This window comes from Eretmochelys imbricata, chromosome 2 (assembly GCF_965152235.1).
Source record: "Eretmochelys imbricata isolate rEreImb1 chromosome 2, rEreImb1.hap1, whole genome shotgun sequence".
Lineage (NCBI taxonomy): Eukaryota > Metazoa > Chordata > Testudines > Cheloniidae > Eretmochelys > Eretmochelys imbricata.
Genome location: NC_135573.1, coordinates 116765007 through 116837095, shown reverse-complemented (window position 1 = coordinate 116837095; position 72089 = coordinate 116765007). Strand labels below are relative to the sequence as shown.

At 43.2% G+C, this 72089-nt stretch overlaps 1 protein-coding gene across 1 annotated transcript; it reads left to right on the top strand.

Annotated features, from left to right (window-relative positions):
- The first annotated feature begins 38592 nt into the window (after positions 1–38592).
- Positions 38593–71332, top strand: LY86 (lymphocyte antigen 86). The gene is made up of 5 exons (XM_077810679.1): positions 38593–38911; positions 59322–59408; positions 60229–60357; positions 66769–66821; positions 69808–71332. The coding sequence occupies exons 1-5, from the start codon at positions 38743–38745 to the stop codon at positions 69889–69891; spliced, it is 522 nt and encodes a 173-aa protein (XP_077666805.1). The 5' UTR covers positions 38593–38742; the 3' UTR covers positions 69892–71332.
- Positions 71333–72089: the final 757 nt, after the last annotated feature.

The window sequence follows — 72089 nt, the reverse complement described above, 5'->3', positions numbered from 1 at the left end:
AGGGACTTGTTGAGGTGACGGAGGTCTAGGATGGGTCTGAGGCCTCCTTTTGGCTTTGGAATTAGGAAGTAGCGGGAGTAGAATCCTCTGCCTTTCATGTTCCGAGGAACCTTATCCACTGCCCCCGGTGAAGGTGGTTTTCGACCTCCTGAATGAGTAGTTACTCATGAGACGGGTCCCTGAAGAGGGATGGGGAAGTGGGATGGGAGGGATGATTGGCTGTAAACTGCAGGGTGTAGCCCGAAGAAACTGTATCTAGCACCCAGCGGTCCAAAGTGACCTGGGACCAGGTTGACCGGAAAGGGCGGAGGTGATTGTGAAAAGGAAGAATTGGATCCACTACATCAGCTGGGGCGCCATCCTCGAGTGCACCCTCAAAATGACTTCTTCTGGCCTCCCTAACTCCTGGGAGGGTCAGGCTGGGCAGCCGGGCAGGAAGAGGATGGGTAGCATCTCTTAGGCCCTTTGTCCTTGTCCTTTCTCCTGTAGGAGCCAGACCTGGGAGCCCTCCCCAGAACCTAGACTGCATCAGAGGAGGAGGAGGAGGTGGAGGACGGAATGGCTTTCTGAACTGCTGAGGGGTGTGCAAGCTCAAGGAGCGGAGGGTGACTCGAGAGTCCTTGAGCCCATGGAGCTAAAGTCAGTTAACTCAGAAAAGAGCCCTGAACCCTCAAACAGCAGGTCTTGTATTGTGGTCTGCATCTCCTGGGACAGCCCAGAAGCCTGAAACCAGGAGCTGCGTCACATGGCCCCTGCCAATGCAACCCCCTGGCAGCTGAGTCCATTGCATCCCAGGCCATCTGGAGGACTCCCTGGGCCACCACCGTGCCTTCACTCATCAACGTGATGAATTCTTGGGCACGGTCCTGTGGGAGGGCTTTCGTGAACTTATTAAGGGAGTCCCACAGGTTAAAGTTATAACGACCCAGCAGGGACTGGTGGTTACAGACCCTAAACCGTAATCTGGCCATTGAATAAACTTTTCTTCCGAATAAGTCAAGTCTCTTGGCCTCCTTATTTTTGGGCGTTCCGCTGCGGTGGCCCTGCCTGTCCCTTTCATTCTCCGCGGACACGACCAGTGATGCCACGGGGGGATGAGTATACAGGTACTCAGAGACCTTTGCAGAGACATAGTATTTCTTTTCTGCTTTTTTTGACGTCAGCAGAACAGAGGAGGGCAGGGCTGTCCTTAGGATTTATGGGGCCCTCCGCAGTATTATTAAACTGGTGTCCCTATGCCTGACAGCAGCCCGGGATGGGGGGAGGGGAGGGACGAGGCAGCAAAGGATACCTAGCCGCCTGGCCCACCTCACGGCAGCGGAGAGTCACAGTTCCCTGCAGAGAGCCCCGTACCCTCTCCCTCACGCAGAATGTGCGGTGCTGACACTTTTGGCTCTGTGAATACAGCCCCTGCTTAAGGACACTGCAGTGCGTGCTGGGTGTATGGGAGCCGACCCGCTCTTACCTGCTGTTATGAGCGGTGGGTGAAGCTGCCGCTTGGGGAGGCTACCTCCCCAGCCCACTTGTGGCCCCGCCCATACTCCATCCCTGCTCTGCCTCAGGCCCAGCCCCCACTCTGCCCAGGCCCCGCCCTCTCCCCACTGTCTCCCTCCTCTCTTCCCTCCTCCTCCCTGATCACCCCCTTCCAGCCAAATTCCTGAACCCAAATGAAGCAAATGACATTTGAAGAAAAAAACACTCTTCTGCAGTTTCTTTCTAAAGAAAATGGAGCATGGTTTCCACTGTGTGCCAGAAGGTGAAGACTGGACCTGTAGAAGGTACCTAATTAAAAGCACTACATCTGGGAATAAAAAATGTCAGTCATGGGTTTTTTGATATACCCTGAAGTTTGTCAGAGATTTATTTGCAAAAACTTTGCAGTAAGGGCAAGTCAGCTGTCCTGCTGAATACAACATTAGATATTATGGAATACATGATGAAGCTCTTCTCTGTTTTACGTTTTCTTAATCAGTATTTCTAAGCTGATTTTATATTTTAAATGTACTCTAAAACCTTCATAAAGTAATCATTCCAGATTACTACATATTTAACTCACTGAAACAAAGACATTATTTTAAATTAATCAGTCACAGAGGTTTAGTGTTTTCATAACAATGTTCATTGCTTTTAGAAAAGGGGAACACTAATTTACTTCGTGTGATCTCCATAACAATACACATTTATGAAATTTCACCAACGTTAAAAATTATGTTTCCAAAGATTTTAGGCATAACAAAGGATTTTATATCTTACTAAGGTACTGATTTTGCTAGAGGGTTCTCTTAAAATTAGTTCATCTAATAGTCAGAACTAAAGAAAGGGAAAGTCATTTGTCCAGCTATCTGGTAGAAAAGGGGTGTTGTCCCTTTAAGGGCTCTCTTCAAAGATTTTTTTTTATAGAGAGGTGATATCATCTTCAGCAACACACTAATGAAATATTTTAAAAGCAAATTTTAAACTAAGGTCCTGTAGACTGACATGTTCTGAGTAAATATTACAGTAATGCACTCCTGTTTTTGTCACTAAATTCAGAAACTCACAGTATATACCTGGGGGGTGGCAAATGCCTGTTAAATGGCTTCATTCATTACCACTTAAATGGCTCTTTAACAGTTTCAGTGTTGTGCTAATAGGTCTGGCAGGCTGGCAGGCTTTTTCACTTTTAAGTTACTAGATCCTCTCTGGAGTAAGAGTCACCAAGCTACATCAGCCAGCTGTGGGAGCCTGCAGAAAGTGTCAGAAAGGGATAGGAAGCAGGAGGGTGGACACTAAGACCCAGGACACTAAGCCCCAAACTTTTGTATGCTGTGTATGCTTAGGACAGCCCTGGATGAGGGGGTTTGCCACACCCATATAGCTATTTTGAGGACCCCTGGGTGGATGGGCAATGCAATTTTTGCTGATGTGGTGGCCGAGATGACACTGAAGAGGTTGTCAGCCTCTTCAGCGACCTCCTCAATTTGCAGGCCCAGATCCTCAGCCACCCTTTAAGAAGGGCCTGGTGCTCCTTAAAATCGTCGGAGGGACTGCTGGTGTGGGAGGGTCCGGCCACCGCCTCATCCGGGAATGACGATGACAACTAAGTGGCCTGAGGGAGGGTGGTCACCCTCTTCTTTGTCAGGGGAGGGCTCCCTCGGCACCAGAGTATGGGGCGCGGGTTCGGCCTCCGCCACAGTGCCGTGCTCCGATTGCGGCACCAGCGGCACTTCAGCCGGCCTGTCTGATGCGGCCAGGGAGGGCTGGGAGTACTGGACTGGCATCACTGGCACCCCCAACAGATTCCAGTACAGCCACTGGGGGCAACGGCCCCTGCTGCGTTGGCAGCACCGCTGGTGCTACCTCAGTCTCCTCCGTCAGAGGGGAGTTGGGGTGCAGTCTCCTGCGCCTTGGCGACGGGCTGAAGTCGAGGTCCGATCCCGAGCACTGCCCCTCCGGTGATCACAACGGGGCAGTCAAGGCCTGAATCTGCCTTCTGACTCTGGTAGGCGAACGACGGAGTGACATGGAGTAGCACCCACCTGCCAGAGGAGCGGTACCAGGGCAAGCGTGACCGACATCGAGATCCTGAGCGAGTCCTCCAGGATGGGAATCGACGACAAGGAGACCCTCTGGGAGAGGGTTTTTGGCATCTATGGCCAGACGGTCGCCGGTACTGGCAGTACAGGGAGCAGTGCCACGAGTCTGGAGTCCCCTGCCTAATAGGAGAGAATATTGACGGAGATCTAAGCTGTCTGGCCGGAGAGCGAGGGTGTGGCACCAGGTCCCTAGGTTGCAGTGAGGGGGACTTGTGTCTGAGATCCAGCGACCTGGGGTGTTCTGCCAGTCTATGCTGGAGCACCCCGGTAGCCTTCTCCTTCAGTGCACGAGTGGAGCCGTATCAGTAACCTGGCGTGGCACCTGCAGAGTTGGTCAGCCTTGCTCCTTGGCCACCAAGACTGCTTCGGGCCCCATCACAGGCTGGGAATCCCTACCGCTGCTCAGGGTGGAGGTGGGTCCTTGGCGGAGCTGGTGGGTCTGACCTCTACGGTACCCCTGTGACTCCCTGTAGTGGGCACATAGCCTGACAGAGGTCCTATGCCTGATGCTCCTCTCTCCATCGGTGCCAAGGGGCTTCTTTTCTTCGGCACTGGCATGACGGAGTGGTGCCAGGCTGAGTCCAGTGCTGGCGGTGCACTACATGCAGAGATCAAAGTGCTGGGCGTAGGTGCCATGGTGGAGGGTTCCAATGCTGGACAAAGAGCAGCCTCCATCAGTAACGCCCACAAGCAGATATCCTGCTCTTTCTGGGTTCACAGCCGAAACACTGTTCTCCTGAGCACTGTACTAGCTTTGCTAAAACTCCAGTGCAAAATGTCAGGGCCAGATTAAGGCAGACCAGGGCCTTAGGTACAACTTGGTTTAGGGCCCCACACCTGCAGTAGCAGTGGTGGGGGAGAGGAGAAGGCTCCTCTCTCCCAGAGAGGCAGGGACAGCTGTGTGGAATCCCAAAATCATTGGTTCTCAGAGTTAGCACACCACTGAGATATACAGGCAAGTGATATCTCTCAGAGCTAGTGCATCAGGTTGTCAGAAGACATCTCTGCAGTAGCTACGCTTGGTATGTGTTTTTAAACTTTTATTGCAGCCGTGATGGTCAGACGCTTACCTCTTTTTTCAAATGAAAGGCAAGATTCTGACTGTATCACTTGACTCCAGGAGCTGGGGATCTTACACCGGTTTAAAGTGCTTATGCTTTAATCTAGCCCTGCAATATGTGCTGTGCATACAGTTGGCAAAGGGTCAGATCTCTCTCAAATAAAAACTAAATTTCTCTGGAACTCCTGAAGACAGTTCCCTGCCAAGATTTTTTTCATGCCAAAATTTCCACTCTCTCCTCTTGGCCATTTCAGCTTTTTTTTTAAAAAAAAAAAAAAAACACAAAATTTGTTTTTTTTATAATGAGAAAAGTAATTTTTTTGCCCTCAATGTACATTTAAAAATGCCAGACCCATTCTTGCTCAAACTAAACCAGATACATTTCACCAAGAAATCAAGGCTGGAAAATTTCAGTCTGGAATGTGAAAAATTTAGAAAACTGTATAAGTGCGGCCAAAAAACAATCATGAGGTTAGAATGAAAACCATGATGCAACCTTAACCCCTGCAGTCCCTACGACTTCTGCTGCAGTTTCATCATCAAATCTCTCTAAGTGTATCATAGCAAATATTGTCGAGCTGGCAGCTGTCTAATGGGAGAAGGAGGTCATGGCACATACAAGTCTTAGTACATCTACTTTTGATCTGACAAGAGAGGCTACGCTGAGACTCTAGAGAGACTGGGGAATGGATTGCATTGCTCCTGCCGACCTTGCTGGTCTGCAGAATGGGACAGAAAAAACACAGAAGAGGCAGAATGTAATTCAAGTTTAGCATACGCAATGCTGCAATTAAGAGTATGATTGGGACGGTGGGAGAAAAATCTAAGAGTGGCAGCAAATAAGTGTGAAAACTCTACTGGATCCTTGGACAGGTCAGATGTTTTGTCTGTCTGAGCAAGATGAAAGTCCCATGGGTACAGAATGATGGGTGTCTACATGACCCTCAAAAATAAATCCATATGTGAAAAAAATCCATTCTTCCAATTAGGCTCTACCAGGCTATTTTTGCCTATTTGCATAATCTTATCTGCATGCTGCAGGTTGATTCTATCTCCCAAAGACACCAAAATTGAGACAGACACACATGATGAGTGCATGGTGGTAGCAGATCAAGTGGGTATGATCCCCGAGGAATTTCAAATACTCTTAAAATGTTCAGATGAATTCAGAGTTTGTGACAATTGCTAGGTGGACAGCCCTAAAAAGCTGCTCTCTAATCGCAGAACAGACAGGGCACACTCTGCAGTAGTGCCACCGTCCACTTACCATCATCATCATGTTCCCATTACGCCTCTGGCATTTAGGGCAATGACGAAGCTCCTCCATTCCTGTCTGTTTCTGGAAAGTCTTTCAATGGTTCCCCAGCTGTGACCCAGGTTTTTCAGCTCGGCTTCCACAGCCTTTTGCCTTGTTGGTTTTGGGCGGCCTCATTTCATTTGCTTTCAGGTGTCCATCTTATTGCTACTCTAGTGATGGAATCAGTTTCCATCTGAAGCACATGAGCGATCCATCTCCAACGCCTCCTGGCAATGACGGTGGCTGCACTGTGTCAATAGATCTTGGTTTGAGATTGTTCTGGGCCAAAAGATATGGGGGATTTTTCTGAAGCAGGTTTATGGAATGAAGACAGTGTGGACATGTCATACTTTCTCATTCCCCAGCATTCTGCACTATAAAGTAGTGTTGAAAGTACACAGCTCTGATAAATCTTGAGTTTGGTTTTGGTGTTGTATTTTGATCATTTCCAGACTGTATTTAGGCTCCTGAAGGTGTTCCTGGCTTCACTGATTTTGCTCCAGATGTCCTGACTTGTTCCAACGTCCTGGCTGATGGTGCTCCCATGGTGAATGTTTCTACATTGGTGAGAACATAATCCTCTATCCGTACTGGTGATGGTGAGGCAATATTAAAGGTCTTATTGCCGTTGATTTTCAGTCCAATTTGCTGGCTGAATGTGTTGAGTCAAGTTGTTTTTTCTTGTATATGATGTTGAGTATGTGATAGGAGAGCGACATCATCTGCAAAGTCCAGGTCTTCAAGGGATGAGAAGAGTGTTCATTTAATGCCTCTTGGCATGTCTTCTGTTGTACACTCCATTACCCAGTCGATGGCAATGTTGAAGAGGATTGAAGACATGAGACACCCGTGACATACTACTGTTTTGACTTCAAAACTGAGCTCATTGTGGTGAACACTGCATGTAAAGTTGAAATAGAAGCTTTTGATGATGTTGATTATACAGAAAGGAATTCCATATGCCAGCAGAATGCACCATAGGCTGGTCCTATGAATGCTATCAAAAGCCTTCTCAAAGTCTATGAAATTTATGTAAAGTTGCCGTTGCCATTCCAAGCACTGTTCTATTATGTTTGATAGAGTGAAGGTCTGGTCTGTGCATCCACACGCTTTCCGAAAACCAGCTTGCTCTTTTCTGAGAACGCTATCAACTGCCTCTGATATATGCTGGACTATGATCTTACACAATACTTTGCTTGGCACAGATAAAAGAGTGATACCACGCCAGTTATTACAATCATTGAGAGTTCCTTTCTTTGGTTTCTTCACTATAACCCCATTGATCCACTCATCTGGCACTTTTTCCCTTCCCCAGACTGATATAAATAAAGGGGCCAGGATAGATGCTGTTAATTTAGGATTTACCTTGAACAATTCTGCATTCAAGTTATCCTTGCTAGGAGCCTTCCCATTTTTTAAGGATTTGATGGCTTGAATGATCTCCTCCTTAATTGGGGTGTCTGTGTTGATATCAAGATCTTCTTCTGCCTCCTGGATGTTTGCTTCCTCTTTAGGTGGCTCCCTGTTCAGCAATTCTTTGAAATGCTCTGTCCAGCACATTTCTTGTTCTTTTTTGGTTGTTAGTAGATATCCTTGTTTGTTCCTGATGAGAGTGTTTGTTGGTGTCTGCCGTTTACCACTGATAAGCCATGTCATTTTGTAGACGGTGCCTTGTTCACCATGAGCAGCTGCATCCTCTGCTTGTGTTGCCAGATTATCAAGATAATGCCGTTTGTCCACTCTCACAAGGCATTTGACCTCCCAGTGTGCCTTGCTATACTGCTCACGGTATTTGTCCTTTAGCTTCTGGGATTTTGTGTCTAAAACCTTTTTCTTCAGGGTTTGTCTGGTTTCTATGGCATTCCACATGCTGGATGTAATCCACTCCTTCTTTCTCTTCTGCCTGTAGCCTAGACAGGCTTCACTGTTCTGTTTATACATTGCTGTTACTTTGTCCCACTTCTTGTTGGTCTCCTCATCTGCATTCTCCTCCTCTTCATCAAGGTCTGCAAGTGCTTGAAACCTGTTCTTTAACTGCAGAACAAAGGCTTTCAGTATTTCAAGGGACTTTAGCTTGTCAATATCATAATGTCTATGTCCCTTGTTTGGTGGACCCACACTTCTCAGCTTTACCTTGATGGAGGTTGTCACAAGGTGGTGGTAGCTGCCAACATCTGCTCCCCTTCTCACTTTCACATTTGTCAGTGAGTGTCAGCGTTTGCTATTGATCACGATATGGTCAATCTGGTTCTTATTTCTGCCATTTGGTGAACACCATGTCAGCATATCAACACCAATGACTAGGTCATTCACATTACAGAAATCAACAAGCCTTTCTCAGTTTTCGTTCATAGTGCCACACCGATGTCTTCCCATTGCTCTGTTGTTGTTTGTGTTGTCCTTACTGACCTTGGCATTCAGGTCTCCCATGATGATAGTGAGGTTGTGGCGTGGTACTCTCTCTAACTCTGCCTGTAGTGTAAGGTAGAATTTGTCCTTTACTTCATCATTGTCATTTGTCAGAGCATAACACTGAATCAGGGTGATATTATTATGTTTCCCTTTCAGTCTGGCTCTCATAAGTCTGCTGCTGCTGGATTTCCATTCAAGCAGGGAATGCTCCACTCCCTTCTTCAAAAGGATGGCAACACTCCCATGGTGTTGTCCATCATCCCGTCCAGAAAACAGCAAAGTTTCTCCCGAGGCTGTTCTTAATCTTCCTGATCCTGTCCATCTGCTCTCGCTGACACCCAGGATGTATAAGCTGTAGCATCTCATCTCTGCTGTGACCTCCGCTAGCTTCCCTGCTTCATACATTGTCCATATGTTCCATAAACGAAGTTTGGTATTTGTCTTGGTATTGAGCACTTCAGTCTTCATGCCAGTGGCTTCCTTTCAGCTTTCCCCAGTGGCAGTCATATGGGTCATTGACTCCTGAAGGCCATCACACACAGTAATGGTCGATTTCCCTGTCACTGTTTCCGTAACATATTTTGTTTTTTACGGGACAGGGTTGTTAGCCCTGTGCCTAACCCCCAATCTAGAGGACCAGGGTGTCTGTTTTGTCTGACCCCTCCCCCACAGACCAATCCAGCATGGTTGAACCTACCAGGAGCAAAAAGTCCCTGCCGACACAGATTCTGGGGATCATTAGACCAGGCACGTATACCGGAGGACAGATCGTCCACCTACTGCCTGGCTAACGTGTATCATTAACCCTGATGTAAGGGCCAAGAGGCCTGTTTAGTCTCTGTACTCATGCTGTATTTGGCTTCTGTGATGACACTGCTAGCAGAGGTTCCAAGTGGCATCTGTTGTGGTGGTCGGCCAATTTTATGATGTGGACCCTGCCCACTGGGAAGGGGTTGGAACCCACCAACTCATTGCAAATAGGTCACAGGCCAGCACTCAGATGCCAAATTATCATCACAACAGGCTTGACTGAATATGAACTAGCATTCTGGAAGTGAAAGGCCAAATTCTGATCTCCATTGCACTAGTGTATATAAGGGCTGGTCTACACTATGAGGTTAGGTTGAATTTAGCTGCATTAGGTCGAATTTATAAGCAATGCAGCTACACAACCAACCCCATTCCGTCGATCTAAAGGGCCCTTAAAATGGACGGCTGCACTCCTCCCCAACGAGGGGAGTAGCGCTAAAATCGACCTTCTTGGGTCAAATTTGGGGTAGTGCAGATGCAGCGTTGTGTAATTCTACAGTATTGGCCTCTGGGAGCTACCCCAGAGTGCTCCATTGTGACCACTCTGGACAGCACTTTCAACTCCGACGCAGTAGCCAGGTTCATAGGAAAAGCCCTGGGAACTTCTGAATTTCATTTCCTGTTTGGTCAGCGTGGCGAGCTCAGCAGCACAGGTGACCATACAGTCCCCCCAGAATCGCAAACAAGCTCCAGCATGGAGCGAACGGGAGACACTGGATCTGATTGCTGTATGGGGAGAAGAATCTGTGCAGGCAGAACTCTGATCAAAAAAAGAAATGCTAATATATATGCCAAAATCGCACAGGGCATGGTGGAGAGAGGCTACATGCCTCATGAAAGTTAAGGAGCTCAGGCAAGCCTACTACAAGACAAAGGAGGCAAACGGTCACTCTGGGTCAGAGTCCAATACATGCTGCTTCTATGATCAGCTGCATGGCATTCTAGGGGGAGACCCTACCACTACCCTACCACTGTCCATGGCCCCCTCAAGGGGGGAGTCTCACGCAACATGGAAGAGGATTTTGTGGATGAGGAAAAGGAGGAGGAGGAGGAGAATGTGCAGCAGGCAAGTGAAGAATCCATTCTCCCTGGCAGTCAGAACCTTTTCATCACCCTGGAGCCAATAACCTCCCAAGGCGGGTTCCCAGACTCTGAAGGTGGAGAAGGCACCTCAAGTGAGTGCACATTTGTAACTACACTACTGGGGTTAAAAGCAATTGTGTTTAATGTTTGATTTGCCCTGAAGAATTGGGATGCATTTGGGCCAGTACAGCTACTGGAAAAGTCTGTTAATGTGTCTGGAGATGGAGTGGGAATCCTTCAGGGACATCTCCATGAAGTTCCCCTGGAGGTACTCTGAAAGCCTTTGCAGAAGGTTTCCGGGGAGGGCTGCCTTATTTCATCCTCCATGGTAGGACACTTTACCATGCCAAGCCAGTTGCAAGTAGTCTGGAATCATTGCAGCACAAAGCATGGCAGCAAATGGTCCTGGGTTTTGGTCGCATTCATTCAACATTCAGTCTTAATCTTTCTGCGTCAGCCTGAGGAGAGTGATATCATTCATAGTCACCTGGTTTAAATACGGGAATTTTTGTAAGGGAACAGTAAAAGGACCCCGTTCATGCTGGGCTGTTTGCGCCAGGCTAAAAGGGATCATCCCAGAGAATAGCCACGCGGTGGGGGGAAGGATGTGCTGCCAAAACCGCAGCCCCTCCCTTTAAACAGCAAACCCAAATGGCATTGCTTGCTATGGGAAAGGAGGGAGCTGCAGTTTGAAACCATTCCCACATGTTATGAAGGCAGAAGAAGTCAAGCGCGTGTACCCTTTGGCTTACCATAGGTGCCTGGAAAACGAATTCTGTTGCCCAGCCGTGCATGATGTGTCACCATACTGGCAGGCGCTCAATAAAAAAGGCAAAATGCGACCTTGTACCTAAAACACATGCGCTGTCTGCTGTGAATTGCTTGATTCACTGTGAAAGAGTCTCCCTTTTGTTCTCAGAAATGTATCTTCTTAAATTTTACTCTCCCTTTTTATCCTCCCACAGATGCAAATGTTTGTATACTCTCTCCATCATCTCTGTCCCTGAGGTTAACGCAGATTAGAAGGCGAAAAAAAACACACTCATGATGACATGTTTTCCGAGCTCATGCAGTCCTCCCGCACTGATAGGGCACAGCTGAATGCATGGAGGCATTCAGTGGCAGAGTCTAGGAAAGCATTAAGTGAGCACGATGAGAAGAGGCAGGAGGCGATGCTGAGGCTAATGGGGGAGCAAACGGACATGATCAGGCAACTGGTGGAGCTGCAGGAAAGGCAACAAGAGCACAGACCACCACTGCATCCATTGTATAACCGCCTGCCCTCCTAACCAAGTTCCATATCCTCCTCACCCAGATGCCCAAGAATGTGGGAGGGGAGGGTATGGGCACCCAGCCACTCCACTCCAGAGGATGGCCCAAGCAACAGAAGGCTGTCATTCAAACAGCTTTGATTTGTAGTGTGGCTACAATAAGCAATGTGGCCTTGTCCTTCCCTCCTCCCCCACCCCACCCGGGCTACCTTGTCAGTGATCTCACTTTTTTTAAAAAAAAAAAGAAAGAAAGAATGCATGGATTGAAAACAATAGGGACTTTATTTCCTTTGCCAGCTGTGGTCGAAGGGGGGAGGGGTTGGCTTACAGGGAATTAAATTCAAGAAAGGGTGTGGTTCTGCATCAAGGAGAAACACACAACTGTCACACCATCGCCTGGCCATGTCATGAAACTGTTTTTCAAAGCCTCTCTGATGCGCAGTGCACCTAGCTGTGCTCTTCTAATCGCCCTGGTGTCTGGCTGTTCAAAATTGGCCACCAGGCAATTTGCCTCAACCTCCCACCCCGCCATAAACATCTCCCCCTTACTCTCACAGATATTATGGAACACACAGCAAGCAGCAATAACAATGGGAATATTGGTTGTGTTGAGGTCTAACCTAGGCAGCAAACAGCACCAGCGGGCTTTCAAACATCCAAAGGCACATTCTGCCACCATTCTGCACTTGCTCAGCCTATAGTTGAAATGCTCCTTACTACTGTTCAGGCTGCCTGTGTACCGCTTCATGAGCCATGGGAGCAAGGGGTAGGCTGGGTCCCCAAGGATAACTATTGGTATTTCAACATCCCCAATGGTAATTTTCTGGTCTGGGAAGAAAGTCCCTTCTTGCAGCTTTTCGAACTGCCCGGAGCTCCTAAAGATGTGAGCATCATGCACCTTTCCCGACCATCCCACGTTGATGTCAGTGAAACATCCCTTGTGATCCATCAGTGCTTGCAGCACCATTGAGAAGTACCCCTTGCCATTTACGTACTGGTCAGCAAGATGATTCGGTGCCAAGATAGGGATATGCATTCCGTCTATCACCCCACCACAGTTAGGGAACCCCATTGCAGCAAAGCCATCCACTATGACCTGCACATTTTCCACTATGACCTGCACACTACCCTTGCTAGCAGAAGGTCACCGATTGCCTTGGCTACTTGGATCACAACAGCTCCCACAGGAGATTTGCCCACTCCGAATTGATTCCCGAATGACCAGTAGCAGTCAGGCATTGCAAGCTGCTACAGGGCTATCGCCACTCGCTTCTCAACTGCCAGGACAGGTCTCATCTTGGTATTCCTGCACTTCAGGGAGGGGGAAAGCAACTCACAAAGTTCCATGAAAGTGGCCTTATGCATGCAAAAGTTTTGCAGCCACTGGGAATCATCCCATACCCGCAACACTATGTGGTCCCACCAGTCAGTGCTTATTTGCCAGGCCCAGAATTGGTGTTCCACTGTATCAACCTGCCCCACTGCCGCCATGATGTCTCAATTGCCACATCCCATGCTTTCAGGAACGTCTGTGTCCATGTCTGTGTCCTTCTCACAATCGTCCTCGTGCTGGTGGCTCCTAGTCAGGTTCTGCACATACTGCAGGATAATGCACGAGGTATTTACAATGCTCACAACAGCAGCGCTGAGCTGAGCGGGCTTCATGCTTGCCTTTTTCCCAATCTAGGAAAAAAGGCGCCAAACAACTATTTGCCATTGCTTTCAAGGAGGGAGGGGAGACTACCCACAGTGCACCACTCCGTGAGTCAATGCTAGCCACAGTACTGAGGACGCACTCCGCCGACCTACTGCGCTTAGTGGGGACATACACAATCAACTGTATAAAATCGCTTTCTAAAGATTGAGTTCTATAAAATCAACCTAATTTGTAGACGTTAGTGTAGACTTACCCTAAGATCAGAATTTGACCTGAATGCTCTCCAGAACTCACCCTTCACCTTCAACTTCAAGCTGTATTCATGGCTGTTTAGAGTTTCTTTTCTTGTGAAGAACATTACTTTATTTACACTCCCTCCAGGCCCCATTAATGCAGGAACATTCAACCAAAGGCAACCAAGTAGCAACTAGGTCACAAGGAGGACTGCCCATTGGTTATGGCTGATGTTGCATCCTTTGCTCTTTACACAACAAAAATATTCTGAAACCGCATTAACATTGTGACATAAACAACTGTCTCCCCTAAATGTATACAAACATGCAATGCCTAATTACATATACACTGCTTCTCTGGCAGACTTCTGGCAACTTCTTCAACATAAAACATAGTGAATGCCACTAAAGATTTCACAAACTATTTAAAGGGATATGATTCTATTCCTATACACTACAACTAGAATGAAACACATCTATAGGCAAAAGGTATGATCAGTTTTTAAAAATCCAACATATTGTAGGAGAGGTCATGATGATTGTCATAAATATAAAGGGAAGGGTAAACCCCTTTGAAATCCCTCCTGGCCAGGGGAAAGCTCCTCTCACCTGTAAAGGGTTAAGAAGCTAAAGGTAACCTCGCTGGCACCTGACCAAAATGACCAATGAAGAGACAAGATACTTTCAAAAGCTGGGAGGAGAGAGAGAAACAAAGGCTCTGTGTGTCTGTCTATAGTCTGTCTTTGTCGGGGATAGACCAGGAATGGAGTCTTAGAACTTTTAGTAAGTAATCTAGCTAGGTATGTGTTAGATTATGATTTCTTTAAATGGCTGAGAAAAGAATTGTGCTGAATAGAATAACTATTTCTGTCTGTGTATCTTTTTTGTAACTTAAGGTTTTGCCTAGAGGGGTTCTCTATGTTTTTTAATCTAATTACCCTGTAAGATATCTACCATCCTGATTTTACAGGGGGGATTTCTTTATTTCTATTTACTTCTATTTTTATTAAAAGTCTTCTTGTAAGAAACTAAATGCTTTTTCATTGTTCTCAGATCCAAGGGTTTGGGTCTGTGGTCACCTATGCAAATTGGTGAGGCTTTTTATCCAACATTTCCCAGGAAAGGGGGGGTGCAAGTGTTGGGAGGATTGTTCATTGCTCTTAAGATCCAAGGGTCTGGGTCTGTAGTCACCTAGGCAAATTGGTGAGGCTTTTTACCAAACCTTGTCCAGGAAGTGGGGTGCAGGGTTTTGGGAAGTATTTTGGGGGGAAAGACGCGTCCAAACAGCTCTTCTCCAGTAACCAGTATTAGTTTGGTGGTGGTAGCGGGCCAGTCCAAGGACAACGGGTGGAATATTTTGTACCTTGGGGAAGTTTTGACCTAAGCTGGTAGAGATAAGCTTAGGAGGTTTTTCATGCAGGTCCCCACATCTGTACCCTAGAGTTCAGAGTGGGGGAGGAACCTTGACAATGATATACTGCCATTATACCACTGTTCACCCTGAACAGGGATCTAAGATAAACATAACTATAATTAGAAAAACGCATCATTAGAGAGAATGATACAGTGTACTTGTTAGTTGGTATTGAAAATAAGCAAGCTGCTCACTTCCTTTTTATTAATTATTGTTATTGTTGTTGTTGTTATTATTATTTTAATGCACAAGTTTGAGCCAAGCCATCCGTTAGCATATCTCTTACTGAAAGATCATCCACTGGCTTTGAGGGCCTATTTAGAAACTGTGACAGAGTGCAAATTAAACTCAATCATTCTCCTATAACATCTTTAAGCAATTAGTAGAAATGTTATTAGAGCATATGACTTATCTTGGGCCCAGAAATTTGTGCATTAAAAAAAAGCAAGTTGCTCCCAAAACACCATTTGAATGCAAATTTGAAAATATGCATCAGGAGATCAGCATAGGAAAAGAGCTTTTTAAAAAAATAGTCTTGGAATTTTATTGTGAAGGATTGGAGAGATACATTTAGAAGTACCATCGTGGCTTAATAAATCTTCATAAATACCATTTATTCTGAGGGCAGGCACCCTGTCTCTTTAAATAGATTACCACTTGGTATAATCTCATAGGAACATTTATGTGGAGATTTTATTTAATGCAGTCTGTGATCTGTATAAACTTCACCATGGCATGAGTTTAACCAAGCACTGAGCAGAACCAGGAGTCATGTGGGAGCTATATTTGCTATATTAGAACAGCACAGTTCAATATACAATTTTATCTGCAGGAGCCTGCTGGGAATTAGAGATTAGTCATATGGGGATCTTTACAGCTGTGAAGTTTATGAGGGGCTGACTCAATGATTTTGGTCTCGTAAATTGTCACACAACTGCCCTGTTACTTAAAATTGTAAGATTTAGAAAACAGGGACTTAAAGCACTAGAATAGGGCTTGAAGTTAGTGTGCAGGGTGTAAAGAAGGGCACAGAAAAAGTAAGTGAGAAACATAGAAACATGTAAAGGGTGGTTTTACAGTATTTTGGAAAGTGACTAGAAAAATGGAATTGGGGGTTCTATATTAATTTTTTTCTTAAAGACTCAATGTCAAATTTGCTGTTCACAAGTCAAAAACAATTTTTTTTTAAATTGCCAGTCCTGGAAACTCCACTTGGGACCCACAAGTCAAACTGTGGCTCTTTCTGCCTCTTAATCTCCGGTAATGGAGAGTCCACCACTGGAATTTAGTTATCGGTTTTGTTGCGATCCAGAATAGAATCCGGCTCATTCACCAATAGCAGTGTTGATCTGCTGCACTAGCAGGAGCAAGAACTCTTTAACAATAATGTAAATAAATTTGATACAAAGATACACTGGGCCAGATCCTCTAACCTGCACCAAGCCCAAATGAATAGACTTGGCATATAGAATCCCCTTCCCTGCCCCAAACCATGGAGAAGCACAAGAGCCATTCTATGGCTGTTACCCTGCACTCCTTGGGGTGTTTCAGCCAAAAGATCCACAGCGTCTCAAATCCACCTTCAGACCCAGTCCCAAAAACTCCTCTGTTTGGTGGAGCACAGGTAGCCCTTAGAACACAGGTCTCTGCAACTCCTAAGGAGACAGCCCCAAACCTGCTCTTGCCCCTAATGAGATGTACATGCCAGTGTGGAAACAGGACAGGGGCAGGAATTGCCCTGCAGTAAGCAGACTGGTTGAGTAAGAATGTATTATTGCATAGTCACTTTTCTGACCATATCTGCACAGAAGGCCATTCATGATAGGCACCAACTGCAACAGCCAGTAATGCTCATATATTAAATTGCAGTTTCCTTTACAGCTTGATTTCCATTAAGCTTCATTTCACAGCTCACAATTCTATTAAAGTACCTTAGAACTATCTAGATGCTTATATGGCCCCCTCATAACTGTAATGTCTGAGGGCCTCCCAAACGCAAAGTATTGATCTTCACAGCATGCCCGAAAAGAAGGAAAGCACTGTTATGTTTTCCTTTACAGATGGGAAACTGGGGCACAGAGAGATTAAGTCACTGAGTCCCACAGGAAGTCTGTGACAGAGCCAGAAATTGAACCCATATCCATGGAGTCTCAATGCAATGCATCCTTCCTCCTTCCTCACACTGAATACTAATTCCTAAGCAGATTTATTCAACATATTTTTGCCTTTTTCTGATCATGAACAGCTTGCAAAATTCTTTGTCAGTTTCTTCAAGGAACAATTCTTGTCCTGCTGATTGTCCACAAACTGCAAATATTTACAGGTCAAAGTTGCATTCTGTTATTGCCTCACCAGCCCCACCATACCTGAGATTAATCAGGTTGAGCACCATACTAATCGATCAAGATACTATAATCAGTATAAATATCTCCTGCAACTGCACTTAAGAGAAGTTTATTTGCCAAGTGATGTTTCCTCTCTTCTTTGCTATGCTTGTGAAGGAGCACTTTTGTTTAAATGAGAAGACAAATGATTAAGTCTCCAGGGTCCCCCTCTTCTCTGCAAGCAAAAGTATTCATTGTACACACATTAACCAGTGAGGGGGAAGGAGAGAATTGCAGAAGCCCCTTCTTCAGATATTGTCAGGACATCTCTGAATGAAGTATCTGTGCAGTAGCAGCTGTTTCTGTGCCCCCAGACTGTTTGGTGCACATCGCAGTGGGGAGAGGTTCCAAACAGCAGGAGAGGTTCTATAATCAGAACAGCTTGGCAACCACAGTAGGGCATTGAGGGGTGCTTTCAATATGCCCTTAATTAATGAGGCTTTAGCTAGTGAGCATGTGATGCTACAGTGAGTTGCAGTGACCTACCTAAATTTTTGGCCTATTGCCACCACTGCAGACAGCTACTATTTGGTAATCAACTAAAAAGTAAAGAGCAGACTTATAGTAGCTCATACTTCTGTATGTTCTGAGCCTGATTTTTATCCCACCCACATCAGGTTTCACTGGTGTCACTCCATTGTGGACTGTGACTTTAGGAAACCTGAAGTAGTTCACACCAGGAAGTGAAACCAGCTGGATCCAGGAGTAGGGCATGCAGAATGATCTGAGTGAAAAGCAAAGAAGATATTTTTTTGAAACTTCCTGATCTATGCTGAGTTACTGCCTCTAGCAGATATAAAACCAGAAACATTACAAAAACTCTATAATCTTAAATATTATTATTCCTAATTTACACCAGCATAAGCAAAATCAGGGTCAGGTCTTTTATTTGTAAATCACACTAGACTTTGAGCTATCGCCAAACTCCTGGCCCGGAGACTTTTCTCATTTACATTACCCACAGACCAGCTATTGGGAGTCATAGTGCAGTATGATTAATATTCTGTTGGACACAATTGAACTAACCTTGAAACATTTACATTTAATCAACCAAAATAGGCTGCTGACTCCAAACCCAGTATTCCAACAAGAACTATACATTTCGGCAGCATAAAACTTTGGGTGACAACACAGGAGTATGAAGTGGTGCATGGATTTCAGTCCATTGGTAACCAGTCATCAAATGGCTAGCAGGGATGGGGCATGAAGAGAAAAATCATTGCACAATAATTAAAATAAAAAAATGTATGTCAGATAGAACTTAAACAATATGTGTTTTAATACAGTCAAATGTAAAGTCATACAACTAGGAACAAAGAATGTAGGCCATACTTACAGGATGGGGGACTCTATCCTGGGAAGCAGTGACTCTGAAAAAGACTTGGGGGTCATGGTGGGTTATCAGCTGAACATGAGCTCTCAGTGCAACATTGTGGCCAAAAGGACAAATGTGATCCTTGGCTGTATAAATAGGGGAATCTCAAGAATGAGCAGGTAGGTTATATTACCTCTGGAATACTGTACCCCATTCTGGTGTCCACAATTCAAAAAGGATGTTGATAAATTGGAGAAGATTTAGAGAAGAGCCACAGGAATGATTAAAGGATTAGAAAATATACCTTATAGTGATAGACTTAAGGAGCTCAATTTATTTAGCTTAACACAGAGAAGGCTGAGTGACTTGATCGCAGTCTATGAGTACCTACACAGGGAACAAATATTTGATAATGGGCTCTTCAATCTAGCAGAATATAATAAGCAGGTATAATAAGATCCAATGGCTGGAAATTGAAGCTAGACAAATTCAGACTGGAAATAATATGTAAATTTTTAACAGTGAGAGTTAATTAATTAATCAATCACTCATTGGAACAACTTAGCAGGGGTTGTGGTAGATTCGCCATCACTGGCAATATTTAAATCAGGATTGGATATTTTTCTAAAAGATCTACTCTAGGAATTATTTGGGGGGAAATTCTGTGGCCTGTGCGATACAGAAGGTCACACTAGAAGATCACAATTGTCCCTTCTTGGCCTCAGAATCAATGAATCTAAGAACATTTTAGAGGCAATTGCCTACACAACATTTGAATGTATTATAGGCACTGGATCTAACCTATCATCTGCAAACATAAGGCTTTTCCCAATAGACGGTTATCCCAGTATATTTCAGAGAGATATTCCCATAGAAGCTTCCATTTCCCAGGCTGAATCCCATTTTATTTCCAACCTAGGTAAGTGACTTTGTACAGGACCTTGTGATCTTGAAAAGTAGCTCCCATTCTACCAAGTGCCATTTTTAAAACACAGGGATGAAGAGTCAGGAAGGAAAGGTCATGGTCACTCAGAACGTAAGTATCCTCCACTGGCTGAGGCGTGCTTGCTCACTATTTCAAGAGGTCATATAGGGACCAGTATATTAGGTGAGACATTCCAACTTGCCTTAGCACTGCATGTGCTCATTATATAAGGGCATTTTTAATATGCCGCTGGTACTCTTTTTGGCTGATGATGAGCTATTCATCTGAGGACTGGTTTGGCGCCCCCTACAGGAATGTGCAATTATGCTCATTAATTGAAGGGTACTTTTTGGTGATGGACACAAAAGCTGCTTAGGAGTCCCCTACTGTAACGTGCACACATTAACCACAAATTCTGGGGCACTGGTGTCGCTGGATCCACAGATCAGCTTACAACAGCTATTTCATTACATTAACAGCTGGCAATGGCATGTTAACTTGGGATGGTGGTAGATGTATTTTATTTTATTATTTTGCTGAGATATTGGTAATGGCAGAGAATCCACTGACAATAGGATGATTCTAATGAGCAAAAACTCTATTTTATTGAAGAAACAAGAACAGATATAATGAAGAAACTTCAGAAATGAAACATGACTCTTGAGCTTTAACTTTTGCTTGTTTTCATTTTAAAGTGATTAGAAAGAGAGATTGGACAGTGAATTTTGTAATGACTAAGAAGGAACTGAAAACAACCCAGATCAACCTCCAGTGGCTTGGCAAATAAGGGAAAGTTATGTGTAGTCTTTAAATTTAAAACAAAGAAACAGAGTTTTTCCTGGAATAAATATCTCATTGTTCAAGAGAGATTAACAGAGTATGTATGCCCACTCTCCACACCACAGAAAGGAATGTAGAAAGAACAGGGAGTACTTGTGGCACCTTAGAGACTAAGAAATTTATTTGAGCATAAGCTTCCATGGGCTAAAGCCCACTTCATCAGATGCATGCAATATAGCGGGCAGTAGGTTTCTGGTATAGGGTGGTGTTTATGTGACCATCGCTTATTAGCACTGTAGTGTCCAGGAAGTGGATCTCTTGTGTGGAATGGTCCAGGCTGAGGTTGATGGTGAGATGGAAATTGTTGAAATCATGGTGGAATTCCTCAAGGGCTTCTTTTCCATGAGTCCAGATGATGAAGATGTCATCAATGTAGCGCAAGTAGAGTAGGGGCATTAGGGGACAAGAGCTGAGAAAGCGTTGTTCTAAGTCAGCCATAAAAATGTTGGCATACTGTGGGGCCATGCGGGTACCCATAGCAGTTCCGCTGACTTGAAGGTATACATTGTCCCCAAATATGAAATAGTTGTGGGGGAGGACAAAGTCACAAAGTTCAGCCACCAGGTTTGCCATGACATTATCGGGAGTAATGTTCCTGATGGCTTGTAGTCCATCTTAGTGCGGAATGTTGGTGTAGAGGGCTTGTATATCAATAGTGGCCAGGATGGTGTTTTCTGGAAGATCACCAATGGACTGTAGTTTCCTCAGGAAGTCAGTGGTGTCTCGAAGATAGCTAGGAGTGCTGGTAGCGTAGGGCCTGAGGAGAGACACTACAGTGCTAATAAGCGATGGTCACATAAATACCACCCTATACCGGAAACCTACTGACCGCTATAATTACCTACATGCCTCCAGCTTTCATCCAGACCACACCACACAATCCATTGTCTACAGTCAAGCTCTAAGATACAACCGCATTTGCTCCAACCCCTCAGACAGAGACAAACACCTACAAGCTCTCTATCAAGTGTTCTTTAAACTACAATACCCACCTGCTGAAATGAAGAAACAGATTGACAGAGCCAGAAGAATACCTAGAAGTCACCTAGTCCAGGACAGGCCCAACCAAGAAAGTAACAGAATGCCACTAGCCGTCACCTTCAGCCCCAAACTAAAACCTCTCCAGCGCATCATCAAGGATCTACAACCTATCCTGAAGGATGATCCCTCACTCTCACAGATCTTGGGAGACAGGCCAGTCCTTGCTTACAGACAGCCCCCAGACCTGAAGCAAATATTCACCAGCAACCATACACCACACAACAAAAACACTAGCCCAGGAACCTGTCCTTGCAACAAAGCCCGTTGCCAACTATCTGTTCAAGGGACACCATCATAGGACCTAATCACATCAGCCACGCTATCAGAGGCTCATTCAGCTGCACATCTACCAATATGATATATGACAGCAATGCTCCTCTGCCATGTACATTGGCCAAACAGGACAGTCTCTACGCAAAAGAATAAATGGACACAAATCAGACGTTAAGAATTATAACATTCAAAAACCAGTTGGAGAACACTTCAACCTCCCTGGATACTCAATTACAGACCTAAAAGTGGCAATTCTTCAACAAAAAACTTCAAAACCAGACTCCAACGAGAAACAGCAGAACTGGAATTAATCTGCAAACTGGACACCATTAAATTAGGCTTGAATAAAGACTGGGAATGGATGAGTCATTACACTAACTAAAAACTATTTCCCCATGCTAATTTCCCCCCCTACTGTTACTCACACCTTCTTGTCAACTGTTTGAAATGGGCCATCCTGATTATCACTACAAAAGCTTTTTTTTTTCCTTCTGCTAATAATAGCCCACCTTAATCGATTGGTCTCGTTAAGAGTTGGTGTGGCAACCCCCATTTTTTCATGTTCGCTGTGTGTATATCTTCCTATTGTATTTTCCACTGCATGCATCTGATGAAGCGGGCTTTAGCCCACAAAAGCTTATGCTCAAATAAATGTGTTAGTCTCTAAGATGCCACAAGTACTCCTCGTTCTTTTTGCTGATACAGACTAACACGGCTACCACTCAGAAAGGAATATGTAAATGAGAAAAACTGAAGGCAATAACTGATCACCCATGCTTTGTAATATTGTTTTTATCTTGTTCCCCAGCATATTTAAGGCATGAGGTCTCAGACAGGTCCAGAGGAGATGCAATCACCATCTTAATGGCTAGAGGGCAAAGGTATAGGCTCCAAAACTTTTTTGGGTTTTAACAAAGGATGAGGGTATGGAAAAGGTTGAGAACCATCAACTTTTTTGTGTGGTGCATGCATACACAACCTACACCACATGTAAAAGCATAAATATGGACTTTTGGCTGTGCAAGGGTATGAATGGGTTTGTTTTGTTTATTGTCAAGTGTCCATCTTCCAACAGATTAACGGGAATGCCTGACAAAAAATAAAACAAAACAAAATTATGCCACAATTTGGGCCAGCCCAGGTACAAATATGGCTCCTGCTCAGCACATCCCTGTTGGTAGGGCTCGGACTATGTCTACACTTAAAACACTAAAGTGGCACCACAGCAGCTGTGATGCTGTATGGCTTCAGAGTAGACACTTACTACAGTGACAGGAGGTGTTCTCCCATCACTGTAGCTATTCTACCTCCCCGAGAGGCAGTAGCTAGGTCGATGGAAGAATTCTTCTGTTGACCTAGAGCTGTCCACACTGGGGGTTAGCTCAACTTAACTATGTCTCCCAGATTCAAACCCACGAGAGACATAGCTATGCCAACATAACTTTTCAGTGTAGACCAGCCCTAGACTATCCTACTGGATTCCTTTGGCTTGGCTCCTTTTTGACTGGAGAAATACAAGTCCTGGGCTACACTAAAAAGGGGTGTGAAAAATCCCCACCACTGGGCAAGACAAGTAACCCCAGGTGTAGACAGCTCGAAGTCAACCGAAAAATTCTTCCATTGACCTAGGTACTGCCTCTCAAGGAGGTGGATTACCTGTGCCAATGGGAGAACCCCTTCTGTCCGCAGAGGTGGCGTCTACGCCGAAGCGCTCCAGCAATGCAGCTGCAGCACTGTGGACTGTGCTGCTGTCGCATTGGAAGTGTAGACAAGCCAACCCACCGGTAATGTCAAAATGAGACGTCCCTCAGAGTAGATAGCGTAGCCCTGGATAATATCACCCACCCTCTCCTTTCTTCCATTTGATCAACAGTATTGGCATTTAAATCATCATCACTGGGCATCCAAGTTTACACCCTTTGAGATGAACAGGGCAGTTTACACTCCCCAGAACTATTGTAGGCTCTGTTCAAACTCAAGCAGACTCACTCCACCACCCCACTGACCTCGCCTAGCTACATCAGGATAAAAACTGCCTGCACCGTATCTCCACTAGGATTTTACAGCAAGATAAGTAACTTCCATTAGCTATCTTGATAAGAAAAACACACCTTTTCGGCAGTGGAGAGAGACATAGGGCAGGTCTACCCTAGAAATTTACATTGGCACAGCTGCACCAATGCAACTGCACTGCTGTAGCGCATCTGGTGAAGACGCTCTGAGCCAATGGGAGGGAGCTCACCCCTCGGTTTAATAACTCCACCTCCACAAGAGGCGCTAGCTACATCGGCAGGAGAAGCTCTCCTGCCAACATAGCACTGTCAACACCGGGGCTTAGGCTGGTATAACTGTGTCACTCAGGGGTGTGAATTATTCACACCCTTGGGCAGTGTAGTCATACTGAAGTCATTTTGTAGTGTAGACCAGGGCTTAGTTTTAGAGTCCAGCATTATCTCTCGCCAATGTGCACAGAGATGTAGGAACAAAATCAGAACTGAGACTAGACCTTAGAAAGCAGAATGTCTGTTCGTTTTATCCAGCCAATTTAAAGAGACTCTTCCCTTGAGTGGTGCATACTCAAGGGATATATAGCTAGACTCAAACCTGGGAGAAAGTGAAAATAAAAGAACAGGAGGACTTGTGGCACCTTAGAGACTAACCAATTTATTTGAGCATAAGCTTTCGTGAGCTACAGCTCACTTCATGGGATGCATGCAGTGGATGAGTGCTGGATGCATCCGATGAAGTGAGCTGTAGCTCAGGAAAACTTATGCTCAAATAAATTGGTTAGTCTCTAAGGTGACACAAGTCCTCCCTTTCTTTTTGCGAATACAGACTAACACGGCTGCTACTCTGAAACCTGAAAATAAAAGGTTTTCCTACATTAAAAAAAGATTTCTCCCAGAGTCCGTAATTAGTACATCTGATGAGAGAAGCAGGAAGGAAACAGCTTCAGGTTGAACGCATCACTTACTGACTCATTGCCATGAAGCTACGCTTCAACAGAATTCCTGGTGAACGGCGATGAAATATTCATCAGCTCATATTTGTAAATGGCTCAGCAACATACTGACTAAATGACCTCCGATGAAGTGCCCGCATTAAAATGGAATAGCAGCCAGCTGAAACAAGGGAGCTACAAACTACACGTGTTTTGTCAGCATGGACAAGCAGCAAACACAAACAGAAGGAAATCTAGTTGGAATCATCATATTGACAGTGAGAAACAAATGAGGAGAGAGCCTGTTTATTTCAAAGAGACCCACTGGCAGCGCTGTCTACAGCAGCCATGAATGTGGCTACCTGGACTCATGTGTTCAGTCGTGTCCAGGTTTTATTTCCAGCCTTCCCTCAACATCAGAAAATTAACACAGCAGTGAGGGAGCATTCTTTAGTCTGTTCTCCTCTCTACACATTCATTGGTCGATCTTATTAACACCAGTGCGTGACACATCTCATGCACGCAGAGACCACAGATCAGTGACTTACAAATACAGGGTGTGATCTTGTGAGTTGACAAATGCAGTCGGCTCCCACCGAAGTTAATAGGAATCAGGGTGGTTCAGCATCTTGCAGTAGTGCTCAGCTCCTTTCAGGATCAGAGCCATAGTTTGCATTCCTTCCCTTTGCATTTTGGAAGCTCACTCTTCTTCTACATGCTCCTTGGACGTATCAGACCCATAACTATCATGGACATCTGCCTACGTACCTCTGTCCATGCATTGGGTGCTTCTGAAAGAACACTGATACAGGGGGGTGCTTAGGGATGTGCGTTGTGAGAAAGTGGGTTTTACACTGGTATTGCTCTTCATCAACTGTCTTCATGCACACTGATCGTTTGGGGAGTTGCGGGAGGCGGGGGGTGGATCCACTATCGCCATTTAAGTTCCCATTAGTAATCAGGATGTGAGATTTCCAAGGAGGTTTCCAGCTTTGCACTGCATCGCCAGTGACAGTTAGTGCTTGTACTCGAAAGCTCCACCTTGGAAATTGTGAGGCAAATGCAAGGTAAATTAGGAAAACCTGCCAAGTGGTCTCAACACTCCACAATACGCAGAGGCATCAGGGCTTGGCTTCCCCCTTGTCTTTTTTTATGTAGATTCTCAAAATCAAACTTTAAATAACCTTTGCTTGCTTGCCCTAGGCTTTGCAGAAAGGTGAGACACTATACCCTGAGCCAGACTGGAGACACAGACCTTCTTTTTTTTTAATTAAATGTGTTGTGCTAGGTAAGATTTACATTCAGGTCAATAACTCTGTATTATAGCAAGATACGCTGTACACTACCATTCAGAATTTAAACTCATAGTACCACCTGGCGGTTGATCTAGAAATAGCTTTTCTTCAGGGTTGTTTTTTTTTTTTAAAACACTAGTAACAACCTTAAATATTTATATCTAACGCTATTGTATATTCTAGAAACAACCTTAATTTATATTTAATGTTACTGTACATTGCAGCCCATCCAGCTACACACCATCCACTTTAACAGTAGAAATGCCAAAGGGGAAGAAAAAGCAGTCTGAACAGACTGCCAATATTGATCCCAATCCAAACTGCTTGTCACTGGGGTTTGTAATCTAGGTTTTAAGAATGAGGGGCTTGGGAGACTTCCCAGTGTCTAAAGATCGAGGAGGCATTGCTGGAGTTTATCTTCCACTGTTTATTTAAGGAGGTGAGAAAAGGAGAGGGACACCACAATTAGGTGCTGTTTGACTAAAGACAGGCTCTGAAATGACTTGACTCCTTTTAGACTCGCGGTTACCTTCTCTTGATGTACACAGCTTTGATCTGCGGAACACAAGATTGTTCCCACAGTGCAGTCGTGATCCATTGGTAGACATAGCACCAAACATTTCCAATGTGCTCAATTACATGTACAGTAGATACTGAGGCAGCAGTGTCCAATAGTTAGAGCAAGGAATTGGGAACGTGGGTGTTCTATTCCTGGCTTTGTGACCACCTTGGCCGTGTATCATGGGGTGTATATACTCCATCCTGTCCCAGCAACTAAGGGGCTAATGCAGGTACTACCAGCCAAGGCTGATTGGCAGAGTCACAGCAGCTGGGAAGATTAAAAGAGCTGGGAAGCAGAGGGACAGGGCGGATGCCAGAGGAGCAAGCAGGCTGAAGAAGGGAACTCCTGCCAGCAAGCTGCTGAGAAGCTGCTCAGAGACAGAATGCTGAGAAGGGACATCTGGACCATCAGGCTGAAAAGCCTACAGAAACCAGAGGAGATAGGAAGGAGCTCAGGGCACAGTGGAAGCTGTTGAGCCCCAATTCTGCCTGGCTGGGTTAAGGGCCCTGAAATGGAACCCAATGGAGCGGGTGGGCCTGGGTTCCCCTACCAACCCCAGAGGGACTTAAGAACTGAGGGGGTTTCCAGGCCCCCCGGACACCAGGACCAGCTGACTCTGCCAAGAATAAGGAGAAAACTCATATACCCCAGCGGGACTCAGGCAAGGCAAACTGACTGATTGCCTGGCCAGAGCAAACGCTGGTGTAACACTTCACTTGGCCAAAGGGGGCGCTTTTGCAACAGCATACCAGCCTCACACCATCACCACCTCACTGCCTCAGTTTTCTCAACTGTAAAATGATTGGTAATAACTTACCTACCTTTGTAAAGCACTGAGATCCTTGGATGGAAGGCAATGAAGAAACACAAAGTATTGTGTTATAGTTCTAAAGTTACTCCTGCAGTACTGTACTATTTGATATAGCTGGTGGGCTGTTCCATGACAATTATACTTGATCCCAAGGAACAATCCTGGCCAGTTAATATTAGGCCTGCTTTACTTTTAAAATTTAGCTACAATGCTCAGGGGTGTGAAAAATGCAGATCCCTCAGCACCGTAGCTATGCCAACCTAATCCCCAGTCTAGATGAAACTAGACTGACAGAGGACTGTTTCCATTGATCTCACGACTGTCACTTGCGGAGGTGGAGTTCCAACAGCAATGGAACATCCTTCCCTCACTGTAAACTACATCTACACTACAGGATTATGCCAGCATAGCTATGGCACATAGCAGCACTGTGCCACTATAATCCCCACAGTGTAGACATGGCAGTTGATTTCCTTATAAAGGATTTTAGAAAGACATTGAAAAAGGACCTTTAAAGAGCATCTTCCACACAAGGGAATCGTATGTTAGATGTTTTTAAAAAGCTTGTCTCATGCCACAAGTTGTAAAATCTAGTAAGAAAAAATATTTTATTGTGTTCAGAAGTAGAGCTAGCCAAACATTTTTTATGGAAACTCGTTTTCTGTGAAAAATGCAGATTCGAGTTGACTGAAACAATTTGTGTTGATGTCGTCAAACTATTTTGGCAAAAAACCAACCCCAAAACAAAAAATGAAATGTTTCATTCTGAAGTTTTCAAAACAAAATATTTCAGTTTTTTTTTATTAAAAATGACTTTTTGAAATTCACCTCAATTTTATAGAAAATTTTTAAACATATAAAAAAACCCCAACTTTTTTTTTTAACTTTTTGTTTCGCTGAACATTTTTTAAAATTGTTCCAGGTTGACCAAAACTAACCTTTAAAAAAAATAATAAAAAAATTCAATACTGTAAACAAACTGAAAAATCAGTTATTAACATAGCTTTAATAAATTTAAGGGAAAACTCCTCCACAAGCATTTATTTTGGTTTTGGTTTTTTTTACTCAGACGTATTACAAGACACCTAGGCTAAAAGTTTCAGCTTTGGATGTCCAAAGTTAGGGCATGTCTACACTTACCTCCAGAGCGATCGATCCAGCGGGGCTCGATTTATCACGTCTAGTGAAGACACGATAAATTGACTGCTGAACGCTCTCCTGTCAACTCCGGTACTCCACTGGAGTGAGAAGTGTAGGCGGAGTCGATGGGGAGCATCAGCAGTCCATCTACCGCAATGAAGAGACCGCAGTAAGCAGCTCTAAGTACATTGACTTCAGCTGCGCTATTTTCGTAGCTGAAGTTGCGTAACTTAGACCGACTTAGCTCGCCACCCCCCACTCCAGTGTAGACCAGGCCTTAGATACCTAAGTAGCCTGTTCTTCCATAGTTCTGAGCACCTGTAATTCCACCCCTGAGAATCAGGCTTTATATATAAAGTATTGATTTAGGTGTCTACCTTTAGATCCTCAATTTTTAAAATTGGTGGTTTAGGTTGAAAGCCCAGATTGGCCATAATTAACACAGGGTCACCTCATGACCTCCTTGAGCAGCTGCATGACCACTTGAAGAATGGAACTATCAGCATCAAGAACGTAACTCATTTACACAGACAAAACAGCCATTTTAGACAGTTTTCCTTCCTTGTGGATGCTCATACAAACCAAACCCAAACCTTGCAAGGGTCCCCTCCAGTAACTGTGTGACTGACTGGATAGAATTTCATGTGATTATACTTAGGGTATGTCTACTCTGCAATCATGGTGCTTGAGCGCAGCTCGTGCAGACATCCCTGAGCTAGCTTTAATGTAGCTAGCTCTCAGGTACCAGTAGTAGTGAAGCTGTGGCAACACAGAATTCAGTGTGGACTGTACAAACCCGTCCAAAATGCTAGGTAATTACTTGAGCAGCTTCACGCTACTTTACCCGAGCTAGTTACATTATTTGGACACAACCCTGATTTTTCCCACCACCTGCCCCTCTTTCTCCAAGTCAGCTATAAAGAAAATTTGATCCAGAACAGAATTGACATTCCTCACAACAGAAAACTACTAGGGTACTATTGACTCTGCTCCATTTCTGTCAGAATGTCTCAGTAAGTATTATTAAAGAGATACCTGTATGCTTGTATATGTATTTATTAGGCAGTGAGTGGTGCTGAATTTACTCCATGGAGGCAGCCATTTCCCCCTGAACATACAGAAAGTTCAACTAACTAAAATGGAGCCAGACTCCCATTGATTTCACCTGGAGAAGCAGCAGACTACAAAGAAACACAAAACAATATGCCTTAGTTCATCTGTCACTGCTGTGGGAAGCAGTCATTTCTTACAGTCTAAGCACTGCTGATTCACATTGATCCAAAGTTGCACATCATTGCTGCAGTGTTGGCAAAAAAATATAGTCCACCTGGTAGGGTGAATGGGTTTTAACACAGGCATTGATCCACGGTGGTTTTGATTCCAATATCAGTTTAAACACAGTGGATTGCAAACAGTTGCTCTAGCTCATGAGCACATGGTGATGAAGTCGTTGCAGAAGAAACCGACTCCTGACATAATGAAGCCCACAGAGTGCATTGTAAGCCAGAGGCTGTTTTCTTAGCTAATTAAAAATTGCTTACCAGAATAATTTCACACCACATCACTACCACCAACATACACAGCAAGTCAAACCACTGAGTGTTGCAAGGGGCAATGCAGCCACAGAGGAAGATCTGACAAATATTGTAATGACTCCTTCCAGTTGGTAAGAGTGCTCCAGAGAGGCCAGCAAAATCTCTCCACTGGGATACAAAATTCAGATCAGGAGAATGTTTTTTTCTATTTGCACCATTAGCTGTAAGCTGTTACTTTCAGCTCTAGGAGATCTTGAAAGCCTGCATAACTCAAAGGTCAAAATTTCATTCTGGCCTTGAGCTTGTGAATCTTTGCACTGTGAGCAAGCAGAGCTGACAACCGGTGAGCACAACTTAAATTTATGCATTTGGTATAGTCTCTGCACTGAGCAACAGTAAGTCTCAGTTTCCCTGCCAGCCTCTTCCTTTATTCACAAGGGCACAAGGTTGAAGGGGCAAGATACCAGCAAAAAAAGGACGTGTCTGAAGACACTAATTCAAAATGGCACCTTCTTAACGTCTCAGTTCCTTGAATATATAGTTATCTCTGCTCATTTTAGTCACATCACAAACGTGCTCCAAGTACAAGATGCACTTTTTTGTTGTTGTCATCTCTAATCTAACCACATAGCTGCATGCCCATGTAAAAATACAAAACAAAACAAAACACTGCCCTGCACACACAATTCTCATGCTGGGGAGAGGATGAGAGAGAGAGAGAGAGCAAACCAAAATGAGAAATGCTAGTCATGTCACTTAATAAGCTGCTGGCAGATGCTCCATACTACAGTAATGAGTGACTGGTACAAGAATCTACATAGAACAGAGTAACAACAAGTGTAAGTTTACTACTCTTTACTCCTGTTAGCAGTGTTGGCTCTGCAGGGCTCTCAGATGGAAACCAAGGGTACATCCACATTGCAGCTGGGGGTGCGAATGACAGCTTGCGTAGCCAGGCTAGCTATACTCACTAAAAATAGAAGTGAAGACGCTGTGGAGCTGGTTTCAGCAGCATCTGCACAAGCCCACAGAAACTCCTGGGTACATACTTGCTTGTTTGATCAAACACAGCTTCTCATCCAACAAGTCATAGAAGTCTGGGAGGGCTGTTCATGTTTGAAGGAGTAGTCCACAGAGGAGATAGGATTGGTAATAAAACCCTTTCTAGGAGGGTCAGTGTGTCCCTTCCAGGATGTTTGTCTATAAAATACTTGTTATTTGGTACAACCTGGTACATTCCAAAGGCACCTACAAATGATTTTCAGATGTAACTGTTAGAGCCAGTGACAGGACAGTGTCAGAAAAGGGTGATTTTGCTTCATCTAGAGAGAGAGGGACCGTTTTGCCACATGGTCCCCTGTGCATGGTCTGAGTTTCCTGAGCTCATCCGCAAGGCCCCTGTCCTATTCCAGCCACATTTAAGTCTCTGGAAGAACCACTTGTCATCCTGCCTTCAGTGAAGCAGGATGACTTGTACCAGCAAAATCTCTGCTTGTTGCTCTGCTTCCCCCAAGTCTGTTGATCTGTGGACTGTGAGCTCCTCAGTGGGGGGACCATCCATCCTTGCATGTCTGAAAAGCACCTATTGCATTACAGCACTGCCATGAACAAGAATAATTATTGCATATCCCACTATGGCAATGAATCCTATAATCACAACCCTGCCCCCCCCAAGACTAAAGAATAAGCCCTCTGACTAGAGCCGGTTGGGAATTGTTTGATGAAATAGTTTTTGATCGGAAAATGCTGATTCATCAAAAACAAAAAATGTTGTCGAAACATATCAGTTTTGATAAAATTTCACTAGAAAGGTTTCTTAGCCTGGGACAGAAAATTTGAGTCAGAGACAGAAAGATATTTCCCCCACCCCAGAAATAGCCTGCAACTGGGATGTGAGATGCACAGGTTCAACTCCCTGGTCCACCTGATTCATTGAATGCCTGACCACTTGGGCTATTGACTATCCTGGGGTCTCTCTCCTGTTCCCTACCACATACCAGGTGAGTGCCCTGACCACTGGGGTGCGGGATCTTTCTCATTCTAATTTTTTCACACAAAAAGTCCAGAAAGTCTGTGGAATGGGGAATATTTTTTAATTTCAAAAATTTTCACAGGATGGGAAAACCATTTTTGACCAGTTAGCACTTTGATCCTTTTTGGAACACAAGCAAGAACACAAGCATCTTGAATTAAAGAATGAAATTCAGGACCAGCACCATTATGATCATTCATAATGTTTGGCTTGAGAAGTCACGGTTGTGCTTTAACGGCTTCTATCCATGACACTTCGCAAATTGCAGTAACACTGAATATAGAGGAACACTCCCAAGTTTCACCTGTACGTAGTTCTCAGTGGGAACAGCATTTTATTTGGAATGGTTCACACTGATTGTGTTACAATCAAAATTAACCACAGCCTGTACACCACTAATTCCAGACACAGTTTCCCTATCACGTTCCCTGTGTAATTTCTTTTGCTTTAATCAGACATTGCTATTGGGTGTGTTTGATTAATTGTTCGATCAAACCAAACAGATCTATAGCAACCCCGCCCTTGGCCAGTGTGCATGTTTTGCACTAAGCACAATTGCCTGGGTTCTGAACCTAGCCACAGAGTACATGCTTTACTATTATACTAGTGCCTAAAGAACGCAAAACTAGATGTGGGCCTGAACTGTTATACCAATAAAATAAAAACCAGCAGGATCTTATTAAAGGGAAAAAGGCAAAATACCACATTTATTGTGAAAACAGAAAGAATCATAGTAAGCAGTTAGTTATAGCTATAACATTCCATTCAATCTCATATTTATTCACACATTCATTCATACAAACACACACACACAGGTTCTGCAAGGTTGTTATCATAGTTACCAGCCTTAGAGTTGCTCATGCCAAGCCACTGGCCAGGTGGCCTGGACATGAGGAGGGAGCAGGGCCTTGTCAGATGCTCATCTGATGCTCCTGGAAGTTGGTTTGCAGAATCGGACCCCAAAGTTCTCACTTTTTAGAGTCTATATTTATAGGAATTTCTTCCTATGCCAGTCTATGGGAATTGCTGCTTCATGCTGTTGCTGAATCAATCAGCAGATGGCACATTCCTGATAGCTCCACGCTGCTAGATGTTATCTTGTTCTTTGGTTCTCCCATTCTTGAGGCTGTTGGGTGTATTCCAGTCTGCCCTCTGGTGGTCCTCTGGTTATTTCCACTTGACGCCTTCTTCAGCCAATGGACACTGGATTCTTAGGCTGGCACCTCCCTGATCATTCAGTTATTATCCACACCAAGCATCCATCCACATACATCCTCTATCTCTATTTTAATCACAATTGTTAATACAACAAAAGGGCAGGGAGTCTCTGGGTGCTGTTTCTGTTGTTAGAGTATTGCTTTGAGTCTCTCTCTCTGTGAATTGCTTTGAGAATAGACTCCGTCTTAGAATGTACTAACACAATTAGCAGCTTGCAAGTTTCACACATAGAGGGAGAGAAACAGTACCAAAAACCAAGAGACCTCTTAATTAGTAATACCCTGGAATTGAAACTATGGGGAATCAAACTCATTTGTGATTTTAATACAGAACTTCTTTAATATGATCCAACATAATCCCCCTTTTGACACTAAGATTTATAATCGTCAGTGTCACTTTCTATGTAGCCTATTCAAGAGAAAGTACTGTGAGGCAATTTGAGTTTGTGATTCCAATTCATGCCACATACATGATCCTAGTGATGTATCTTTACTACAAGGTTCTGGGGCAACAGGCAAGGTGAGGCACACCCACTTTTGAGGTACAACCTCTAGTGTCCAATAGCTTCCCTCCTTCCCCAGCCCACTGGCTCAAGGTCCAGGGTAGCCAGAAGGATCCCATGTGTAATATGGGGAGTGGGCTAACCTTCAATACCTTTGCCTCCAGGGACTGTTGCTGTGCAATTTTGACAACAATTTCTCCCATTAACAAGTCTGGTTTTACAATACTGGAAACGTATTGCATCCATTCATTTTGATAAGTGTCAAACAAAATGATCTCTTTCTTTGTTTTAACAAATGCACCAAACCCTTAATATTTCCCAGTATGACCCAGAACATTTTGTGTTCCAAAGTTGCTAGGGCAAATATCTGCATTTCAGTGCATCCCATAGCTATGGCTGTGTAGTTTCCTATTTCTAATTTTTTTTTTCTTATGCATAAGCCATGTGGTAGTATTAAGCCATTGCCAAAGATTCCATCGGGCTTTTAGGTTACCCAAACCAATTTGGACCAAGTCTACATTGGCATGTACTTGTTTTTGTATCAGGCTGTCCTGTAGCTGGGACAGAGAGCTTAATTTATTTTTAATTACCTGCAGGTCTTTAGTATTTTTTTTTAAACATACAACAGTGCTAGCAACAAGACAAAACACAAGACAAAACATAGAACACAAAACACAATTTCTATTGTGACAGTAGATTCATGGTATTGGGTTGCTTTTCAGCTGGCATCAGCTTTTCCTGATTTTCTGAAAGACAAAAAGAACATGTTTCTACCCCTTTTGGGGTGGCAGATTATTGCTTAAAATATTTCTTTTACAAATACCCTTGCTGATTGCAGGCAAAACAGAGGAATTGGCCCCCACATTTTCCTGTTTTTGTTCTATAGGCAGATCAGGTTTCAATGGTTTCTATCTTTTAAGGGTTATGGGGAAATTATCCCACTGTTTAGTCATTAAATCCCTGAGGTGGGGTACCTCAGTTTCCCTTCTTATACAGCAGACCAAGTTTATAATGTTTTTCCTGCTGTGTTAAGCTTTAAGTTTATTTACAGGTAATAGCTGAGAAGCATCATTACCATATGACCTTAAAGGATTTTTCCAAAAATCATACACACTGTATGGTGTTACAGGGGTACTTATTATCATTAAATTTATTAAAATTATCTTGTTATCCCATGCCTTTTATTTAGACAATTTGTTTGCTGACCAGGTATGTCCTTTATCTGCAGCTCCTTTGTGCTGCTAGTTCTTTCCTTCCTTTATCATTTAGGTAATTTGCATTTTCGCAGACGCTTCCTGCTTTTGGATTTAAAGCCATCAGCCGTTCAGAGACTCTATCTTAAAAGGGACACAATCAGCTTTCACCAGAGTTTTGATTACTTTTAACTTCTGCTTCCAAAACACACAACAATCTGAAAAAGAAAACCCAACCTATTGTGACTCCCTTTGGAGCCCTAATAGCATGTTAATTAAGTAGCATGGTATGTTTGCATTTCTTTTGCCCCTTCTACAATATACCCTGCACATGTTCTGGGGCAAATGCACATTCCTTCCATAGTTTAACTTTTATAACATTATCCATATCAATTTTTACATAAGGTGTAACTATTTCTTTTTTTTTTGCTTACAGAGTTTTCATGTACCTTTATCAAAGTGACAATCTGATTACTCAAAGCCATTTTAAGACTCAGTGTTTCTAACATTGCTTCTTTTTGTTTTATGCACCTCACCCCTGCTGTTGCTTCAGAGAGCCACTGTCTTTTTTAATTTTTTTATTTTTACTACAACTCTCATCTGCTATTTTGTTACAAAAAACAAACAAACAAACAAACAAACAAAAAGAATCCAGAATTTTTTTTTCTATTCTCCTGATTTTGACTGCCTTGCTGCAGCCACAACTTAAAAACATTTTAAATTTTGTAAAGCATTGAGTTACCTTTTAAGGGTTAAATGCCAAATCCCAAAGCCAAACAACACTAATTACCTGTGCCTAGCAAAAAGTTCTGTCAGTTTTGCAACTTTGAATTAAAGAATCAAATGGATTTTTAGTGGCATTATTTAAAACAAAAACAAAACGAATTGGTCCTTAGAACTTTACATATACACATACACATTTTCTTTTCCTTAATATCCCTTCCACACTGCTCTGTTTTTTACATCTTACATTCCCTTTATACATTTGAGGCAGTTAAGTTCCAATAGAACCCTCTTATGTTCTTTTAGCAAATTTGACTAAATTGTCCAGACAAATGATTTTAATCAGATAGTTTATTTTTAATAATTGGCTAATTTACAGACATTCCTTTGGAAAAGGCCCATTTTTCTTTCAGAATGGCTGCAAAGAAACCAAGAATGCTCTTTCTCTAACACTTTTCCTTTTTAACATTTTCACAAAGTTTAACTGCTTAATTCCCTCCAGCCTCTGCAGAGTTAACTTTTTTTTTTTACTCTCTTTTCTCTTTGTAATTATGCCTGGGGGTGCCGTACATAGGACCTTCTCCCCCTTTACCTGCCTCCCTCCAGCCTCTGCAAAGTTAACTTTTTCACTCTTTTTGTATTCCTGGAGTGCCTCTTTCACTATTTTCAGCTGGCTTTGGGTATTTGTAGCCAGCACCTTCCAATTGTCTGCTCCCTTTTCCGTTTGTGCCTTTTCCTCTTTACATGAAGACAAGCGGAGGGAAGAATCCTTACATGCCTCCCACAACAACCAAATTGCTGCTGCATCTCTTTTGGCAGCACTAGAAGGTTTGTATATGAGGATATACTGAGCCAATCTATCCTCTAGGTCCGAAATAGTGCAGACATCAGCTAGGGCTTGTTTAGTCCAAGGACTGTGCCCAAATTTTTGAAGGATTTGTTTAAAAGGTGTAATTTCTTTAACAAAAGGTGAGGTTGGAGTTCCTTCTGACTCCATTCCTCCCTCTGGTACTGGCATACCCTGTTTTCTTTTAAACATCTTAACATGGATATTTCAATCTCTTTGTCACTGCTGATATTACTTAGCAAGTGACACAGCCTAGATTCTGAAATCATAGCTTAATCTATGCGTTTTTCCCCTGCTACCTTCTCGGAGGCCAGCAGGTCCCCTGCTACCTTCTCGGAGGCCAGCAGGTCTGGTTAACCTATTTCTCCCTGCTACCTTCTCGGAGGCCAGCAGGTCCCCTGCTACCTTCCCGGAGGCCAGCAGGTCTGGTTAACCTATTTATCTGGCTTGCATGGGCTGTATGGGGAGCCATAACACACACGAGTTTTTAACAAAGCACAGTGCCAGTTAACATACTAGTAAGGGTGAAAGTTAACATGAGTGTATATTTTAAAGAGTCTGTCCACAGTGAACAGGACTGGAAACTTCCTTTAAAGAAAAAAAGCTGTGACTAATCCCCAAAAAATTAGGGCAGGCAGAGGGTGGCATAACACTGGACCTTGCAGATCTTACTGGCCAGCTTTGGTAATTGAAATGTCAGCTTTTAAAAAAAGACATCAAGGTTCAAATCCTGGACTGATTGAAGTCAATGGGAAAACTCCTCTTGACCTTAGTGGGGCCAAGATTTCACCCCCAGGAGTTGCTGAACCGAAGGGCTCCCATTGTTAAGTATTACTTCCTAATAAACTTGTTGCATGCATTTTTGTTTTCTCAACCATATATGTGCTTCTTTTTTGTTCCCCCGGCAACTCTATTCAATAGCAGAGTGACAGACAAAGCAGAGCACCACTTTTCTAAAGGCATGGCTCATTAATCGAATATACATGCCACCTTCCAGGATTTGAAATAGGGAAGATGCGGTGAACCAGCCTAATATTTTACCAAGCCCATCAAACCACAGGGCCAAGTTCAGCCTTGGTTCAACTCCATAGACTTGCACCTACCTGCTGCAGGGCTGAGTTTGGCCTGAAGTTTTTTCCCAGTTATGCTTCAGTCCAAAAAATTCCTGCTTTAGCAACTGAATTTTGAAAGCCAATTGAAAATCTTGATTCTCAAACCCAACAGATGTTTGCTGGAGCTAAAGCAGCCCTTGCTTCTATACTGTGTATTCCTTACTGTCTTCAGCAATTGCCAGTTTACACATGCCACGTTGTATGAAACAATTAGCCTGCATTACAAATTTACAACTTCAATAGTGTGCATGTATGCAGTCAGTACACATGCGGAAAAATCCAGAGCTCTGGCTTAAAAGAGAGGCAAAGGAGGAATGTTAATCAATGCAATGCCAAAAATAATTAAATCAGGACTTGAAAGGTGAGTCATCATTGCACACCAGAAATAATTTTCAGCACAGCCAAAAGTAACGGAATGCTTCCTGAAGCTGTGTTCCTAAGGCTCCAGCTCCAGGGGAATCGAGTCTACTGAACAACAAAGCTCTGTTCTCTTCAGCAAAGAAACTCACTGCTAAAATAAATGTAGTGACAATAAAATTCAGAAAGTGGAGCTTACGTCCAAGTGGAATTTAAACTCAGGGGAGAGGCGTGCCAGATTAGGGCATTTTCTACCTCCAGGTGTCACACAAAGCCAGCAACCCTTACTCACCTTGAGTAGTACCTTCCTTTGCAAACAATCTAATTGAAAGCAAACTGGCAACTCATACAGCAAGGTACTACTCGCTGTGAGTAAGGGTGGGAGAATAGAATACCTAGTCCTGCCCTGAGTGCAGGGGATTGGACTAGAAGACCTCTTAAGCTCCCTTCCAGTCCTACGATTCTATGAATGTTGCCTACAGTGTTTTGCAGCCTGAAATGCCAAGTTAAGCTTGTCTTACACTCTGAGCCCCAAGTGCCCAACTACAGCATGAGAATGGAACGGGGGGCGGGGGGAATTAGATAAATAACTATTTATCTAGTTCAACAAAGAATTAAGGCTGCGGACTGGAGCTTTTCCAATGCGTCGGTGTCAGTAGATCATTCGTCATTAGCTTAAACTAACATGAAACAGAAAGCAGAAGTCTGAACATATGGAACTACACACTCAGAATTCTGATTAGCCACTTGCTTACACTACGTTGTTTCAAGCTGTGAGCCTGTATTGAATCATTTAATCCTTGTGCATGCGGTTAATATAGTAACCTCTTACAGTTGTCACAGTCCTTGGAGAGAGGAAGTGGAAAACTACCCTCCTCGCCTTCATGACAAGAGAGAGAAATAATTACGGAGACTACCGCACCATCACCACCATGAAGATGCTTAATGCTGCCATTCTCATTTTAGTCCTGTTTTATCCCAGGCTCAGCACAGCGTGGCCTACGCACACAGTCTGCAAGGAGAAGAATTTGGAAATATATTACAAAAGTTGTGGTGAGATCTTTAAAATTCCATTTTATATTTACAAGGACAATAAAGTTGTTATTGCATACCAGGGAAAGTTCCTATTCCAGGTGATGAATGAAAGCGTTAAGTTTCTGAGCAAGCCCTGAGTTTCTAGTTGGAATTGGCTTAGTGGTGCATGGTTTTTGCTTCATTAAAACCTCCTGCTGAGATCAAAGATAACAGGGAGAGGAAACAAATCATGTATATTCTCCAAAGATTAATAAATAACTGCCAAAAATAGAGGTAATTTAGCACAAAAAGGTTGCGCAACTGGGATTTTTATCTTGAAGTTAGACAAAACCCTTTAATCTTCATCCTCCTTACCCCTCTTGTGAAATCAAGGCAGCAGGCTGTCATGGCATTGATCTACTGTTTTCCTACGGTAAAGTTTGGCTGTGGAGATGCATGTTTTCTCTTCTCCCACTTAGAGTTACAAGAGACCCCGTGTGACAGTAGGAAGGAATCAGGCTGTCGAAAGCTGCTACCATGCTTAAATAGACTGCAGCAGACATGCTTAACAGAGGCATTTCCTGTGGACTGTAGGTTTGTTCTTTAAATCTGTTGAAAAGAAAAGGAGCAAACGGCACTGAAATAGCTGAAAATGAATTCACTGAATGGTGCTGCCTTTTCAAGTTGGTTGCTTTGCTGGCCTTGCGCCTCTTCTATCGTACTGATCTGCTTTACTACTGGGACAAAGGGAATTAGATTCACAGACGCCTCATTCATATTACACACGTGATGTGAAAAGTGATTCATGGCAAATGAACACCCTAGAGTTTGTTTTTCCAATTCATCCAGACACAAAGGGTTCCCCATGAGGCTTTTTCTCCCCTGCAGCTCTCCTGCAGCTTTGCACATCCATTAAATATAAAACCAGCAAGTGGCAATAGGAGTAAATAAATATGTGTAATAAAATCCTTATTTTATAAGGATAAATAAAATAAAAGCCCATTCCTATGAGAACAAAATCAGGCTTCACATATTATAAATGGATGTACTGTTTTAGGAAAAATTTAATTAGATATTGGATGGAAGCTTTGCCCCCATTACCTTTATTTTAACAATAATCCCTTGTGTGAATTAATTCCCTCACCTCCTCCTAACATGTCTCCATTAACAAGTAGCAGACTTTACAGAGGCAGTGGGCTAAATTTCAAGTTGCTTTAAATCGTGAGAAGAATTGCTTGCTGGGTGTATGTCAGTTAAGGATTCCCCCCCCGCCATCTCAGATTATGAGCCAAAATGTTTGATTTAGAGCATACACCTCAATTGCTGTTTCCCCATACAAAGATACTTTCAGCCAGAATAATTGTTTATATTGAGAACAACAAACAAGAAAGAACTTAATTAAAAGGTCCCCATGAGAAAGCCCCATTCTGCTCTCACATCCACAAGAATCAGGCATAGCTTTAGAAGGCAGTGGAGTATCACAGGTGTAAAACCAACATGAGAGCTAAGGGCACATCTAGACTTCGAGCTGGGTGTGTGATTCCCAGCTCAAGGAGACATACCCGCGCGAACTCTCATAGAGTGAGCACACTCAAAATAGAATGTCCCTGCAGTGGCATGGATGGCAGGAGGAGCAAGCTACCCCAAGTACTTGCTTAGGGTCTCAGATAGGGGCATACTCAGAGCGGCTCGCCCCTCCCACTGGTCGCACCACCATGGCTACACTCTGTTCTTAGTGAGCTAGCTCAATCCAATGTCTCCTCATGTTGGAATTTACATTGACAGCTCAAAGTGTAGATATACCCTAGGTCAGAGCCTACATGCATGGGCCTGATTTTCCTCTCACTGACACTGGGGCAAACCAGGACTAACTCCAACAAAAGTAATGACATTACTCCGATATAAGAGACTGGCATTGGTGAAAGGAGATTTGGGATTTGTGTCTCCACTGACTAGAGCTGATTAAATATATATATAAACTTTTTTGGACAAAAAATGGATTTGACTAAGATTTTTCATTTTAGTTGAAAGTTTTGCAGTTTCCAACAATATACTACTCCAGTGATATACTACTGGCAATGCAAGAGGTAACCTCACTTTTCTACATGCGGCCAAGTCATGGGAGTCGGGGCTCCCTCACCCTGAATTTCTTTTCACAAGCAGCCCTCACGTACTCTTACCATAGCGTACTTTATTTACAACATTTTATGCACCTCCATGTTGCATCACCATAAAGTTTTTCCCAACGTTTCTCATGGGATGAAAGGGTGGGAAGACAGGTCTCACCACTCTGAGATTCTGGACTTCTTTGCCCTTCCTTCCAGCCCTCCCCTTTCCGTTCATACCTCCCATTTAACAGGTCCCAGCTGATGAGATGAATCCCCTTCTTAGTTCACTCCTAATCAACTGTCTCCCAACTTGGCCCATGCAGGGATACTTACAAAGTGCATAGACTGGTGAGCCCCCGCCCTTTGCCCCCCAAGCTACTCCCACTGTCTCAAAAGCCCCTTCAGCTATTCTCATCTCAGAGGAAATAGCAATGCCATCTTTCATCTGTGTTGATAAATTGCTTTCCCAATGGACCTTCTGGTGCTAGGTCTAGAATATCTTTCAAGCCAGGCAACTTTGCCCATTACACTGCATAGACTTATGAGATACTTCAAATGCAGCAATGCCCAGAAACCACAGGACTGCTTGTCATGTCAGAAGGATAGCTTTTCATGGTGTCAGTGTGAGGTCCAAAAGTTCAGAATAAGAGCTTAAGAGCTTCCTAGCCCATGAATCCTGGACATTGGTGGAGTGGGAATAATAACAAGTACTACTGTGCATGACAGGCATGTTCTGCTGAATGGCAGAAAAACGTTAAAGGTGAATTGCAAAGCAAAAGTTGAACATTCGTTTTAACCCCACAAATCCAACTGGGGATATTCAGCCCAGAAATAAATGTTAGCCAACCTCAGTAAAACTCTTCTCCCTCCCAGTCTGAAAGCCTCAGGGTACTTCCACTGAAGATATCCCAGAACGCATCATTCTGTGACATCAGATAGGGGTTACAATAAGGCTTCCAGGATGAGATCCTGGCCCAACTGAAGTCAATGGAAAAACTCCCATTGATTCAATGGGACCAGGATTCATCCCGGTTATTTATGATTTTACATCCCGGGATATTGACAATGCTGGAGGAAAAACGAAGTGGATTTCAGGAAGTGAAAGACATTTTTAACTAAATTTGTCAAAATTTTATTTCTATGCGCAGTGCCCTACACAGCCTGATTAATAGGGCTTAGTTCCGCGTATAAATCTGGTGTTACATGTTCATTTTCGCTTTGCAGTTCACCAAGACGGCAACAAAAAACTGACTAAAGCCAAAATAAGGTCAAATGTTACTATGTTGACTGCAGTGTAAGACCTAGATGGAGAACTGAAGATAGGTAGAAGCAAAGAGTAGCTTAATGAATGACAAAGAGCCATGAACTGCAAGAAAAGCACCAAAAAAAGAAAAAAAATCCTGATCAGTAACTCCATAGTGAGCAACGTAGGCTGAGAAAGTGGTGGCCCAGAGAAGTAAATAGGCTGCTACACTGTCTCCTAGATGTAACAGCTAGTACTGTGAGCATGTGGGATAACTAGGGATAACTATATAGTCTACCAGGGAATAAGTGATCAAAGTGAAGGAGGATCTACCATGACCACAAATCACTTAAGAAACCTTGCAAGACATATTAAGACAGAAGTAACACAGGTCATCTTCTTGAAGATTCTTCCAATGCCAAAAGCAATCAAGAGAGAAGAGTAATATGGAGGACAAACTGATGGATGTACCAGGAGTGTAGGGAGATTGATTTTGCATTTATTAGAATGTGGAACAATGGCAGCTTGTGTTCAGCAGGATTTACTAAGTCTAAAGGATAGCTTTCATATATCTCAAGTGATTTGGCATTCACTTGCAACATATGAAATAAGGCAAAAGGAATTCAGAAAAAATGTAATGTTGTAACATGCTCAAATGCCTCTCTCATATGGAATATATATTCAATGTCTACAGAAACATAAGACAGGGACGAGATCCAAGGTCCATTTAGTTTTGTATCCTGTCTCCAACAGTGGCCAGTAACAGATCCTTCAGGAGAAGCTATAAGCGCACTGCAGGAGGCAGATGTGGGATAATTTGCTCCCAACATTAAATCTCATCCCACTCTCCAATAGTTTGAGACTGGCTTAAACCCTGAAGCATAGAAGTTTAATATCCCTTCCACAATTTTTATCATTCATTATATAAGAAACATGTAAGAAGAACTCAAAGTTATCAAATGTGAAGCTTCATTGCCAGTTTAACCACTTGTTTATTACTTTGTAGTCTGTCTGAGTGCCTGTTTTATACAGCTTTTCAAGAAAATCAGGCTAGAAACATCATAATATTTTAAACTCTTTGACTAAGTGCCTGAGTGAAATGGCAATTTGACAAAGTGACTAAAAGCTTCAGTCATTTAATCAAGTGGTTTGTTGGACAGAATAGGCCAAATTCTCTCTCGGATTCCAAGGGGATGGGCACATCAAAGAGATAGAGTTAAGGCCATCCCTGATGAAAACTTCATAGATTTCAGGGACTTGGATTAATGTAGTCCAATGACTGTAACATCAGTCTAGTCTCCAAATAGTTTAGAGTAACTAATGCACCCTCTTTTGGGCAGGGACTCTCTCTCTGTTCTGTTTGTACAGCACCTAGCACAATGAGGTCATGGTTCATGACAGCCGCTTGTAGGGGCTACAATAATACCATTTTTATTATTTGTATCTGCCTTGTGATTGGAAGATTAATTGCATTTTTACTCTTGGTCCCCTGTGCATATATTACTGGATATTAGACAATATTTTGTTTAAGAAAGGGATCACCTCCACAAGCTTCCAAGAAGAAAACTGCCTGGCAGACAAATATAGTCAAGTGATTCTTGCATTGTTAACACTATTTTGCTGACTAAGTGAAAAAGAGGAACCATAATAGGAGAGTTTTATCCAGAGATATGAAAGGAATCTGCAACACAAAAGTTTGACTCCGATCCCTTTGTACTTCAGAGTAACCTCTACCATAATAACGCTCCTGATCTCTTCAGTTTGCATTTTAAAAGGTAATTCTCTGGGGGAGGGGAGGAGAAGGTCATGTAGTTAAGTGCCCTGAGCAGATTTCAGTGCTATTCAAGTGTCGTGCTCCTACTCTGAAAGTGCATGCAAACAAAGCTGATGGAGTGTAACTCTGACACACCCACCAGCGGCTGCTTAGTGTGTTTATATAACTGTAATTGGGTTAGGTTCGTGTTAATTAGCATTCTCAAGTGTTCCAAGGACACCCTCCTCAGAAACTACACTAGGCACCTGCTGCTGTAGGTTTCAGAGTAGCAGCTGTCTTAGTCTGTATCCGTAAAAAGAAAAGGAGGACTAGTGGCACCTTAGAGACTGACCAATTTATTTGAGCATAAGCTTTCGTGAGCTACAGCTCACTTCATCAGATGCATGGAGTGGAAAATACAGTGGGGAGATTTTATATACACAGAGAACATGAAACAATGGGTGTTACCATACTGTAAAGGAGCAGACTAACCCCTGCGGCGCCTCCTGCTGGTCATTGGGAATTAGCTCTTTTCCAGCATGGAGCACACTCTGCAGGCCAGTAATCCACCACAGCTCTGCGTCCCATGGCCCTCACAGACCCCAGTGCCCCTTTCTCTGGGGTTCTGCCCCTGGGCAGTACCCCCACACTCTGCCTCTGAGTTTCCCTTCCAGTTTGTGTCCAGTTTGCAAATTAATTCCAATTCAGCAGTCTCTCGTTGGAGTCTGTTTCTGAAGTTTTTTTGTTGTAATATTGCGACTTTTAGGTCTGTAATCGAGTGACTAGAGAGATTGAAGTGTTCTCCGACTGGTTTTTGAATGTTATAATTCTTGACATCTGATTTGTGTCCATTTATTCTTTTGTGTAGAGATTGTCCAGTTTGACCAATGTACATGGCAGAGGGGCATTGCTGGTGTAGACATGCCCTTAGTGGAGTCCAGGTCAGCTACTCTTCCCATCCCCCAAAAGTCTTTGCCATATGAATTGAAAAGCTTCTTGAGGACCAAGTATACTGTGTTTACAGCTCCACTTAATAGAAGCAACAACATGAGCTGTGAGATATGAAGCAGAGCTGTAAAACATGGGATCATATTTTATAAACGCAGAATGACTATCTTCGATCACTCAGTAGTACCATGCTAACAGGTTGTCTTCTTTATTAATCTTTGCAGCAACTTTAATTTTACATAACACCAATTTCTGCTTTTCCCATCACCCCAAGTTAAATCAGATTGCTGGTCTCTCTCCCTTGGTGTATATGTTATCTGTACATGGACTCTCTTTTTAATTAAAGAAAATAAGCTTGCTGGGAGCTTTAGCTGTTAGGGAGAAGTTAGTGGGTGGAGAAAACTCTTGTTTCCTGCTTCTACAGGGTAAATGTTAAATCATGCACTTGATAGAAGGATCTCTCTCCATTACTCATTGTTTTATGGCAGCTAGATTGAGCCAGATGCTTCATAATTATTTATTTATTTATTTTCCTCAAGCAGTCTCCTGCAATTGCTTTTGTTCCTGAATTATTCAAAGCCACATGAAACCAGCTCCTCACTGTTTTTTTCTAGCATCGATTCCTAATGGACAGCAATCAAAGAACTAGAGTTTCCCTTGAAAATGTTTTCATTTGCTCTATCCAAAATACCTCGGTGTGACAGTTTGAATGCCCATCTGGTCCATTATCCCCAGAGAGATGACTGATCACATGGTGTCAGCCCTTCCTCTTTATTTCTAGTTACTATATCATATTAAAAGATAGTATTTCCAACTAACTCCTTTCCCATATAGGCAATTGCTGTCGCTGCTACAGGGACATTAAGGGATCGCAAACAGTAGGGGAAGTAGTCCACAAGACAATTAATATTAAGATATGGTTCCCCCTATGAAAAAGCATGGGACTACCCAGACATAATTAAACAATGCCAAAATAGTATTATAAATTATATTTACAGAGTACAATGCATCAAGAGGAACTGTAAGGAGCCTGTGATTTTGTCAATTATTAATATATGCAAAATTGGAATATTTTATGGGGGACAGGTTTGGTATTAAATAGGTGAGCTAAAGATATACCAGATATCTAGCAAGACCTTGAAATTAGCTCTCTTTCTTGTGTAAAGTGGAGGTCATCAAAAAACGTATCCACCCTATAATAACGTTAAAGACCAAGAACTGAACAATGGTGGTTCGTGAGCAGTCTCATGGTAAATTTATTGTTTAGTTGTACCACAAGATACACCTTCTAGAAACCTCCATTCTACCTCATTTAGAGAAATGTTGCACATATAGGCTTTAGTAAAGCTCTCAACCCTCCACAGATGCCTTCAGTTACCATGAGAGCAGGGCTTTCTATATGGGAGGTGGGCTCCCCTGGCAGATGTACAATCAGTTTAGGGTGACCATACGTCCATATTTTCCCAGACATGTCCAGCTTTTTGGTTCTTAAATCGCTGTCCGGGAGGAATTTTTAAATTTCTAAAAACCTCCAGGATTTTGCCATTATTATTTTTCCCCAAAGAAGAATTGATCATTCAAGAAAGTGTGAATGTTGATCACTCGAGAAAGAAAGTGAATGTTGATCTCTCAAGAGATTTCCCCCCTTTTCCCCCAGCTCCCAGTGCTTGCACTGCAAAACAGCTGTTTTGCGTGGCTGGGAGGGAGGGGGAGAAGGGGGAACGCGGAGCGCTCAGGGGAGGAGGCAGGGCCGGGGCAGGGATTTGGGGAAGGAGTCCAATGGGGCAGGGTGGGGGTGGAGTTGGGGCGGGGACTTTGGGTAAGGGGTTGGAATGGGGGCGGGCAAGGGGTGGAGTTAGGGCGGGGCCGGGGGGCACAAGCAAATCCCCCCCCATGGAGTGTCCTCTTTTTTGAATGTTCAAATATGGTAACCCTAGTTTACAGGAATCATGTAAAATAATTCAGAAAAAAAACCTCTCTAGGCTCAGATATCTTCTCATCCAGGAGGAGGATGTGATTCACCACTGTGCTACTCCAGTTTCATGCTGGTGTAACTTCACTGACTTCAGTGGGAGTTATAGCAGCATAAAAATGGAGTAACACACTGCTAATCAAGTCTGCTTAAGGAGATTTTAGTGACGCCAACCCTGCTAAGCACTAAACACCAGCCTCTCCTGGATGTTACTTGCGGAGTCAAGAGAGCTTCTTATTAGAGACCTGAAGAATCACCACAAAATGAATTCCATATACGGGCCTTCTTTTCATCGGAAAATGAAAGACTTCCGTGAAATGATTCAATGGCAGGTAGTGCAGCAAGTCAAAGCAGTTTCCTTAGGGTCACACGGTGCCGATTCCAACTTATTGCCCCACCCCTGCAGCTGATTTCCACCCATTCCAGGAAAACGGGACACATCTGGTATGTTTACATGTAGTCAGACACTGTTGTGCGTAATTAGCAATAAAGTCCGACATCCAGAGTGCTGTACACATATCTAGCCACAGGATACTTTGTAGGAGTCTTTGGTTCTATTTCATACATGAAACAGGACTGATTCCCAAACCACTAGGGCAAGCATTGATGGTCAGTGACATATAGTGATACCTTCCAGGTGTTCATTAAAAACATGATTACACATGTGTGATTTGCTCTCTCATCTGCTCCCCAGAGGGAGAAGCGTGTGGAGTGGAGGGTATAGTTTTGGTAGGGTGGTTTTCGCTTTTTGTTTAATATAAATACACCTCTTGCTGCGTGTTTATGTTAGAGAAGGCAAAGTCAAAGAAATGGACCTTGCACTTGGAACAGTGAGTGATGCGATTTGTGATGGTCCTTAGTTCCGGGGGGGAGTTTGTTCCACAGTCTCAAACCACCCCCCAGGGAAGGTTCAATCTCCCACACCAATGAACTTTACTCTTATTGTTGAGAGTTCCATTGTCCCAGAGGAGCATAGTTGCTGACCAAGTTCTTTGTCCTGGAACTTTGGACAATCTTTAAATATTCTGGGCCCAGGTCATAGAGAGCTTTGAAAGTAAGGACTGAGTCCTTGAACGTCATTCAAAATTCTATGGGAAGCCAATGTAGTGAGTGGAGGACACATCTCATGTGTTTGCTGTAGCCTGTGTCACTGAGGAGTTATGCCACAGCATTATGAACTAGTTGGAATTTCCTAAGTGCTGTATGCTCATGCCCAGGTCTGTTGCATGGCTGTCATCCCACTGAGAGATGGGTCAGGCAGACACAGATCTGAGTTTGCTCTATTCTTATGTTTCAGATTTGTCTTCTCAAAGGTCATAGACCCAGGCTAATCTCTGTTATTTAACATGAAGCATGGTCAGTGCTCTGTTCCGAAATCACCACTATGTCAGCAAGAAAACTATCCACAAACAACAAGGTGCTGGAAATGTTTCCTCAGAACATTTGCAGATAACTCCAGAGCACATTCAGCAATAAAGAGAGATTAGACTCCAGTTGATTTTTCAGGTCTGATGAAACACAAAACAAATGTGTGCACAGGCACTGGTTTCCTCTGAGCCCCGCGGGTGCTCAACCCCCTGCTCCACCCTAGGTCCCAGCCCCAACCCCAAGGTCCAACCCTGTCCCACCTCTTCCCACCCCCACTCCATCCCCGCCCCGCCTCTTCCCGCCCAGTTCTGCCCCTCCCCCTCGCCCCCAGTGCCTCCTGCATGCCATGGAACAGCTGACTGTGGCGGGCAGGAGGCACTGGGAGGGAGGGAGGGGGAGGAGTTGATCAGTAAGGCCGCCGGTGCATGGTAGGCCCTGGGGGGAAAAAGAGAAGGAGCTGGCTGATGGCCGCCAGTGACTGCTCAGCAACCACTAATTTTTGTATTCACCTATGAATGTGTGCCAGGGCCAGATTAAGGCAATCTCATACCTTAGGCTCACCACCAGACCCGGCCTTCTCCACAGCCCTTCCTTTGCCCCACAGCCTCCCACCCCCACCGTCAGTGCACCCTTGGTGTTATACTGCTCTCTGCCCCCCACAATAGACCCATCCCACTCCAGAGGCAGCAGCAGCAGCATGGGTCTCTTTTTCCATACCAGGACTGGCAATAGGGGGCCTTCAGTACAAATCCCAGCTACACTGGTAAATCTGATTGGTGGGTGGATAGGATGAGTCTACTGCATTCTTCTCCTCCTGCCACACTTCGTTGACTTAGCACTGTCTACACCAGGGGTTAGGTTGGCTTAACTACGTTGTTCAGGGGGGTGGATTTTTCACACCCCTCAGCAATGTAGTTGGGTTGACCTAACTTGGTGCAGATGTGGACTTAGGCAGACAGTGCATCAGTTAGGGCTCATCTAACTTCTGAAACATAGGTCAACCTAGCTACATCAGTGAGGGGTGTGGAAAATTAAGCCAACCTAAGCCGGGCCACTGTTGACAGCGCTAGATCAACAGAAGAATCCTTCCGTCAACCTAGCTACCATCTCTCAGAGAGGTGGATTTACTACAGTGACTGAGGAATCCCTTCCTTCACTGTAGTAAGCGACTACACTGCTGCTGTGGCATTTCTAGTGTAGACATACCCTTAACCTCAGCCTGGTTTTTCAAGCTTTTATTGGCAACAGTGAGGTCTAGAAACTTTCCCTTTTTCAATTCTGATATAATCACTTGACTCTGGGAGCTGAGACCTCAGGCGTAAGCATGTAGTGCCCACACTTAATCCAGCCCTTTTGTACGTAATTGCTACTTGCAATATTGCCAACCCCAAATGTTTGATACTCATGAGTCAGACTAAAAAAAAAATCATGACATCAGCTTGAATATCATGAGCTTTAAAAAAATTATTACATTTTTTAGGATCTTCTGGGTTTGAGACTTTCAGTTGCACATTTTCAAGCTTTTCTCTGCCACCATAATGAGGGCTAGAAACTTACTCTTTCAGAAATGATAGCTGAGATTTACACATAATCACTTATCTCCAGGAGCTGGGGCTTTAAGTAATGCAATAAATATCACACAAGTTTGCAGCACTATTGCAGTAGGGTGCACAGGTCCTTTGCAGCCCCAAAGACATGTGACATTCCTCCCACTCCACCTCTATGATGCCTACATAAGCCAAATGTTGTGTGGTTTTGGAGACAAAACCCAGCAGGAATTCTGCACTGGGTTTCAGTGTGCATCTCTGAGCTAAGTGAAACGCCAACCTGCACTTGAAGATTCAAGTTAGCAAACTCAATGTTGACCATGACTCTGAGGTCAGTGTAGACCAGGACACAGTGTGCTCAGCCTGGTGTCAGCTAATCATGATTAAACCCTTTCAGCAGCAGAGCTACCCAGGGTTTAATCACCATTAGTGGACGTGAGTTATACAATTTGTTCTGCTCTACACTGAACGCAAAGTCACCATCAGCACTGCGTCAGCTAACTCCGTTCTTCACAACCATGTTCCAGCATGGTTCAGTTTTGGAGTGAAGGCAAGTCCTAAGTGGAGGTTCATCAAATAGAGTGTACATGTGCAGAATCTGAGACTTTCATTCTGCTTCAACAGAGGCCGTCTCAGTTCGCTATGAGTGGGTTCCACTGCGTTTCAAATCTCTCTCTGCGGGTTAAATCTCTCTCTCAGCTTAATTTATTCAAATAGACATTAAAAGGGAAGTGTTGAGGGAATGCATAAATGATGGCATCCAAAGCAGTTAATTATTCTTTATCTCCTTTGTTCACTTGGATGCTGTGAGGGTTAGTTTTCTTAAGAGCTTTGAAGGTGAAAAGTGCTGTTTAAGTGCCTAGTATTTTTACCCTCATGCTCAATTTCCAGTTCCTGCAGCACTTTACTGTCCTTGTGTGACCCTAATAAAGTCATACAATACACTCGCATTGTTTATCAGCTCCCAAAAGTGTGCTTTTGAAAGGCCGAAAGGTACCAGAATCACACTGGCGAGCTTTTCTAATGCTCTGAGATGTGCAGAGATGTGAACTCTGTCACACGAGCACCACAAAGCTCACATGATTGCTGCCTCTAATCTGCTGCACTCATTTATTATAATGACTTGGAAGCAGTGGTATTTTGGGGCAATATCAGATTACTTCAAGGTGAAATTGAACCCAGAGCAAGGTCAACAAGAGGGGGGGAAAAGACCGGCACAATTCTAGAAAAGACCATCAAAATGATTAGAACAGACCTTTTTCCACTGTGGCAGTCCAGTTTCCGCAATGCTGCAGGAGCGCTGGAGCAATTTGTATAGTGGAGGTGCTGAGAGCCTTTGAACCAAACTGTAAACCCTGGATATGATGGAAACCTCTTCAAGCCAGGGGGTGTAGCAGCACCTATGCAATGCTGTGGTAGTCATACCGATGTGAGGCCTGCTCAGGAAAACAAGGCAAGAAAAATACATCTTTTTTTTAATTGTAGCAAGTGAATTTCTTTGAAACGCCAACAACAGTATTTTGGAGATGGTCTACTCACTCTTCCAGAGTAATCCAATAGAATTCACCTACCGGCTACAAGAAATGTCAAACGAGATTAAAATCCAGCACTATGGTGCCACTGCGTGCAATGTGCCAGGCAATCTATATATAAATATGGACTGCAAGGAATATCCCGATAAACATTCAGGAAGTAGTGAAATGAGAGAAGTGCCATTGTATCTGATTTGTCAGATCAGTGAGGAGTGTTCCAGCTGATGGCTGATGAATAGCAGAGAGTCAAAAGGGGTTCCAAATTCTAGCTCACAAAGAGCAGTGCGGCCCTGGTGAAAGCTGCAAACTCAATGTTGAATACAATCGAAACCTCAGTAGCATCCGTGGGTCCTATTATGTTCAAAGAAGGGGACAGAACTTCAGCTGTAGTCAATCATTCAGACCAGCTGAGGATCTAGCTGAGTATTTGTACCTGAAAGTAGTCATGTGAAAGTAGTCAGAACCAGAGATAGGCTTGACCCAAAACTGCAGATCTAGACACCCCAATGCCTTGAGAAAGTTCAGATCTAGTTCCAAATGCTGGGACTCAGACCCATCTCAAGCTAAAATATAAAGACATAAAAATGCCTATTTTTCCGTTAAGCATTTACTTGCAAAAAGCTACATGTTTTTGCAAAATTTCAATAATCATTTCAAATGTTGGTAACATATCAAAGCTGAACTGGAATAGCAAACTATCTGAAACCTGAAGAAGAGTTTTTAGCTTTAATTATGGAAGAGATAACAGATTGAAGGAGTGGGTGGAGGAACGACTGGGATCTGGGAACATACAGTACTGTGCACTATGAAGTGTTGCAGGAAAGGGAATCATCGTGTATTTTATAGTCAAAACGGTAAATGTTTTTGCTTTGGGTATGTGAAAGACATAACATGTAATATTTTTTTTTCAGTCTAAATGAGTCACTTCTGACTGAGGCAAACAAGAAAGAACAAGTATAAAGTCTCCATGAGACAAAACACATTGATTCACTCTTGGAACATTGTGCATCTGAAAATGGAAATGACAGCTGCTCCTGTAGGAGCCAGGGGATTCCTCCACATTTAAAGGGCCAGTATAGAAAAAGCAGAATGGTCTCTCCTTTCAGCTACATAGCTACACAGGCACAGTAAAATTTGCAGACATCTTTATTTAACAACAAAAAAAGCCTACTTTGGGTTCTCTAGGTTCCTTTAGCTGCACCCACTCTGCCTGCTTCTCACTGGCAGTGCAGCTCATCCTACCTTCTCCTTACTCAGGAAGAATGGTTACCAAGAGGTCCCATCTCCACTACAGAGCTATCATGTTGGATTGTAAAGTTCTAGACTGATGTACCATAGAGAGATGGTCAGAAATGTGTGTCCCCACCCCCAGTGGAAAGTTTTGACTTTTCAGCAAAAAGTCAAAAGCCATAAAATTTCTATTGGGAAATTCCACGGCAGATTCTCATGTGAGCTGTCGTTTGAGTGCCTCAGACCTCCATTCTCCTCTACAGCCATGGTCTCTGGACAGACTACACCTTGCATGATGCACCACAGTCTTGACTCCTGGAGAACTATTGTGGCGTCTCATGGGGAGTTCCATGGCCAAAGCGCATTGTGGAAGATGTAGTCCGGCTGGAGAGCCCAGCCCATAAAGGAGAACAGGGGCATGAGGCACCTGAATTGCAACTCCCATAAGTTCAATTTTTCAACAAAAAGTCAACCTTTTCCACAAAAAGCAGACACCTTTTATGAAGAACTTCATTTTGTCAAAAACCCAGTTTTCCACTGAAAAACAGTTTTAACTAAAAAATTTTGACCAGCCTTCGGGCCGTGATTCAGTGAGATGGTTAAAAAACAGACCCATCCCATTTAAAAGAGCAAGACCAAACTGTAGTTGTTGCAATATAATTTTGTAACCGTGTCCCCCGATGAAAACTTAACTGTTGGGACTTTTAACCATTCAACCATCTGTAGCTCTTATGCAAGCTCAACGTATTACAGAAAGCAGTGGCAGCTGCAACTAGAGCAATGCTGGTTGATACATTTGAGCCACTGACTCCTGATTAGTCCAAAATCTGAGCAGCTGCTTCCTACACTTTATCATCACACTTTCCATTAAATACAGAAGTGAGAGATTCACTTGCAGAAGCAAAGAGGAAACCAACCCGAGAGGGGACAGAGAAAAGTGGGGAGGAGGCCCTAGATGCTTTAGAGAAAAGAGAAGTCTAAAACCATATTTCCCACAAGAGCAAGAAATGACTCTTTTCACCTCATTGTAATGACTTTTGAAACCAAAGTTGCAAAACAAGAAGTGACAGAAAGAAAAAAGAAACCAAGCTATCAGGTCCCTCTGACTCTTGTGTAACTGTTAAACAGCTCCCTTGGCACCATCCTTTTCTAGTCCGTCACACAACTAAAGGGACTTGTTCATTGAAAGAAAAAATAAAATGCAGCTCACTGGCATGAAGCCTTGGGCAAATATCATTGCCTTTTTGTCTCACTGCTTTATTTTATAGTTATTTTTAAGAACAGAAATTAAGTTTCGGGTGGTCCTTTGGAGAGCTTACATGCTTCCCCGGTCTAGGATTGTTTGGGGTTTCTTTTACGATATTCGCCCCTCTTCTCTTCATTGCCTCTTGCTTTTTCCTTTCCATTTGTGCATTTGAGTCACCGGACTTCATTACTTACAGGTTCCCTCCACGCTTTCATCCCTGCTTGCCCCACCTTCCAGTCACATGTATAGTTTAAACTTGTGGGAAGGGGAGGACCATTGTAAAGACCGCATTCAAACTGGACACAATGCACTGCTGCCACAGCAACCCAGCCTCACAGAAGACAATCTTGACTCCAGCTTGGGGCGCCATTTCAGATTTTGATGGCAGGGAGAGGGGCAACTTTAACCACAATTTCAGGGGCTACTTAGGCACCTGAAAACTCTAGGATTTTTTTTGCAGATAATAACTTCGAAATTAGCTGATTGGAGCACTGTATCTAATTCCTATATAAAAAAAAAGAATTAAATATTAGACCCACTTAGCTCTAATACTAACATGTTCTCACATCTTATGTCAAGTCACTTAAGGGACACTGGTTAGGTTTAAAATTTTAATGTATATTCTTACTTTGTTTCTAACTCTTGATTACAACAATTGAAAGGTTTCAGAGTAACAGCTGTGTTAGTCTGTATTCGCAAAAAGAAAAGGAGTACTTGTGGCACCTTAGAGACTAACCAATTTATTTGAGCGTAAGCTTTCGTGAGCTACAGCTCACTTCATCGGATGCATACTGTGGAAAATACAGAAGACGTTTGTTTTTATACACACAAACCATGAAAAAAATGGGTGTTTATCGCTAGAAAAGGTTTTCTCTCCCCCCCCCCCCCATCCTACTCTCCAGCTGGTAATAAGCTATAATTTCAGAAAGGGGAACTACACAAAAATGAGGAGGTTAGTTAAACAGAAATTAAAAGGTACAGCACCAAAAGTGAAATCCCTGCAAACTGCATGGAAACCTTTTAAAGATACCATAATAGAGGCTCAACTTAAATGTATACCCCAAATTAAAAAACATAGTAAGAGAACCAAAAAAGTGCCACCATGGCTAAACAACAGAGGCAAAGAAGCTGTGAGAGGCAAAACAGTCATCCTTTAAAAAGTGGAAGTTAAATCCCAGTGAGAAAAATAGAAAGGAGCATAAACTCTGGCAAATGAAGTGTAAAAATATAATTAGGAAGCCTGACTTCAGTACTGGGCAAACTGGTTATGACTTAAGTAAACAAAATTGTCAGACACATAGATGAACATAATTTGTTGGGGAAGAGTCAGCATGGTTTTTGTAAAGGGAAATCATGCCTCACCAATCTACTAGAATTCTTTGAGGGTGTAAACAATCATGTGGACAAGGGTGATCCAATAGATATAGTGTACTTAGATTTTCAGAAAGCCTTACACAAGGTCCCTCACCAAAGGCTCTTAAGCACAGTAAGCTGTCATGGGATAAAAGGGAAGGTCCTCTCATGGATTGGTAACTAGTTCAAAGATAGGAAACGAAGGGTAGGAATAAATGGTCAGATTTCAGAATGGAGAGAGGTAAATAGTGGCATCCCCCAGGGATCTGTACTAGGCCAAAGCCTATTCAATATATTCATAAAGATCTGGAAAAAGGGGTAAACAGTGAGGTGGCAAAATTTGCAGATGATATAAAATTGCTCAAGATAGTTAAGTCCCAGGCAGACTGCAAAGAGCTCAAAAGGATCTCTCAAAACTGGGTGTCTAGGCAACAAAATGGCAGATGAAATTCAATGTTGATAAATGCAAAGTAATGCACATTGGAAAACATAATCCCAACTATACATATAAAATGATGAGGTCTAAATTAGCTGTTACCACTCAAGAGAGATTTCAAAGAGAGTTGTTGGAGTCACTGTGGATAGTTCTCTGAAAACATTCACTCAATGTGTAGCAGCAGTCAAAAAAGCCAACAGAATTTTGGGAATCATTAGGAAAAAGGGATAGATAATAAGACAGAAAATATCACATTGCCTCTATATAACTCCAGGGTACGCCCACATCTTGAATACTACATGCAGATGTGGTCGCCCATCTCAAAAAAGATATATTGGAATTGGAAAAGGTTCAGAAAAGGGCTGTTTTGCCTAACCAAAAATGGTTAGACGTATGGAACAGCTGCCATATGAGGAGAGATTAATAAAATTGGGATTTTTCAGCTTGGAAAAGAAATGACTAAGAGGGGATATGATAGAGGTCTACAAAATCATGACGAGGGTGGAGAAAGCAAATCAGGAAGTGTTACTTACTCCTTCTCATAACACAAGAACTAGGGGTCACCAAATGAAATTAATAGGCAGCAGGTTTAAAAAAAAACAAAAGGAAGTATTTCTTCACACAACGCACACTCAACCTGTGGAACTCCTTGCCAGAGGATGTTGTTAAAGCCAAGAGTATAACAGGGTTCAAAAAAGAACTAGATAAGTTCATGGAGGATAGATCCACCAATAGCTATTTGCCAGGATGGACAGGGATGGTGTCCATAGCCTCTGTTTGCCAGAAGCTGGGAATGGGTGACAAGGGATGTATCACTTGACGATTACCTGTTCTGTTCATTCCCTCTGGGGCACCTGGCATTAGCCACTGTCAGAAGACAGGATACTGGACTAGATGGATCTTTGGTCTGACCCAGTAGGGCCATTCTTGTGTTCTGAAATCATCACATATCCACTTGACTCCAGGAGCTGGGGCTTTAAGGAAAACAATTATCATGAGACTCATGATAAAATCATGAGAGTTGGCAATACTGCTTTAACTTCTATTTAAAGGCTAGTTACTTTCCAAAAGGCTCTTAAACACAACATTACAGTGATTGAGTTGCAGTTCTCACAAGAGAATATTTAAAACCAAGCAACAAGAAAATTCCATATTTTAAAGTTGAGAAAAACATTGAGACTTCTACGGTATATCAGGGCCACTGCAGGCAGGAAAGGAAAATAAACAGGCACAGGAGCTCTGGGCAGCTCTTCCTCTTGAGAGAAAGTTGGAGGGTCAATTCTTCTACTCCTTAATCCAGTAAAACTTCTATTGCCATCGGTGCCTCTCCTCCTAGATATTAACATGTGCTTAATAACTATGTATTTCATACTTAAATATCCCAGCCATCTTATCCAGGGCTACACATTGGCTCAGGGACTACATTTTCTGGTATATTCTGAACAGTTATAAGCACACAGATGGTGCCCAGTGAATAATACAAATCATGATAATAATCGTCAACTTTATGGACTCTGCGGATGCAATTTTTATTCTTTGTTCTGGAATTGGCCTGGATACAGCTGAAACCCTAAGAATTTGAGGCATAAACACATCTGATACTTTTATGACACTTTCTGATTCCTTCCTTTTCTCGAACTTAGAACAAAAAAATGACAAAACAAAATGATTTTCAGTTAAAATGCACAGCAGGCATTGCCACCTCTTGGGAGTTAAGCGATCTCCTCTCTTCTGACTCTCATTCTCCATCCTTCCTGACCTCTGTGCTGCTTTTCATGCTGTCAACCATGGCATCCATCCTAACCTCCTGGGACCATTTCCTGGAGTCTCAGAGAACTGGCCGCCTTGGTTTGGCTCCCATCTATCAGAGTCCTCTTTTTTTTGCAGCATGCAGCAGAGAGATAGGCTGGTCTGTTGGATAAGGAGTTAGCCCTGAAAGACCTGGGTTCTACTCCCCCCCATGGACTTCCTGCATGATCTCAGGCCAGTGTGTTAAGGACAGAGTTTCAAAACCTTTTAGGCACCCAAAGATGCAGCTAGGCATCTAGTGGGGTTTACAAAGTACCTAACCTTCTAGGCACTTTTGAAAATCCCACTAGGTGCCTAAATACCTTTGAAAATCTGGCCTTTAGAATGAGTGTGCCTCAGTGCCCCTGCTCTACCTCACCAAGGGGCTGAGGAGAAATAGGTTAGACCTTGTGAGGCGCTCAGATACTATGGTGATGGGGCCACACAAGTACCACAGGAGAGTGGGAACTTCTCTATACCACTGCTAGCCCTTCCCTGGGTTTTGGCCCCTTCGTTTCATGTATGTCCCCAAATCTCCACCTTTTCTGAGTGTAACCTTGGCCCAGAGGGCTTGGCTGTATTATTTCTGAGTCCCCTGTGTTATCTCTAAAACAACCTCCTCCCTCCCACCCACCCACTTCCCCAGGGATTCCTGTTTTACAGGAGCAGAGAGTCCTGTGGCACCTTATAGACTAACAGACGTACTGGAGCATAAGCTTTCGTGGGTGAATACCACTTCGATGGATGCATGTAGACTTCCAGATCCTTAACTTAATCACCAGCCCTTTCTTGTCTTAATCGCCCTCCCTCTGTTTGTAAACAAAATACTGACTCCCTGCCCCAGGGGCACATTTCCTCTGCAGAACTTACATTTCACACCAATGCTTTGCTGTAGCTTCACCTGGGAGCTCGCACACCTCCTGTATGAAACTCAGGAGACGCTCCCGCCCCACTTTGCCCCCCGAAATGGCTCCCCGCTAGAATTACAAAGATGTGAAACTGTCCCTATCCCACCATTTCCAGATCAATAAAATGTCACATGCAAAGCCCGGGCTAAGATTTTCAAAAAATAGGAGCCTAAAGTTAGGCTCCTATGTTCTTAGCTAGGCACTAAGTGACCTGATTTTCATTCACCAGGCAACTTCCCCTGAAGTCAACCATGGTTTCTAAAATGTTCTGAACAGGTTTGTTTTGGTCTGTGCCAGGGGTTCTCAAACTTCATTGCACTGTGACCCCCTTCTAACAACAAAAATTACGACACAACCCCAGGAGGGGGGACCGAAGCCTGAACCTGCCCGAGTCCCACTGCCCTGGGTATGGGGGGCCAAAGCCAAAGGGATTCAGCCCCAGGCACAGGGCCTGTAACCTGAGCCCTGCCACCAAGGCTGAAGCCCTAGGGCTTCCGCCCCGGGTGGTGTAAGTTTGGCCCCAGCAAGTCTAATGCCAGTCTAATGGTGATCTCATTAAAAAGAAGTCACGACCCACTTTGGGGTCCTGACTCACAATTTGGGAACCGGTGGTCTACGCTTGCAGTTAAACCAGGTTCAGCACTGGCTCAGCTGCAATTGTTGTCGACACCCAGCATCAGAAATGGATATGCTGACAAAGCCTTAAAGTATTAAATAATTTAAGGACTGGCCAGGTCCTAATGGCTAGAAAGGAGGAAGGTGGAGGGGGAAAGGATTCCGGCTGAAAGCAAACGTAGTTGGGATTAGTGTGATGTCAGTGAAACAGGCACAGAGCAGTCTAATCCTTTTGCCACACGATGTCGGAGTTTGGGGATTATGTTTGGGAGAATTTCAAAGAAAATATGTATGACTTGATTTTCATAAGGATTCTATTCTTTTATCATTATTTTTTATGAAGTAGAGTTCCCATGCACTGGAAATAAAAGTAAAAATCAATTGCCTGTTACCTTTTGACAGATCCCGTGCAAGATTTTGCTCTTAGCATCGATGGTTGTTCCAAAATCTTAACGAATACTTTTGACATCAGAGCTGCAATGATCTTAAGTAAGTAAAGTGCTGTTTTTGAGTGTTACAAATAAGATACTTCACTGGGCATGTGTCGGTGTTAAAGAGGATCTAATGAATAATAATCAAGTGCTTTTGATAAAACATGAGAGGGTTTATTGCTCTCATGCGAGGGTCCAGGGGCTCAGACACAGATTGGGCCTCAGGAGGCATAGATTCTCTTCTCAGCTGTGTCTCTGACCTGCTACGTGACCTTGAGCAAGTCACTTCACTCTGCCCCCACCCCCATGCCTTTGGTTCCCCTCCCTCCATCCCTTTGTCAGCCTGTTCACTTGTAAACTTGTTTGGGCAGGGGGTTGTCCTTTGTGTATTGTCTTCACTCCTCCGGAGTTAGCCTAGATAGAGAGTGAGAGCGACCACACTGTGAAATAACACTTGAGCTGCTGTGGCTCACTGGTGTGCAGCACTAAGACTTCTGGGGGCAGGTCTGTTTTCGGGGATCACAAGCAAGACAAATTTGAGGGTTATATTACAATCATTGCACATGCTTGTTCACAACCCCTGACTGCAAGGTTTGAATCCAGTAGCCTCAAAAGGAAGCTACTCTTCATTCAGTACATGTCTTGTTTTCTACCACCAGGGACATTACAGGGCAGTTTCTGTATTGCATAGTGTTCTATGGATTCAGGAACCCTCAGTGGAGTTGGGGCCTAAATAAGAAAAGAATAGGATCTTTTTAAAACAAATAATAAACTAATTATTTAATTCATTTAATTAATACATTAATTATAAAGTAAATAATAATAGCTCAATTTCCAAACAGTTCTCTCCCTGAACTCTTCTTCTGTTTTCTGCGTAGGACACAACATCAAGGAACTGTCTCTGAACGTTAATCTCATCATAAATGGGAAGAGTATCCTAGCCTACTCACAGAAACTTTGTGAGCCGAATGACCGCAGGTTTATTTTCTGTGGAAAGAGAAAAGGAGGTAATTTTACCTAGCACACTAAACACTTGATGGGTGCTGAACACTGCAAACGGGACACACCTGCTGTGCGGCTGAATGTACCGCTACTTCCTAACATTCTGTGGACTTCAACAGAATGTCAGTGAATGACAGCAACACAGTAGGGGAGCGTCATTTTACTTTTAAAGTCTTCTTTTTGCATAACGGGCTCACTAGCTTGTGTTTTAATGGCACAGAGGTCTGAGTGCTATATACATCAGAGTTCAAGGGAAATTTAGAAGGATAATCTATAACTCAACATATAATGTAAATAAGTAGCATGGGCCTACACCCCTTATGTTCAGTAGCAGTCTTATTTCAACAAGACTGTTTGCATGTCTGAGGACTATTGCAGGATTGTCTCCTATTTTTGTAAAAGCAAGGGCTGAGCTAATGAACAAGATTACTTGAGAAATGTCTCCTATCTAAAAAGTTGTGTTTCCTGTTCACTGATCCATAATCCTTTCATAGAAGTTGCGCATGAGTAAGGATTAAAGACTGCAGCATTTGGACCATGATACATTTTGGTACTATCTAAGGTGTTTGGTTTTATTTAAGGATCTCTGATAATAATAAATCCTTACTCTTCCTGATTCCATGCTCATCTCTTTGGGCTGATTTGAAAAGAAAGGTGGGTGGAGGGCAATTTCCCAGGGAGTTAAGAGAATGGCAGTTTAGTAAGTTAGCTTTGAAAGCTATTTTTCCCCAGTCACCTGCATCTCCATCAGCACTATGATAATTCATTTTCCTGTAGGGCTGTGGCTTTGGTGACCATGCACTGTACTGTTGACAAGATGGCCTCAGGGGAATTGCTAAGACATTTCACACAGTACAGAGATATCAAAAAGAATAGCAGAGAAATACTGCACAAGCAACCAATTATGTAAATTCTGCAAGCCAGACAGACAGAAAAATTAAATTCAGAAGCTTTCTCAATAGTGTATTGAATTAAAGAAAAAATAAGATACCCACAGCCCTACTGGAAGACTGTCTTATTCTGACGAAGTGCTCAATAACACCCTGTAGAAAACACATTAAGGAAACCTAGAGTCGATCCTGAGCCCAGCACAAGCTGCTGTTTACACCTTAAGCCACATAGCCAAACCCTTCTGGGGTTCGCAGCAGGTCCTTAATCTTAACCTGGCAGGGAGATTGTTTTCACTAATTGAAGTACATCAGGATATAAAACAACACTTGATTGTTTAAATAATGCCATGTATCTTCATTTAGAAGCTGCCCTCAATTAATAACAGAACCTTATCACACAGTTGTTAATAGAAGCCATGTTCTTCCCATGCAATCCACAGAGGGAAGCGGTTAAGTTTGCTAGATGATGGGGCTCCAAAATGGATAGTCAGTGTACGTTTTTACATTGTATTGTAATGCAGTTTGATCTCCAGCCCCACATAGAGCAGCTCAGCACAGCCACATTTGAAGGCTGTGTCTACACAAGCACTTTTGTCAGTATAACTTATGTCACTCAGGAGTGTGAGAAAACAACCCTCTGAGCGACATAAATCACACCAACAAAAGCACCGGTGTGGACAGCGCCATGTCAGCGGGAGATGCTCTCTTGCCAACATATCTACCACTGCTCGTTGACGGTGATTTAATTATGTTAACAGGAAAGCACTCTCCCACTGGCATAGAGCAGCTACACAGAAGACCTTACAGCGGCGCAGTGGTACAGCCATACCACTGCAAGGTCTCTAGTGTAGACGTAGCCCAGCTGTTTGCATTTTTGTTAAACTTGACCATTGCCGTGTGTAGAGAGGGCCATAATTTGAGCTGTCAAATATGAGGTAAAGGAAGTGTGAAGATGGCAGAGTGCTCTTTTTAGAGCTGAATTTTGTCAATTAGAGCCCCATCTTCATTGCACATTGAGTAACATTTGTAAAGCAAATTTTATTTGACCTCGGTTTAAATATAGTTGCTAGCTGGTTTTGATTGGCCACTTTAGTGAGAACAAAGACTGTAAAGCTTTCTCCTACCGCCCTCCTAAAAAAGCCACAGGCTTTAGAGTTTGTTCTGTTTATAGATCTTGTGGCTCTTTTTTGAGAGCACCAGGAATATCTGGTGCTGAGAGAGAGGAGGGTGTAGTGGAAAGGAATTGAGGAGGCGTCAAAGGTGGCAAATAGAGAACATTTTCCTTCCTCTGTTATCTTTTACTTCTATATCAGTGACTCATGATTGGAACAGTCTTGTCAGAACAAACATAGATGGATGTTTTACCAACATCTTCGTTTCAATTATAGTATTTGTTACCTATCTTTTTACTTTTATTTAAACAAATTGTATAATGGTCATAACCGGACTAGCAAAGCTGACGAGGTCTCTCAAACATGATTCTGAACAACTTATGTCTGTTTCTTTGAGATCTAAACCCATTACACTCTCTTCTGTTCCGCAGAAGGCAAAAAAGTGAATTTTAGTAGTGAAAAAAATCGTTGCTAAAGTCTTTGTGGTATTAAGTTTAGAGATGAGCTTCCTCCCTCTAGGGAGGAATTTTTCTGATCTTCGTTCATATCCCACACAAGAAAATAGTTACATAAGAGTTAGGGTTGCTCAAGTGTACTTCCCATTTACACAGTCACAAAAACCAGAAAAACCACACATTATGGTAACATTAGGATCAACATCCAGCACAACTCAGAGACCTTACCCAATTAATGCCCAAACACTCTCACAGACTTTGCAGCTGCACAAACTCACTTTTTCAGATCCAACACAGGACGCTCAAAGCACACACCCAATTTCTTGCAATCATACTCAACCAAAAAAACCTTCACTCGGACCTTAGTTACAAATTAACATACACATGTAATGGCTTGTGTGTATAATGTGTTACACTTGCAGAGTATTAGATGTGAAGTTAGGTATTTCTTTTGAGTGCAATTGTGAGGAAATGGACATGTATTCTCAGCAAGAAGCTAAACCACAGATCTGGGTTCTGGTCTGATCTGCCACATGACCTTGAGCAAGAAACTCATCCTCTCAACTCACTTTACGGTTGGGAGAAACTGAGGTGAATGATACTCACCCAGCTCCAATATTTATAGATGAGCACTGTTCAGATCAGTTCTGAACCAACAGAATTCATGGCAGTTGTGCCATCGAGTTGAATGGATGTAGGATCCAGCCCTAGATGAGCTAAGTATTACTGTATTATTACTCACACAGAAAAAAAATAAAAATTCTATAAAGGTTAAAAGCCCAGAAAAGGAAGAGGTGGGTGCAGATGTACTGGGGCCTTTGAACATTCTTACACTTGTTATACTGTATAAAGATTTTTAACCTAAGAAAGAGTTGAGAAAGAGGAGTCAGAATTTCATTATAGGTGTTTTGTCAGAAATGAGAGGCAGCTTCACAAGAACAAGTAACTTGAAGTAATTTACAGGAAATTCTTACTCGCTCCACTTCCTTCTGTAAATTGCTAGAGACCTGTTGATGGCAGGGAGAAGGAATACATTACTTTTGTTAGGAAGTAAGAGTGAAAAGAACCCACAAAATAGAAAAGAAAGCCTGAAGTCAGCAATACCTAGAGACCTTTTTATGATGTTCTGCAGAAAACCTCTTCAGTCATGTTAGCCCTTAAGAGAAGGGTTGAGCATGGAAGATAATGTCCCAAAAACACTGGCTGTTTTGCACTAACAGATGCTGTGACTTATTAGTATCTTGTACATATGAAGATGGAGGAATTTTTGACTGGAAAGTTTGCCATAATTTATAAATTGATCCCGTAAATAATATCAGTCTTTCACACTATATAACCTATGTGAACTCAGACAGGAAAGTTCCAAAGAGGCAATACTTTGCATTCAATGCACAAAGCTAAGTGTTTGTCTTAGTTATAATTACTGCAACTAATTCATCTCATTTGCCCCCCACTGATAGGTAAATGCAAGGGTTTAGGAAGATGCACTGTATCAAGAATACTATGTTAAACTGGAATCCCAAAAGCAAAACATGCATTCAGTTGGATTCAGCCTCGGGAGACACTGTTTTCTGCTGTAGCCCCAGCTCTGTAAAGTCCACGGAGAGGCAATCACAGTGGTTTCAGGGGCCTGGTTTAAACAACAGCCATGAAAGTGGGAGGTCCTGGTCAGCTAGAGGTTTGGTCGTAAAACCCAGTAGACCTATTGATTCAGAACATCTCCTGGGAGCCTCCAGTAACTGAAGAATAAAGCTGCTCTCTTCCCCCGCAGTAGAGGCCCACTTACTGGTGCAGGGGAGAAGAGTCCATTTCCCCATCTGTGTAATAGAGCTGATATTCATCCAGGTCGCAAAGGAATAGAACTCGGGGGTGCACAGCTCCTAGCCCCCTACTAAATTCCAGATCATCTCCACCAGACACCCCAAAGAATAGTACTGGTAGTGGTGGTTTCTGCTCAGCACACAGTAGTCCTAAGAATAGCTCCTGCTGCTATCACCTCAAGCAAGGGTGTGGCCACAACGCATGGCAGGACCTCAAGGTCTCCTAATGAGGGAAGTACATCTACAGCCCAGGATTGCCTTAATGTAGCCCTGGCAGGATGGTCAAAGTTTGCCTTATGGTGTAATAGGAAAAGTTAGCATCTACCTTCACCAGGGAGATACTAGCAGCCACACACATTCAGAAGCATGTGTGTTGTCTGATTTTGTCTAATTCAGTTTCAAACATAGGTTTTGCAAAGCTAGGACACCGCCATTTCACTTTCAATCCCTTGCCAGTTCTGAAATACTCCAGGGCTGACTCCATTGACTCATGTGATTTGTGAAGAGTCTCTATCTCCAGCTGGTAGGGAAGGTTTCAGAGCCCATACTTCCTCCACTTTTGTCCTCTGCTGCTATCCAGGACTTGTTGGGCAGTTTGATCCTGGTTCCGAGCTGCCTGTCCTACTTGCTGCATTTTCCTTCTCAAACACGGCCCACTGCAGGAGATTCTACAGAAAGGGGTTGCTTTCTGCATTGCACTGTCCACACCAGCACTTTACAAATAGGACAGCTCCCATCTACACCTCTGCTTCTGCAACTGCTTAAACCCCTGCACAAACTTTATTCACACCGAGTCCTAGCGTAATCACTGCCCAGCTGAGTAAAGTTGTGCAAGTGCGTCAATGTCTGCAGAATCCAGGCCTATAACTCCTTTCTAGGGTCTAGCAAAATGAAACAGAACAGGGTTTTGCTGTATTTTTAAAATTTTGAGTCATTACTCGATGCAGCAGAGAAGCCTCAGACTCTATGGCTCCTGCTTCATGCACAGAAGTGAGCAACCATGGCAACAGCTCTTTGAAAAGGAAAACGCTTCCCATGGCACAGGTGAAGCAGCTGGAGAGTCCAGGCCATGAGCCAGCTGTAGTCTAGTGAATTGGATTTAGGGTCAGCAGCCAAAATATCCTGAATTCTAATCCTAGTGTTGATGTCAACATTTTGGGCCCCTTAGGCAAGTCACTTGCTCTCTCTGCCTTAATTTCCTCTTTTAGTAAAGTGGGAGATAATATATAGGAATCTTGCAGCTGTGCATGAGGATCAGTTATTGCTTGTGCCATACTTTAAAAATGTGAAGTATAAGGTAGTAGTAAGAGAGACCAGGCTCAGACAGCAGTCAGGGAGCTGTAGAGATCAGTTACAGGAGAAAGGGTCCAGGCAGAGAGAAGACAGAAAAATTCACACAAAAGGATAAAATATTACTTCCCCCTCCCTGTCAAAGCAGAAGTGGCAGTAAATTTCACAGCTCATCTACGGGATAGGGCTCAGACATGCAGCTGCAGAGGACAATGAAGTGAGCAGACCCTGTATTTAAAATAGGAGAACTTTATTTCATGCAATGCCTGCAAAATCTGGCCCAATCAGAATGGCTCACGCATAGTGTCCACTAGTGCTGAAATCACCCTCCTTTCATGAAGCTCTCAATAATAAGCAGTGAAAAGGGAGTGAGTGTGCCTAGTGGTTAGAGGGCTGGAGACTGGAAGATGGGTTTCTATACCTGGCACTGACCTGATACCTTTGGCAAGTCGCTGAACCTCTGTGTATCTGTTTACTCACTTGTGAAATGTGTACTTCCACTACACTAGTATACTGTTCAGTAAACACTCAGAAGTCAGGTATCTCCGGATGGAATGTGCTTATTAACTGCATGAGCACTCAGTGACTGCTTCACCTTAGGCTCTCATAAACTGCTGTTCACACAGGTCTTACCTCAGAGGCTTACGACATTCATCAGCATAGACTCTCCTACACTAGGAAGATGGTCCATACCTGTACACTTCTCTCAGAGAGCTAGTGTCCCTAAAGATTTTTAAGTCCTAGAGCACTTGTCACTGACGGTTTCAGAGTATTGCTATAAAATAGGGCATACTATAAGCTGCTTGTTTTCTTTGTGCATTGCACAATCATCATCCATTTGTTTTTCAGAACATATCTACTATGAAGGGCCTGTCACGTTGGGAATCCATGAAATCCCTCAAGTAAGTTCCCTGCGGTTATGTCCTGAAATCTAAGTTACCTGACTAAGAGCAAAAAGCGCAATAATAATGGGTGATTTCGACTATCCCCATATCGACTGGGTAAATGTCACCTCAGGGCATGATGCAGAGATAAAATTTTTAGACAGCAAGAGTGACTGTTTCTTGGAGCAGCTAGTCCTGGAACCCACAAGGGGGGCAGCAATTCTTGATTAAGTCCTAACTGGAGCCCAGAATCTGGGCCAAGAGGTGACTATGCCTGAACCAATCAGTAATAGTGACCATAATGCACTTAAATGTAAGTTTTTCTTAAAGGGGATAAAAGCCCCCCAAAACCTACCATGGTAACATTTAACTTTGAAAAGGTGAACTACACAAAAGTGAGGATGCTTGTTAGATGGAAATTAAAAGGAGCTATCACAAGGGTTAAATGCCTGCAAGTATATGGGTACTATTTAAAAACACCGTAATAGAGGCTCAGACTAAATGTTTACCCCCAACCAGAAAAGACAATAAGAGGACTAAAAGAATGCCACCATGGCTGAAAATCAGAGTAACGTTTAGAAAGACATCTTGGAGTCACTGTGGATAGCTCTCTGAAAACTTCAGCTCCGTGAATAGCAGCAGTCAAAAAGGCTAACAGAATGTTAGCAACCATTAGGAAAGGGATAGAAAATAAGACAGAAAATATCACAATGCCACTCTATAAATTCAGGTGCTGCCACATCTTGCAATGCTGTGTCCAGTTCTGGTCACCCAATCTCAAAAAGAATAGAGTGGAACTGAAAAATGTTCAGAGAAGGGCAACAGAGATGATCAAGGATATGGAATGGCTTCCATACGTGGAAAGACTAAAAAGATTAGGGTTGTTCATCTTAGAAGAGCAACGACTAAAGGGGGATATGGTAGAGGTCTCTTAAATTGTGAATGGTGTGGAAAAAGTGAATGGAGAAGTGTTATTTACCCTTTCCCACAATACACAAATGTGGCATCATCAGATGAAATTAACAATCAGCAGCTTTAATACAAACAAGAGGAAGTACTTTTTCATACAATGCACAATTAACTGGTTGAGGTCATTGCCATGAGATGTTGTGATGGCCAAAAATGTAAGTGGGTTCAAAAAAGAATTAGGTCAATTCATGGAGGATAGGTCCATCAATGGCTATTAGCCAAGATGATCAGGCATGCAACCCCATGTTTGGAGCAACCCTAAACCTCTGACTGCCAGAAGCCAGGAAGGAAAGACTCAACTGCCCTGTTCTGTACACGTCACCTGAAGCTCTGGTACGGGTCACTCTTGGAAACAGGATACAGTGACAGACAGACCACTGGTCTGACTCAGTATGACAAGTCTTATGTCCTTAAGAACCACCACATGGTCCTACCAGAATGTCCCTAGTACAGCAACATATTCATTCTTCTAGTAACTGGAGGCTGGGGACATTCAGCACTGTAAGTTTCCCCCATGATTGTAGTTTGTCTCTCTAGTACACTGCCCTGCCCTGCCCTGACTCTTGCATAGGTAGCAAGGGAAGCAGCGCCTCCTGGTGATTCTTAAGAGGAAGGTCACCTCTGCAAGGGCCCATTAGCACCACTGGAGCAATTCTTTCTATACCAGTAGTTGCTGCAAGGATCTTAAACTCGCTGAAGACTTAAGATGAGAGTCGAGGGTAGTGGGGAAGGGGAAGAAATGGAGAAAGGAAGAAATGGAGAGGAGGTGAAAGGAGTTTGGAGTAGAAGACAACCTCTCTCTCCTCTCTTTTCCTTCCCATCAGTCCCTCCCTTCTACTCTCATTGGCCTATTTTACCCCCTCCCTTTCCCTGCTCATCTATTATGTCTTTGGAAGTAGCATACTCCATACTGAACCAATCTCCTGCTTGAATTTCAACAGACAGTCTCACAGTGCCAGAAACGCTGAAAGCCTCCTAGCCTCTGTTTACCTGCCCAGGCACAACTAAGCGCTGTGCTCGGCCAGGCAAAGACACCGAGCATTTGCCAAAGAGTTGATGAAGCCAGTGGAAGGGGGCAGAGGGGTCTAGATCAAAGTAGCCATTGGTTAAGAACTTACAGGTGGAGAGAATCATGGCCACCCAAACTAAAGTGTACAATCCCATTAAGCAGTCAAGGACCTATTACCGCTTCATTCTGCAGAGAAGACCAAATGTGGCTCAATAATCCAGAATTAAAACAAATTTTTGTGTTAAGTCCTCCTCTCAATCTCTTAAGTGAGCTTAGCCACCTGACTTTCCCAATACTTCTCTGGTTGGTAGGAGGAGAGAGATATTTTGACCTATGAAATTAGGATGTCCCCTAAGCCCAGGTCTACACATTTGGACCGTGCATAGTTTCTCTTCTACATTGGGCAGACTGCTGATGTGAAATTGTCCCCAGAAGGAAGCGTTATTGTTACTACCTCTTTTGTTGAAACTAAAATACAGCAAGTTCTGTCTGTGTCATGTGTTTCTACAGATGATACTTTTTTTAAAAATACCCAATTAATATGTTAACATCTGTGAAAATTCATCTGAAGTTATAATAGTGCAATATTTGAACAATAAGATTAGCGTGGGATGAATCCCAGTCAAAAGAACATTTCTCCCACTCTGATTACACAGCAGCTGCAAAGTAAAGAGAAAGCCTTAATAACAAAAGCCCAGGTGCAATTGTTTCAGAAAGAGCAAGAAAAGCTACATGGACCTGAAAGGAATTTTTAAATATCAAAGAGTTTTGTTTCCCTGTGGAAGCATTTACCACCATGTTTTAATTTTGAATTTGCTGCGCTACCAACATTTGACATCTACGAAGAGAGACATTTGGCAAGAAAAATGAGCCACACCTTTTACCACCATTGAAACATATTTGGACTGGAAGAGCTTTCAGGACGGGCATAACTATTTTAACGAAAAAGGGGACTCTCTCCTATGAAGAGAGGCAGTTCTGTACTATTTGTGTGCTAATCTAATGTTTTGCTTTTGTTTCACACAGGGAGAGTACAAAGTTTCAGTGAAGCTGTATAATGGAGACCATCTCACTGTTGCTTGTGCTGATTTTACCATAAAAAATAAATAATTTTTCCCCATATAAAGCAAAGAAGCGATCAGAAAGAGTTCATTTAAAGTGGTAGGTCACCAAAATAGTGCAAGCTTTGTAGCTAAGAAAGCTAGTTATATTCTACAGTGATATTGAAGAAAATAATTCCACTCAGAGGTTCGGGTGCTATTCTTGTTTATAATCCACTGCTTTTAGGAAGTCACTAGAACCCCAAGAGGTAATTTATCCTATGACATTCACTGTATTCCATTTGCTTTTGTTTCTATAATATATGGCTGCTTTAAAATAGCAAGAGTTTTAAACTCTCAAAAGCCTTCCAGTCCACTAACTACAGAACTGAATGAGACAGGCATTGCTCAGTGAGCTATCTAGCAGGAGGAGATCAGAGCTTGGTGCTTGAACTCCGCCCTCCTTTTTTCCTGGGCTATTGGAGGCAGGAGGGGACAAGGGCATGCCTGCTAGAGCTATGGCTTTTGTGACTGACACTCAGCAGGGAGTCCCAACCACAGAACCCTTTCCTACCTGAACTTGGTGCAACGAATGTCTGTCTCATTTTACATCCGCAGGATCCAATGATAGACTTAGATTGTCCCAGATTTCAATTTTGCTCAGTCTCACATGATATGGGATTTGGAACAGCCTTAGTTTAACTAAATGAGAGGCAGGCCAACATTATACCAGAGGAGAGGAGTTGCAGTTGCTGCATTAGGAGAGGAGGGCACAAGCACTGCCCAGGTCTTACTCTTATAAATTGACACCTTGGGAACCACTATATTGCACTCAGTCTCTGGTGGGGAGGAGGGAGTGCCTTACATTAACCCTTCCAAATTCAGTACTTACCTAGCACAGCGCCATTTTTTTTTTTTAAATTAAGCTTCCAGTATCTTACATTGGCTATTACAATATCAAGGTCAGAAAGGCACCCACCCCACAGTTAAACTCTCAACATGCATTCAGTATTACACACTTATCATTTGCAATCAATACAATATGAATGTTACAAAAAGCTGCAGATGCCAGCTGATTTATTAACGGTGAAGAAAACCAAATTATTTATGTTCAGGAAGACATAAGGATAGTAGGGGAAAGGCCTACATGATGTGGAGGCCTCTTCAGATATCCTGATTGCAGCATTCATCCACATACTTTTATAGAAGTTACAGCATAACCTCACTGTAGCCCTGTAGTCCTCAATGGGGATAGAACATCCCCAGCACTTTCTGTGTAGACTCTTTTTAATAAACCCATGAAAAAGAGACCAAAGAATGTGAACAGAAGTATTACACCTGCTATTTGAGCAATCCTTGTGTCATATCTGCTCTCTGGAGTAACAGCACTCCACTCTTTGATTTTTTGGATCAGCTTTTTTGTTTTTTATGTCCTTTTTAATGGCTTGTGAACCATCCTGCTTATATGCTATTATGTCCATCTGCTTCTCAATAAAGTCATATGAAAAAAAGAGTCCTTTATGTTCTTTTTTCTGTTTAGGTATTTTGCCCCTGAGGTCCACCCAAAAGGTAAAGCAAGCAACTCATCAAAAAAGTTACAATTTCTTGCTTGAAACTTGAATATCCTCTCCTCCCTGGCTTTAACAATGCAGAGAAATATCAGGATAAGAGAGACAAGCCATCTTCAGTACTCTCAGGAAGGACCATTCCCCAGCTGTTGCCCCCAGATCTCGTCAGAAGAATACATCTCTGAACAAACAGTGCCCCCGATAAATAACCATTGTGTTCTGAGATGGTCCTCCATTTCCCATCCATGCAGTGGACCTGTTAAACTCAGTTTCACCAACTGTGTTCAAGTCTTCAGGGACTTGATCTACACTATGAAGTTTTACCATGACTGAATATGGTTGTAAGTAACCATGTTAACTGACAGTGCTCAACACAAATTAGCGGGCAAAGTGTAAACTCGGACACAACATTCAACATACTGACAGCTAATTGTGATTAAACCTTGCTCTGATCCGGGTTTAAACATAATTAGCTGATGCTATGTTGAACACAGTTTATCCTAGTTGCCTGCTAAACAGTACTCAGCATCATGTTAGTTAACTCAATGAGTCACAACTGCGTTCAGCGACAGTAAAGCTATAAAGGGTAGACCTCTGAGGAAGTATGGGATATCAGCCCACATACAAACACTTAGACAGCATGGTGCGTGTGGATGTGCACACAATGACTATGTTGCAGAAAAGTCACCATGGAGACTCA

What these genes read in the sequence shown, in the direction of transcription:
- LY86 (XM_077810679.1), top strand. Translation starts at nt 38,743, where the DNA reads ATGACAAGAGAGAGAAATAATTACGGAGACTACCGCACCATCACCACC. An exon ending in CAGAGCTGCAATGATCTTAA is followed by an intron (nt 59,409 to 60,228) that starts GTAAGTAAAGTG and finishes TTTTCTGCGTAG; the next exon opens with GACACAACATCAAGGAACTG. An exon ending in GAATCCATGAAATCCCTCAA is followed by an intron (nt 66,822 to 69,807) that starts GTAAGTTCCCTG and finishes TGTTTCACACAG; the next exon opens with GGAGAGTACAAAGTTTCAGT.